Source organism: Hemitrygon akajei, chromosome 27 (genome assembly GCF_048418815.1).
Source record: "Hemitrygon akajei chromosome 27, sHemAka1.3, whole genome shotgun sequence".
NCBI classification, from domain to species: domain Eukaryota; kingdom Metazoa; phylum Chordata; class Chondrichthyes; order Myliobatiformes; family Dasyatidae; genus Hemitrygon; species Hemitrygon akajei.
The window spans coordinates 51,074,639-51,146,727 of NC_133150.1; the positions used below are offsets into that span (position 1 = coordinate 51,074,639).

The following is a 72,089-nucleotide window of genomic DNA, read 5'->3' on the forward strand; positions in this document are numbered from 1 at the left end:
GTGTGATAGACTGTGTCCGGTGCTCCCGGTGTGGCCTTTTATATATTGGTGAGGCCAGAAATGTCGACAGTGCTTCTCCCTATAGATGCTGCCTGGCCTGCTGTGTTCCACCAGCATTTTGTGTGTTGCTTGAATTTCCAGCATCTGCAGATTTCCTCATGTTTGCTGATTAAGGCCCACTTCTCTACAAACCTGTTTATATGTCCTACTGAAATCAGCTTTTTACTTTTCTGATGCTAGGGATTTTATCCTTGCACACCTCCAGAATTTCAAGAATTGTAGAAGCCAGTAAAATAAGTAGACCAATCACATTAATTTCTGCACTAGTGGTGCGCCTTCGAACTCTGCAATGGCTTTCCTTTGTAGGGGATGTCTGCAACGTCACCCTGCACTTATTTTAAAGTATACTTCATTCCATCAAGTATTTGATAGTTTGATCTTTTGTTTTAGACATTGTACAGGGAGGGATGAAAGGGGGTGGATGGCTTTACTAGTCAGGGAAAATGTCAGAGTTCTCAGACAGGAGGGCTACTGAGGCTACATCAGTGGAAATGAGGAATGAGAAATGAATGACCTATCTTAATGGGATTATATTCTAGACCACCAACAATCAGCTGGATTTAGAGGAGCAAATTTGTAAACAGATCACACAGTTGCAAGAAACAATAGTCTGTAATTGCAGATGATTTTATCTTTCCACATATTGACTGGGTCTTCCAGACTGTAAAGGGCTGGACAGGATAGAGTTTGTCAAATGTGTTCAGAAAGGTTTCTTTAATCAGTACATAGAAGTCCTAGCTAGAGAGAGTGTGAAACTATTAGGACACAGGAAGCAGGTGTCAGAAGTCTGTGTAGCCAAACACTAGTGATCATAATGCCTTCAATTTCAACATAATTTTGGAGAAGGGTGGGCCTAGTTCTCATGTTGAGATTCTAAATTGGTGGAAGGACAGAAAAGATCTGGCAAGTATGGACTGGGATAGGTTGTTTTCTGGCAGAGGTGGGAGGCCTTCAAAAGTGAAAGTTTTGAGATTGCTGAGTTTGTAAGTTCCTGTCAAAATGAAAGGCGAGAATAACACGTTAATGCCCTGGCTAAGAAGAAAACAGAGGTAATGCATAGTAGTGTAGTCAGGAAGGAGCAAATGAAGTACTTGAGGAGTGTAAATACTGCAGAAAAGCACTTAAGAAGGACATCAGGAAGGATAAAAGAAGGCATGAAACTTCTCTAGCTGACAAGATGAAGGAGAATCCTGATGACTTCGACAGATAAATTAGGAGTAAAGGATAGTAAGGATCAAAATTGGTTCTCTGGAGGATCAAAGTGGTCATCTATGTGTGAAGCCAAAAGCAATTGCAAAGATTGCAGATGGATATTTTACATCCGTATTTACTCAGGAGTCAGGCAGAGAATCTACCGAAGTGTGGCAAAACAGCAACAAGTTTATGGACCCTATTCAGATTACAGAGGAGGAGGTGTTTGCTGTCTTGTGGAACATTATGGTGGATAAATCCCCAGGGTCTGACAAAGTGTTCCCTCAGAACCGGTGGGGGGTTAGAAATTGCAGGGACCCCAGCAGAGGTATGAGTGCCATGAGTGAGGTGCCGGAGGATTGGAGGAGAGCTAATGTTATTCCATGATTTAAGAAAGCAGGTGAGGTGCTGGAGGATAACTAAAGTTGCTCTGAAAGCTAATGTTCTAAGAAAGGCTCCAAGAATAAGCTGGAAATTATAGACCAGTGAGCCTGATGTTAGTTCTGGCTTAAGTTATTGGAAGGTATTCTAAGGGGCCAGATATATGAGCATTTGGATAGACAGGGACTGATTAGGGATAGTCAGCATGGCCATGTGACTAACCAAACTTTTCTAAAGTTTTTCTAAAGAAGTTATCAGGAAAGTTGATGAAACCAAAGTGGTGGATGCTGTTTAGCAAGGCTTTGAACAAGATCCTGCATGGGAGTTTCATCAAGAACATTCAGGCATTTGGCATTCAAGATGAGGTAGCAAATTGGATTAGACATTGGCTTTGTGGGAGAAGCCAGAGAGTGGTAGTAGATGGTTGCCTCTCTGACTGGAGGCAAAGAGTTATAGAAAATTTCAGCACAGAAACAGGTTCTTTGACACATCCAGTCTGTGCAGAAATGATGGCTGCAGGTTTGATCTTAACACTTGAGAAATTTGTAGAGGTACGTGGAGGGCTCTGGTCTGGGTGCAGGTCGATGGGCTAGGCAGATTAATACTTTGACACAGACTAGAGGGGGCAAAGGGTCTGTTTCTGTGCTGTAGTTTTCTATAACTCTTGACTTCTAGCCAATAATATTAAAGAGGATACAAAAAGTTTCTTCAGATACATAAGGTTTAAAAGAGAGGCAAGAAAGAATATCAGACTGCTGGAAAATGATGCTGGAGAGGTAGTAAAAGGCAACAACGATATGGTGGATGAGTTGAATAAGTATTTTGCATCAGTCTTCATTGTGGAAGAAACCAGCGGTATTGTGGATATTCCAGGTGTCTGGGGTCATGAAGTGTGTGAAGTTACCATAACTAAAGAGAAGGTTCTTGGGAAACTGAAAGATCTGAAGGTAGATAAGCCACCTGGACCAGATGGACTACACCCCAGGGTTCTGAAGGAGGTGGCTGCAGAGATCATGGAGGCATTAATAATGATCATTCAAGAATCACTAGATTTTGGAATAGTTCGGGAAGACTGGAAAATTGCAAATGTCACTCCACTCTTCAAGAAGGGAGAGAGACAGAAGAAAGGAAGCTATAGGCATTAGTCTGACCTCAGTGGTTGGGAAGATCTTAGAGTCGATTATTAAGGAAGACATCTCAGCATACTTGAGGCACATGATAAAATAGACCATAGTCGACATGGTATCCTCAAGGGAAAATCTTGCCTGACAAATCTGTTGGAATTCTTTAAAGAAATAACAAGCAGGATAGACAAAAGAGAATCAGTTAATCTTTTGTTCTTGGATTTTCAAAAGGTCTTTGACAAGGTGCCACACAACTTGCTTAGCAAGCTACGAGCCCATGGTATTACAGGAAAGATTCTAGCATGGCTAAAGTAGTGGCTGATTGGTAGGTGGTAAGGAGAGGGAATAAATGGAGCTTTTTTGGTTGGCTGCTGGTGTCCAGTGGTGTTACTTAGCCATCTATCTTGGGACCGATTCTTCTTATATTATATGGCACTGATCTGGATTATGGAATTCATGGCTTTGTTTCAAAGGTTGCAGATGATATGAAGATAGTGGGAGGAGCAGGAGGTTTTGAGGAAGTGGAGAGGCCACTGAAGGATTTAGCTAGATTAGGAGTACAGGCAAAGAAATGACAGATGGAATACAGTGTTGGGAGGTGTAAATTCATGCACTTTGGCAGAGGAAATGAAAGGGTTGACTATTTTTTAAATAAAGAGAAAATACAAAAATGCTGAGGGGCAATGTGACTTGGGAGTCTTTGTGCAGGATTCCCTAAGAATTAATTTGCAGGTTGAGTCTGTGGTGAGGAAGGGAAATGCAAATTAGCATTCATTATAAGAGGACTAGAATATAAAAGCAAAGATGTAAAGACTTTATAAAGCACTGGCGAGACCTCACGCGGATGATTCTGAGCAGTTTTGGGTCCCTTATCTTAGAAAGGATGTGCTGAAATTGGAGAAGGTTCAAAGGAGGTTCATGAAAATGATTCCAGGATTAAGTGGCTTGTCATACAGTATGAAGAGTGTTTGATGGCTCTGGGATTGCATTCACTGGAATTCAGAAGAATGAGGGGTGACCTCATTGAAACCTAACAAAAGGTGGAAGGCCTTGATAGAGTGGATGTGGAGAGGATGATTCCTATGGTGGGAGAATCTAAGACCAGAGGACACAGCCTCAGAATAGAAGAGATGAAGAGTAATTTCTTTAGCCAGAGTGCTGAATCTGTGGAATTCCTGCCACAAGCAGCTGTGGAGGCCAAGTCTCTGTGTATGTTTAAGGCAGAGGTTGTTAAATTCTAGATTGATCAGGGCATGAAGGGATACAAGGAGAAGGCAGGAGATTAGGGCTGAGAGGAAAATTGGATCAGCCATGATGAAATGGTGTAACAGACTTGATAGGCCAAAGGTCCTAATTCTGCTCCTATTTCTTATTCCCTTATGGACTGTCCCATTGGGCAGATGCCAGAAAGTATGTGCCAGCAGTTTCATGGACAGTTGTTATGAGAGTCTTGACCTCACAACATACTTTGTTGTGACCTTGCACTTTCTTATTTTCTGCACTAGGTCAATGCACCGTGTAATGATTTGATCTGTACGAGCACTGTGCAAGGCAAGTTTTTCATTGTATCTCAGTTCATTTGACAACATAAGAAATAGGAGCAGGAGTCAGCCATCTGGCCCATCGAGCCTGCCCCGCCATTCAATAAAATCATGGCTAATCTGTCCGTAAACTCAGCTCCATCTACCTGCCTTTTCCCCACAACCCTTAATTCCCTTACTATGTAAAAACCTATCTAACTGTATCTTAAATATATTTAGTGAAGAAGCCTCAGCTGCTTCCCTAAGCAGAGAATTCTACAGATTCACCATTCTCAGGGAAGAACAATTTCTCCTCATCTCTGTCCTAAATCTTCTCCCCTGAATCTTGAGGCAACGTCCCCTAGTCTCACTTACCAATGGAAACGACTTTCCTACTTCCATCTTATCTATCCCTTTCAAAATTTTGTATATTTCTATAAGATCCCATATCATTCTTCTGAATTCCAGAGAGTATAGTCCCAGGCAACTCAGTCTCTCCTCATAGGTTAGCCCCTTCATCACTGGACTCAACCTGGTGAACCTCCTCTGCACTGCCTCCAAAGCCAGTATATCCTTCCTCAAGTATAGAGACCAGAACTGCACACAGTACTCCAGGTATGGCCTCACCAGTACCCTGTATAGTTGCAGCATGACCTCCCTGCTCTTGAATTCAATCCCTCAAGAGTACTAGCAATAAAGGCCAACATTCCATTTGCCTTTTTAATAACCTGTTGTGCCTTCAAGCCAACTTTTGTGATTCATGAACAAGCACCCCCAAGTCCCTCTGCACAACAGCATGCTGCAATCTTTCACCATTTAAGTAATAATCTGCTCTTCTATTATTCCTTCCAACGTGAATGATCTTGCATTTACCAATGTTGTATTCCATCTACCAAACCTTGGCTCACTCACTTAACCTATCTGTATCCCTCTGCAGACTCTCCACATCATCTGTACAATTTGCTTTTCCACTCAGATTAGTGTCATCAGCAAATTTTGCTACACTCGGTCCCCTCTTCCAAATCATCAATGTAAATGGTAAACAGCTGTGGGCCCAGCACCAACCCCTGTGGCACCCTGTGTCACAACCAACTGTCAACCAGAGAAACACCCATTTATACAAACTCTCTGCCTTCTGACATCTATCTGTTCTCCTCTATCCACTGCACTCATTATGTCCTCAAAGAACTCCAGTAAGTTTGTCAAACAGAACCTTCCCTTTCTGAATCCATGGATTCATCTGTCTAATGGAACCACTCCTTTCTAAATGTTTCACTATTTCTTCCTTAGTTACAGCTTCAAGTATTTTCCAAGCTACAGATGTTAAGCTATCTGGCCTATAGTTGCCTGTATTTTGCCTACATTCTTTTTTAAAAAGTGATGTGACATTTGCTGTCTTCCAATCTGCCAATTCCATCTGAGGAGAGAAAAAACAGGGATAAGGTTTTAGCTAGATGGCATTTTATCAGACTCTGTAAAGACAGAATTCAACATTTTTAAGATAAATTTCTATTTGTATGACACTATTTCTGGCATCCCTCCAACTTGAGTGTCAATCATGTTTCACACACACACTCCAGCTCGTAACCTTCTTCCATTTGTTAGAGGTGATGAAGAGGATTGATGAGGGCAGGGTGGTAGATGGTAGATGGCTATGTGGTCCTTAGCAAGGTTCTGCACAGTTAGTTGGTTGGCAAGTTAGATGACATGGAATCACAGAGTGAGTTGGCCAAGTGGATAGAAAACTAACTCGGTACAAGGAAGAACAAGGTAGTAGAAAAATTATTATTCAAATTGGAGACCTGACAGCGATACGCTATAGGAATCAGTGGTGATTCCACTGTCCATTGTTATATATATGAACAATTTTGGTGAGAATGTAGATCGTATGATTTAGTAATTTTGTGGATGGTGGGATAGTGGGCAGTGACATTTATTTGAAGTTATAATAGGATCTTAGTCATCTGCGAAAATACACCAGAAATAGCTGATGGAATTTAACTCAAACAACTGCAACGTGATGCATTTTACATTTGTAACTCAGTGCAGGATATACACAGTGAATGGTATCCACTCTCCTCTCTATCAGACTCCTTCTTCTTCACCCATAGAGTCATGGAAAAGTACAGCACAGAAACAGGTTCTTTGGCCCATCTAGTTGGTGCTGAATCATTGAAAATGCCTACTCCCATCGATCTGCAGCAGGACCATAGCCCTCCATACCCCTACCATAGCACTACCATTACCATCAATCACATCCCAGCTTCTCATCTCCCTCCTCTCCTACTCACAGACCTACCCCCTCACCTGGCTTCACCATCACCTTCCCTTTTCACCATCTTCTGAGTCCCACTCTTGCCCCTTCCTTTCAAGTCACGATAAAGGGTCTCGATCTGAAATGTTAGCGCTTTTTTCCTTTCAATGCTGCCTGACTTGCAGAGTTCCTCCAGCATACTGTGTGTGTTACTATGGATTTCCAGCATCTACAGAGTCTCTTGAGTTAAGAAATCAGTCGTTGACCTTCTCAATTCAAAGAGAAACAACACTACCTTATAAACACAAGAAATTCTGCAGAAGCTGGAAATCCAAAACAACACACACAAAATGCTGGAGGAATGCAGCAGGTCAGGAAGCATCTATGGAAATGAATAAACAGTCAACGTTTCAGGCAGAGATCCTTCTTCAAGAATGGAAAGTTAAGGGGGAAGATGTCAAAATAAAACGGTGTGGGGAGGGGAAGGAGGATAGCTAGAAAGTGATAGGTGAAGCCTGGGAAGGGTAAATGGCTAGAGATGAAGGAATCTGATAAGAGAGCAGAGTGGACAAAAGGAGAAAGGGAAGGAGGAGCACTTTCACTACTTTATGTAACATCGTGGAATCTGCAAGAGTCAAATGCCACTTTGAACACAGGAGCACATTGGTCTGTCACTTTAGAATTATACAATTGAACATTATAGCTTCAGATGAGTTCATAAACCTGAGTGGATATAAATAATTCCTTCCCTCACAAAAAAAACGTTCTCTCAAAAATGTTATTTGTACCCCAGTGAAGCAGAATATGTACAAATTGGCTGTCCTGCTTCATACAATGATACAACTGCAAAGAACTTCATGGGCTGTAACAGACTATAAATGTTAATCTTTGTAAAGAACAGCATAGCACCACATTACAGTTGTGAGAATTACTACAAATTTTAAAAGGCATAGATTTTTTGCAACTCATAAAGACACATCAGAAAATTAAAACAAATATTTGATTGAAAGAAAATTATGTCATTAAGTTTTACAGAAGGAATAAAAAGAAGCTAAATCACTGGAATATCCTTTGGTGATGTTCCATTTTGTGTTTCAAAATGGATCAGAGAGACAATACAAATTCCTGGATATTTCAGAATAAATAATTGGAAAGGGTCACAAGGTTCATTTTTTTTGGGGTGAACATCATCAAGAAGCTCTCTTGGTCCATCAACAGAACCTTGAAATTAGGGTAGGCACAACAGTGACTATACTATGAGCTGCTTAAGGAGAGCTATTATTCCCCAATGGCCAGCTTTTATAGATGTGTGATAGAGAGCCTACTGACATACAGAACGACAGTGTGGTACTCTGGCTGCAGCAAGACTGATCATGAAACAGTCCAGCACATCAATGGGACCTGGAGTCACTACAACTCTCGATGCCTACAACACACTCGCACCATCATTAAAGATGCATCCCATCACAGATGCTGTCTGTTCAATCTCCTGCCATCTGGTAAGAGGTACAGAAGCATCTTAACCAAGACAGTAAGACTGAAAAACGGCTTCTCCCCCTTGGCTGTTGTGCAGCTGAATAATACTACACCCCGGTTTGCCAACAGCCTTTGAATATTATGGATTATCGTACTCGCTGGAATTCAGAAGAATAAGAAGAGATCTTATAGAAACGTATAAAATTTTGAAAAGGATTGATAAGATAGAGGCAGGAAAGTTGTTTCCACTGGTTTGTGAGACTAAAACTAGGGGACAGAGCATCAAGATTTGAGAGAGTAAATTTAGGACAGAGATGAGAACGAACTGCTTTTCCCAAAGAATGGTGAATGTGTGAAATTCTCGGTCTTGTGAAGCAGTGGGGGATACCTCAGTAAATACATTTAAGATAAGGTTGGATAGATTTTTGCATAGTAAGGGAATTAAGGGTAATGGGAAAAAGACAGGTAGGTGGAGATGAGTCCACGGTGTGATCAGCCATCGATTACTGAATGGCGGAGCAGGCTGGACAGTCCAGATGGCCGACTCCTGCTCCTGTTTCTTACGTTATGTTCTTAAGTTGCTTGTTACATGTAAATATGGGACTTTATAAAAATTAAGCCATACTGCATGCATTGTAAATATCAATTTGCAAGGACTGGAGTAGCACTGTCACCTGGTTGTCCTGTGCAATGACAATAAAGTTCTGATTTATTCTGCTCTAAATTGGAGAAAATTTCTAGTTATATACAGCCAGAACATGTTGTGATCAATAACGGTGTCGGGATGCCAGTGATTTGAAATCTTTGAAAGTAGAACATCAAATTGAGCTAGCACTGGAGAGAAAAGATGAATGCCCTTGTGCTTTAAAATACCTTGAGTGTCAGTTAAATCAAGAATGCCCCAACTTATTTTGTACTTAAGTAGGAAGATGAAATCACGATGAGAAAAGTACTGGGACACATGCAAGATAATAGTTATATCCTCTCTACTCTCAGATGTTGCTGTTCTGATTGAAGACCTATCTGATAACTGAGCAATGCTGCTAACACCACAGCTGGCTAATAGTTCAGTAAGGAGGGATTAAAAGGAGCTAGGTATCATTTCAGAATCAGAATCAGATTTAATATCACCACATCTCATCAAATTTGTTAACTTTGCAGCAACAGTACAATGCAAAACATAGTAATAGAAAAATGTGAATTACAATTTTATATATATATTAAATAGATAAATTAAATAATTAGTGCAAAAATAGAAATAAAGAAGTAGTGAAGTAGTGTTCGTGGGTTCATTGTCCATTCAGAAATCTGATGGCAGAGGGGAAGAAGCTGTTCCTGAATCATTGAGTGTGTGCCTTCAGGCTCCTGTATCTGACGGAAGCAATAAGCTCAAGTCATGACCTGGATAAAGAGGGTCCTTAATGATGGACGCAGCCTTTTTGAGGCATTGCTACTTGAAGGTATCCTGGATACTGTGAAGTCTAGTGCTCATGATGGAACTGGCTAATTTTACAACTCTCTGCAGCTTACCTTGATCCTGTGTAGTAGCGGATAGTGAGGTCAGCTGAGAAGATCATCGGGGTTTCTCTTCCCGCCATTACAGACATTTACACTACACGCTGCATCCGCAAAGCAAACAGCATTATGAAGGACCCCATGCACCCTTCATACAAACTCTTCTCCCTCCTGCCATCTGGGAAACTGAAGGCACCGAAGCACTCGGGCTCTTATGACCAGACTATGTCATAATGCCTGCACTGTTTTGTGCACTTTATACAGTCCTGGCTAGGTCTGTAGTCTAGTGTAGTTTTTTTTTTGCCTGTGTTGTTTTTACGTAGTTCAGAGTAGTTTTTGTACTGCTTCAGTAGCACCATGGTCCTGAAAAATGTTGTCTCGTTTGTACTGTGTACTGTACCAGCAGTTATGGTCGAAATGACAATAAAAAATGACTTGACTTGACTGACTTGAACACTCCCCTCCATACCAGACAGTGATGCAACCAGTTAGGATGCTCTCCAAATTTGCAAGTCTTTTCGGTGACATAGTAGATCACCTCAAACTCCTAATGAAATATAGCTGTTGTCGTACCTTCCTTGTAGCTGCATCAATATGTTGGGTCCAGGTTAGATATCCTCAGAGATATTGACACACAGGAACTTGAAATTGCTCACTCTTTCCACTTCTGATCCCTCTATGAAGACTTGTTTGTGTTCATTAGAGATGAATTGCTTGTGCTTTGTTAGTAGATCTGGTCCAGAGTAATCTGGACCTCCTATAGTTACCCCCAAATGGGATGTTTCTGTATTAGAATGCATTAAGTCTGAAAGAGTTAATAGATTTCATGTCTCTACCTATTTCCAAAAGATCTCGGAATCATTGTGCAATAAATTCCATTGATTTAGTCCAGGCTTATCAGGAAAAAATGCTCATCAGTTACCAAGGGGTTAAGTATTCTGTTCAGCATGGTTATTCATCTTTCCTAGGTGAGACCAGGTGTCAGCTTTTGAAAACAAAGACTTCCCCCACAGCATAAAATCCTTAACATGTCAAATTGGAGGCGGAGTATGTTTGGGAGAGTGCTGTTTATTGGACTGTTGTACTAGACAGGCTGACAACTGAGATGTTGAGACAAGTAGATAAGAGCTAAAAGCTCAGGATGAAAATTCTGATCACTCATCTCACACTCCCTTGATCTGCTCCCCTTCTCTTTCTTGTCTAATTTCTAAATCGTCTTCTTATTTTCATATTTTAACACAAAATGTTTTCTTTTTAAATCATCCTTTTTAAGGCATTGCCTATTTCCACCATAATTTCTGTTTTGCCAAATAGTTTTTTTTTTGTTTTTTTTTATGTGAAAACCCTTATCTAAAATTTCCTCTTCACATCGGACTTTCTCTTCCTCATCTATTTAATCTTCTTAACTTCTAAGTAAAACAAAAGATATACTTTTACTTGAGTTCTAGGAAACATGTTCCTGCTGGTGATCATCGTGTATGGAGACTGGTGAGTGATCTGTTTTATAGTATTTATAGTATTAGAAAATGATAAGTTTGTAAAAGAAACTTTAGACAGGCTCTTCCTCTACAAAAGAGGAATGTAGTTTGTTTAGTGATTTTTAAAGCAGAGATAACTAATACTATTTCTCATCTCCTTTTTCCACTGGATTTTATTTTTTCCACTTTTTGGTCCTATAATAAAGTTACAGTGACAGGAGTAGCAATCTCAAAATCCACAGAAGAGAATGTGTGAATTTCCTGAAATTGCTTGTGAAGAAAACATGTAATCATGATAGAATTTGACTTAACCCTCACTGTCCTTCTTTCCTTCAGATGCAAAACCTGACTACACCTGAAGTCTCCTGGACGGCCCGACTAAGATCGGAACAGCTTACAGCGGGGACTCCTGGGGTAAAACTGGTATTGCCGGAGAGCAGTCATGCAGTTAGTTACTGTGCCCTTGTACCCTCATTTGAAAGGCAATTATAAATAGTTGGGAAGGAGGAGGAAAGACCAGTGAACTTTTTTTTCTTTCCATTCTGAGACTATTTTACTTAGGAAATATCGTCACTTTACCCTTTAATTTAAGATGAAGAGTTTCCAATTGCTTCTGTAATTAAGGTGAAGGGAGACCCTTTTTTAAAATCCAGAATTATCTTCCTAGAACTGAACTGAAACAAAGACTTTGCAGAAAGTCAGATTTTGATTATCGCCACAAAAATCTCAGCCATTAAATTGGCTTAAAACAACTTAACCAGAAATACTCATGAGTATTTCTTTAGAGTGGCGGAGGCCGGTGGGGGGGGGGGGGCATCTGCTAAAGGTTTATAAGATTATGAGAGACATAGAGAATGTAGACAGGGAGTATCTTTTTTCCCATGGTGGAAATGTCCAATTGCAGAGAGCACGCATTGAAGGTGAGAGGGTGCAGGCTCAAAGGGGATGTGAGGAGTAAGTCTTTGACTCAGAGAGTGGTAGATGCGGGAATGCGCTGCCCAGTATGGTGGTAGAGGCTTTTAAGAGCCGTTTGGATACGCACATGAACGGAGAGATATGGACATTGTGTAGGTAGGAGGGATTCATTTTCGGGAGTTTTTGATTTGCTTTCTAGCTAGTTTGGCACCACGTTGTGAGCCAAACGGCCTGTCCTGTGCTGTGCTGTTCTATGCTCTAAGGCAAATTGAAAAGATATTTTTATGTTTAAAACATCAACCCCCTCTGATCAAATTAAGTTTCCAAGAAGCCAATGTTAATTTGTGAGGAGTTGTTAGTTTCTATGCACTGGAATATTATTTTGTGATATTCTACTTTGTATTTCAAAACAGATCAGAGAGAAAATGGAATACAAATTCTGGAATGAGTTAGAGTAAATTGGAGAAAACTTCTAGTTATTTATGGTGAGAACATGCTATGATCAATAAGTCCCAGACTATATGAAGATATATAAAGACAAATTAATTCACCTTGGTTGAAAATGAGTCACAAGAAATTCCAGAGACATGTGTTTCTCTTTTTGGAAAATTAAAGGAACTTTCAATGTCTATATGGAATAATTCCTGCGGTAAAGACTGAAAGGACAAAAGCAATGCAGTCAGAAAGGGGTTACAGTGGCTCAGAGTGAACAATGGTTGTTTGTTTCTTCAGGAACCTGCAGCAACCTGCAGAACCAAAGTATGTTTGACAAGTCTGAAACGGTTTGAAAAGTTGCACTTGCCAGGTGTAATCATCTTTAGGCGTGGACTTTCTTTGCCCAAACCTATTGCTCTCCAAAAGATCTGTTTCTTTCCCTCAAAAAGGAAACAGCTGTCTCTCCTTGTGTGCAGGTGGTGCTTAGGCAAATCCTTCTGCCTACACGTTTTCAAACTGGATTTTCTAATTCATTTGCAACCAGTATGCTTAAAAAATAACCAGGTAATAATGTTAAATGTTATAAAATTAGATAAACAGAATAAAACTCAATTGACTGATATATTTCAAACCTATTTTGCTTCAATACACAATAACATGTTCACTTAATGCAATGATATTCCCTCAGTTGAAAAGCACGCATTTAGCACATTTCGTTTCCATTAAATGTACATATTTCTTTGCCCTTTTACTGAAGCAAGTCTGTTGTCAATGCTTGCCATGGACTATTTTTAAAGCCTTTCAATCTCCATAAGCTCTCATAGCAGAGGCTTGTTAGTTATATGGTTAAGGCTCACCAAATTAGTCTGCAAGTAAAGCTGCTGGATTTAACATTTTCTAAAAACGCCTTTAATTGGCTTCTTTTGGTGCCTTTTTGTTATGGCTTCATTCCAAGTCATTGGAAAACTTCAACTTCAGCAGACCAGTTGATCAGACTATTGTAATATTGTATTTCAGTTTGAAAGTACTGACCTTTGTTTTCGCTAGTGGGAGAATCGTGAACAAGAGACGTAACTACGAGATAAAGGGCTTGTCATTTAAGACTGAGGTATGTGGAAATTTCTTCTCACAGAGGGTGATGAGTCTCTGGAATTGTCTGCCCCCGTGCCTGATGGAAGCTGAATCATTAGAAGTATTTCAAGTGGGTTTGGGTAAATATTGGAAGCTGTTTTAGGAACAACTTCTTCCCCTTCAGTATCTTATTTCTGAGTAGTTCATAAACCCACAAGCACTGCCTCACTCGTTGTCTTTTGCACTATTTATCTACGTTACATAACTTAGGGTAATTTTTTCTGTCTTGAATTTCACCACTGTCAAAAAACAACACATTTCACAATGTATGTCACTGCTTATAAGCGCAAGAAGGGTGTGGTGCAGAAGAGGAGTTGAGACCTGCATAGATCAACCATCATGATATTTGAGGAGCCTGATAGCCCATTCCTGCTCCTATCTTCTTGTGTTATTGTGAATTCTTCCAGATCATGCATCCTTTCCCTCCAATATAAATAGTTGTACAACTTACTTGAAAGGAAAATCACGTACCATATTCCTACTCTCCCAAATCTTTAACACCTTTGATTGGAAGCATGTCATTATAGAAGCTGCAGGACTCAGAGCTGAAATCTCCCACCTCTACATCTTTTCAGAGAGCAGATTGGCATGTATTAAGGTAGAAAATGGTAAACAAATAAAATGACTAAACACGTTTATTAATTATTAATAATGATATAACTCATAAATTGGCCTATTACATTTGATATTAACTTGACCTGCTCCCTGAGGATTGATATCAAAGGTTACAGTTATATATCTGAAATGGCTGATATCTTGAAGTAATTTACCAGACATAAATATTTAATAGCAGAATCCTCAGCAACTGCTTCATTGATATGTGCCCAGGAATCCTCTGGTCACTTCTCTATTCCTGAAATGGATTGCATTGTGGCCTAAAGACGAAAGAATATTAAGGGATGCAGAATAAGAAACAAGTTTTTGTCAAACAAAGCAAACAATACAAAGTGTAACAGGAAAGGTAGGCACCATGATGCAGAGATTTTCTTTGGCTGTAACCAGTAGGTGCTGCCCCCCACTGTTTGTTTGGCAGAAGACAAGCGGTATTGTGTTCAACTGCAGACTGTTGCAGCGTTCATGGACTCAGGCACTTGGACTATATTATTTTGTGTGATTGTAATTTACTGCTATCTTCCATGTGCTTGCTATTGTATATATACATGATACCTTACATGTGTTATTTGTACCTTGTGTTGTGAATGACTGTTGGTACTATATTTTGCAACTTGGCCCTGGTGTAACACTTGTTTCGTTTGGCTGTACTCGTGGGTATTATGTATGGTTGGATGACAATTAAACTTAAACTTGAACCTGAACTTGAATAAGATCCTTGTTATTTTCAAAATGCCAAATAATAGCTCTTTCCCCAGCACAAAATAATCAATTGTAATCCTTCCTTTTAAGAATGGTCAACTAAAACATATGTTTGCCACCTTTAAGCATTTTTGTTTTGAAAGTTCAACCCATATGAACTGATTGACTGTGTGTAAAATATAGCCATTAATGTATAAATTCAAGCAGCAGAGCTGAATATAAAGCAACCTATATATTAGAAGTGAGCAAATGATTTTAACATTTGGATGTATGTTGCTAAAAGCTGAGAAACCCAAACATAACTGACATGAAATACAACAACACATAGCTATTTATATTGATATAACATGTTTTGTTGTGCAGAAATGTAATTTGTCGATCAATGGATTACGAGAAGGTTACCAAGACATATAAAGGAAAAGCTTTGATGCAATAAAACTAGATACCATCCAGCACTTCTATTGGCGCACTGATGTAGTTCATCCATTCTACTGTCCTTCATTCCACCGGAGTCTGTGACATAACCAATCAGATTTCAGTGGAGTGAAGTACATGAGACATGGAACGCAATCTTCCAATCAACATTCTCCGAACAATGGCTAAGTCGACCAAACAACTTCAAGAAAAGGACCTAACTCTGTCAACCAACATTGACAAGTATAATAAATGGAATTTATCACAATAGAGGTATTCAAATGGAGTGAAAAGAAATAAAGAAATCCAGTCATCATTTATAGTATATAGTAACTTTAGTCAGAAACAAATCACAAAACTTTTATCATTTAGCATGTAATCTGAGAAGGTATATATAAAAAATTAATCTTATCTAAATTAATTTCACAAGTTTGAATAGTCAAGCATTTCTATCAATCTCATGTCTTGCAGCATTAACAGGGACCTTTAACAGCCTCTTGCACTTCATGGCAGCAATTGTCAACTAATATCAGTGATTAATATATATTTGTAATATGTTGTCTTATTTTAGAACAAAGTGTGGTTCAGTTATATGACTACATAATTCTAACAGACACCAAACTTAAAGGAACATCAGAATCAGAACATTTGCAACAAAGCGTGAGGTCATTTAACCTTCTGGTTCTAAAGGAACTTCCCAAACTAATCCCATCTTCCACCACTGGGTCCATGACTGAGTACAGTATAAATGTGATAAGTTAAAGCTGATACAATCCTGTCAGATAGAGAATTGCAAGTGTCTACTATTTTCCAATATATAGAAACCAAATGTTTCTTTGCCCACAAATCCTTCTACTAATTATCTTAAAGTTCTGTTTCCTATGCTGGACCAAATATATCCTTCCCATCTAAGCTCTTCATTATTTCATACGTCCCTCCAAGTTAGTACATTTCCCTAGGGGGAGATGAGACCTGGATAGAGCGCTTAGGCTCTGCTGGCCTAACCTATGATGATATATGCAGCTAGCACAAGCTCCCAGTCCTGATTCTGTGAATCAGTGTAAACCTTTCCTAGCACATTACTCTCCTTCATCCTTCTGCTTATTTGGATTTACAAGGTGACTCTCCACCTTACATCACCTCCATTTCCTGCCTTGTTTCACCTCCCTGAATCCATTAGCTCACAATGAATTAGCTGTCTGGATTAATTTCCATCTGGCATTTGTCCATCCGACTGACCAGACCACTCGTATGTTCCTGCAGTCTAAAACTTTCTTACTCATTGTCAAATACATGATCATTTCTGTGTCAACTACAAAGGTTTGTATCATATAACAGAACAGCCCTTCGGCCCATAAAGATGCACCGACCCTTTAGACTACTCTAAGATCAATCTAACCTTATGTCCCGCATAGCACCATTCTGTCATCCATCTGCCCATGTAACAGCCTCCTCTGCCACCCCTGACAGTGCATTGCATGCACCTGCCTCTCTGTGTAAAATCTCTACCTAGAGCATATACTTTTCTCCAGTCACCTTAAATTATGCCCTCTTAATCATCTAATTAAATCATTAAAATATTACAAAATACACACTGATATTACATAAATTGTTCCGTTGTTCAAGAAAGGAAGTAGGACGAACTCTGTGAATTATAGACAGGTGAGTCTTATTTCAGTGGAGGGAAAATTATTGGAGAAAGTTCTTAGAGATAGGAATCACAAGCATTTGAAGAAAGATGGCCTGATTATGAATAGGCAGCATGGCTTAGTGAGGGGCAGGTCGTGCCTTACAAGCCTGATTGAATTCTTTGAGGATATGAGAATGCACTTTGATGAAGGAAGAGCAGTGGATGTGGTGTATATGGATTTCAGTAAGGTGTTTGATACGGTTTCCCATGGGAGGCTCATATAGAAAGTCAGGAGGCATGAGATTCAAGGAGATTTGGCTGTGAGGATACAGAATCAGCTTGCCTGTAAAATGCATGGGGTGGTAGTAGATGGAGGTCAGTGACCAGTGGTGTTCCACAAAGATCTGTTCTGGGTCCCCAGCTCTTATTGATTTTTATCAATAACTTGGATGAGGAACAGGAAGGGAAGTTGCAGATAACATGAAGGTTGGTGGAATTGTTGTTCATGTAGAAGGCTGCTGCAGTTTGCAATGGGAGGTTTACAGGCTGCAGCATTGAACTGAGAAGTGGCAGGTGGCCCTCAACTCAGAAAAGAGTGAAATTATTCATTTTGTAAGGACCAATTTGAAAGCAGATTGCAGGTTAATGACAGGATTCTTAGCAGTGTCGAGGAACAGAGGGACCTTGGGGCCCATGTCTATAGACCACACAAAGTTGCTGTGCAAGTTAAAAAGGCTTATGGTGTATTGGCCTTCATTAGTTGAGCGATTGAGCTCAAGAGCCATAAGGTAATGTTACAGCTCTATAAAATCTTGGTCAAACCACACCTGGAATATTGTGTTCAGTTCTGGTTGCCTCATTATAGGAAGGATGTGGAAGCCTTAGAGAGGGTGCAGTGGAGATTTACCCAGATGCTGCCTGGATTAGAAACCCTGTCTTATGAAGACAGAATTAGAAATCAGGTTTAATATGATCAGTATATGTTGTGAAATTTGTTATTTTGCTTCCTGGATGAGACAGCTTGTCTGAGTGAGATTGGATTTTTTCTTTGGAGTGAAGAAAGAAGATAGGTAACTTGATAGAGGTGTACAAGGTGATAAGAGACATAGCTAGAGTGGACAGCCAGAGACTTTTCCCGAGGCAGAAGTGGCTAATATGAGGGGTTATAATTTGAAGATGATTGGAGGAAAGTATAAGGGGCAAGACTGAGATACATTCTTTATACAGAGAGTGGCGAGTGTGTGGAATGGCCTGCCAGGGTGGTGGTAGACACAGATACATTAGGAGCATTTAAGAAACTCTTAGATAGGTACATTAATGATAGAAACCTGGAGTGTTATGTAGGAGGGAAAGAATAGGTTGATCTTAGAGTAGGTTAAAAGGATGACACTATATTGTGGGCCTTAGGCTTGTAACGTTCTATGATCTACGTTCTATATATTTAAAAAAGACACAGAGATGAGCACTGAGCCCTATACTGTCCACCCTACCACTGATGACACCCATGCAAAAACAAATATAAACCATTACTTCCCTCCTTCTGTCACTGTGTGACTTTTGGATTGAATTTGATGCCCTTCCTTGGGATCTCATGAGTTTTTACTTGTACTGTTAACTAGCCTGATGGAAACAACACCAAATGCTCTGCTCCTCTGTTAACTTTTCAACAATGTCAATCCGTTCTGTGAGTCATGAATTTCCTTAATCAAATTTATATTGATTATTCCTGGATAATTTCAAAATATAGTCCAGTAGTTTGCACAATAACAAAATGAATCCATCTGGCCCTCCTGGTGGATTCCTTTCTCCTTCTTTAGAACATTAGCAGAACCTTCAATCCTAGACACCATTTCTGCAGCCATGGATTGAAAAATTGCTCTTAGATCCATAAGTTCCTCCCTTGTTTCTTCTGCTTTCCTGGGACATGCTTCATCTGGAACTGGCAATTTTCAAAGATGATTATTGCCTTGATACATACACTTTTCCTCCAAGAAGACCATGACTTTTTCATGGTTTGGAGGCTGCGTGCCACAATGACCCACCGAGCTATGTCAGCTGGAGTCAGGGCTTTATGCTTTAGCTCTTGGTAGGGTCACCCATGCCAAACAGGTCAAAGTGTAGAGGCCAGAATAAGAGTGGACCATCGGTCCTCCAGGTTTAGGGGTTCGACTCAGTGCTAACAACCTTGATGGTGAAATAAATTGTAATGGAAACAGCAATGAGGAGTCCTTCTACATGACTAAGGGCAAGCAGAGATGGAGGACCTTCACTGCTGCCCTAAATGAAGTAGCGTAATGGGCAATATTCTTTTGTTATGCTTATGATATCCAATACGACATATCCATTGTCTTAACTACAACATGAGCATCAATCACTATTTGAATCCTATCATAAAATAGAACCTTAGCTAAAGCCTCCAGTTCCAATAGGCCTTACCCTTTCCTTCTTGTTGTTGAGTTTCCTTGTTGAAGTCATTGTCAATAGTGCAGTTGTCCACAGGGTTTTCATGGCAAGATATAGAAGTAGTTTGCCAGGCCTTTCTTCCACACAGATCCTGCCGCTGCCCAGGTTGGGACCCGGCCAGATTCGAACTCAGGACCATCTCCTGAAAGTCCAGTGCTGATGCCACCACACCACTGGCCTCTACACTCTTTCATTAATTATCCTTTATGTCCTGGTAAATATGTCACAGGTAGATAGGGTAGTAAAGAGAGCTTTTGGTACATTGGCCTTTATAAATCAAAGTATTGAGTATAAGAGTTGGAATGTTATGGTGAGGTTGTATAAGGCATTGGTGAGGCTGAATTTGGAGTATTGTGTGCAGTTTTGGTCACCAAATTACAGGAAGGATATTAATAAGGTAGAAAGAGTACAGAGAAGGTTTACAAGGATGTTGCCCCATGGGACTTGAGAAACTAAGTTACAGAGAAAGGTTGAATAGGTTATGACTTCATTCCCTGGAGCGTAGAAGAATGAGGGGAGATTTAATAGAGGTATATAAAATTATGATGTGTATAGATAGAGTGAATGCAAGCAGGCTTTTTCCATTGAGGCTAGGGGAGAAACAAAAAACAGAGGGTATGGGTTAAGGATGAAGGGGGAAAAGTTTAAAGGGAACATTGGGGGGGCTTCTTCACGCAGAGAGTGATGGGAGTGTGGAATGAGCTGCCAGATGAAGTGGTAAATGCGGGCTCACTTTTAACATTTAAGAAAAACTTGGACAGGTACACGGATGAGAGGTGTATGGAGGGATATGATCCAGGTGCAGGTCAGTGGGACTAGGCAGAAAAATGGTTCGGCACAGCCAAGAAGGGCCAAAAGGCCTGTTTCTGTGCTGTAATGTTCTATGGTTCTAAAAGATCTTTGTTTACCAATTTTTTTCTCATTCACTCTCTTTCCTTTTCTAACTTTCCTTTTAATGTAATTCATATTAATTATTTCAATAAAGCTTTCTACAAGGTTTCACATGGTAGGCTGGTCCAAAGGTTTTGATTCCATGGGCTCCCAGGCTTGTCAGTGAAAAACAATCAGTGATATTAGAGGATTGCTTATGCGATTAGAAGCCTTTGGCCAGTGATATGTCATAGGGACTGGTGCTGGGACTCTTCAGTAGCTGTTTATCATTTACATTAAAGAATAGAACATTAAGTTAGATGGTATTATCAGTAAGTTTGTTCGGACAGGTGGGGCTTGTCAGCCTCGGACGGCAGCCTGTCTAGGAGAAGGGAAACTCTGATTTTAAACCTCCGCTGCCTTGTGGCCATACCCACCCCTGGGAAAGGCTTCGGGAGTAAACCCCGAGGAAGAAATCTGGAGTCAGGGTCCCTAAGGCAGTTTGATGTTGTTTACGACTTCACTCTGGCAACCTCTGCGATGACCCTGGTGCCAAGCTGTATCGGCATTTGCCCTTCCCTTGGACTACATCAGTGACGTGGAGAGGGGGGACCCACTGCATGAAAACAGCCGGTTCTTTAAACTTTTCCACCCAGGCTTGTGCCCTGGACTGGACAGTATCAACCAGAAGCGCAAACCCATGGTCCCCTGGGTTCAACGGCTGCCTACATCAGTAAGTTTGTACGTGACACGAAAGTAGGTTGATTGTGAGGAGAAAACCCTTAGTTTAGAAAAATTATTTTGATTTATTCTGGGAAGATAGCAGCACACGGATACAGTGGCCAAAGGTGTTTGTTGCCTTTTGTAAACATCTTTTTTATGTTTGCAAGTCAATGCTGAACATTAAGTACTGCAGGTGTACTCCATTGACAGGCTGCTCGGTGGTGGAGGGGCTGGATTTGGTGTGTTGCAGCCTGCTACAGAAATGAGTCCGAGTCGGTGCACAAATGTAGGGGGCAGTCTTACAGTGAGTGATTGTCTTGGACGCTGGTGGGCGTTGCTAATGTTAAATACTGCAAGTGGAGTCCGTGAGGCCGACGGCAGGGGGGCTGTGTGGCCTTGGTTAAAGTGAGGACTGGGCTCATGGCACAGGCTTGCATGTTAGACCCACCCAGCCGGGCAGATGGTGGAGGCAGAGTGGCACAGTGCCCGTGCTGGATTGGAGACTGGCCCCTCCGATCCTCGCTTGCTGGAAGACAGGCTGGATTGCGTGTGTAACTCTTGCTTCACCTAGCAGATTAACATAGGGGGTAATAACCCCCGGCCCAGCCAAACTTAAAAAATCTCTTTTGGGTGGATGCTTGGTAATGTGTCCTCTGTTACAAATCAGTACCCTGAAATAACTAACAGTACACAATATGCAATTAAATGATTGAGCTTTATAACTCTTACTTTGACTATACGGTTAGTAGAGAAATGAAATAAAAGAAAAAAGGGCCCAATCTTATTAACCAGCCTGTGCAAAGTTGGAGCTCACTCATAGACTGATCGTTCACCATTGACCTCCTCCAATTGTCGCTGCCCTTTGTCACTCCGAGTCCACCCCGTCCAGCGCAGACCCTCTCCATTCACGTCTTCTCTCTTCATCTCTCTCCCTCTCTGGCAAAAGCCTGTGAAATGAACTACTTCCAGATTTACAAGAGAGGGCAATAAATTCCTGATTGGCTAACATGCATACCACAGTCCTGTTATCTCCAGCCATAACCCAAACATTGCTGCTACAGAGAAACCATTACTTCAGCAGTGAAACATTACTGAGAAGCCATTACAGCGCGTTACATGTGCCTTTGTCTGGTGACCGCTGAGAATTGCTTGTTCTTGCCAGCAACACCCATGCACCATCAGTTTGCAGGACATATCACTCAGGGACATGGGCTATTTATACAGCAATTCCCAGCAATCACCAGACAAAGGCACGTGTAACACACTGTAATGGATTCTCAATAATGTAATGGTTATGACAAGCCCTTCACTAGAGGTGTTACCCTTCCCTAGACACCCCACCTCAGTGCACTGCTTTGACTGGTGGGTTAAACAAGGTGACGATAGCCAGCAGCCTCATACCCCAGTGAGGTATGGACACGCCTATCCAAACTTCGGCGGAGTGAGGGGATGAGATCGGCAGTTTGATCTAACGGCCAGTTCTGCAACACTACATGGAGAGCAAAGTGCGTGTGGAGACAGAGAACACATGATGGTCACGCACTGCCAGCAAGGAGGACCCCAGTTCATGACACCTGTTTGTATTACTGGAGCTGGACTCCTGAGGTTGAGAGAGTGGAGCTGTCTCAGTGCAATGGCTTCTCCCTGGGCAGGTTTCCTGTCATCATTGGACATGATGGACAGCCTATATATATATATTTCTGTGACTGTTACTGCAATCTGAAATGTGCCTTGAGTGTATGACCAGTGACTGTTGGTAATGTGATTTCCACCTTGGCCCCGGAGGAAAGCTGTTTCATTTGGCTGTCTTCATGGGTATTCATGAATGGTTGGATGACAGTTAAACTTGAACTTAAACTTGATTAGATGGCAAATTGGCCAGAGCAATAGTAGGAAGAATATAATCACAGTAAGTGTTATGTGATACCTTCTACACAGTCTAATCAGGATGATGTATTCGATGAATGATAGGCTCAAGGGGAACTGAGGAACAGAGCGACTTTAGCCTATTGATCTGCAGAAGTGGCAATACAGGTTGATAAAGTAGAGAAGCTAACCTTCATGAACCAGGAAGCAGAGAATATAGGAGCTTGACTGCCCTAATTTAATGTTATAAAAATTCGGTTTGCCATGAAATGGGGTAGTGAACCATAGAATATTTAACATTACAGCACGGAAACAGCCCCTCCTGCCCATCTTGTCTGCACTAGCCGTGATGCCAAATTAAATAAATCTCATCTGCTTGCACATGGTCTGTGTCCATCCCTGTTCACACGTCTGTCTAAATGCCTATTCAACTTTGCTATTATGTCTGCACAGTGGCTGGTGGTGTGGGTGCAAACACACCCAGCCCTGAAACACCAGACAAGGTCATTTGATTCCAAACAATTGGTTTACTTATCATTACAGAATGTCCCTCTGGTGCTTCCCATCCCCTTCCCCTCTTCCTTCCCCTTTTCCAAATCATGATTCCGTTCTCTCCTGCCCCATTCCCACTCTCAGTCCACAATAGAGACCCATATCAGAATCAGGTTTACCATCACTCAGATGTTGTGATTTTTTTTGTGACGGAAGTACAGTGCAACACACCAAATCACTACAGTACTGTGCAAAAGTCTTAGTCACCCAGATGTTTACATGTGCCGGAGATTTTTACACAGTACTGTAGAAATCTAAGGCATGGAACAAAAGGGCCAAAGAGGCTGTCTGACTCAATGATACCATTCCAAGTGAAGCTTATCCAGTGTCTTGTGCCAGTCAAAATTCAAAATACAGGATTGAATAAGGTTGCATTTGCTGTAGTGTAAATACACTTTATCAGAGTTTTTCAAAGCAGATACAATTATGCTTGCAATTTCCTTTAAAAGCACTGCTGATAGAAAGTGGAAAGAGGAACATAATATTGCCCAATGACAAACGTCAGCCGACAAATGGGAAACTTGGAGTCATTTTCAATCAATGTCTCCCTCTGCTGGTTGTTAAATGCATATCAGCAGCTCTCAGCAATGGACAGAGGCTGAAACAATACTATAGTTTCTTCATAATTCCTGAGGGCATTTTGACCAATTCTTTGTACCAGAACTGGTCAATTGTATGGTAGATCATCTATTTGCAATATTGACCCACACAGTCACTGGAAGAACTTACAAACATCCTACAGGCAGTGATGGGAATTGAACCGGCGTTACTGGTACTGTAAAGCAGTGTGCCAACTACTACGCTACTGTGCCTTTTGAACTACCTATTTAATTTATATTTTTTATAATATTTCTTAATTTATAGATTTTTTATGTATTACATTGTAGTGCTACTGAAAAACAACAAATTTCATGACTTGTCAGTGATAATAAATCTGATTCTTTATGGAGAAATTTAAGGTGGGGGTTATATGGGAGGCAGGGTTTAAGAGTCGGCACAACATTGTGGGCCGAAGGGCCTGTAATGTGCTGTACTATTCTATGTTCTATTTGTCAAGCAGTATATTAATAAACAGGCATTATGACTCAGCGGTATTAAGAAACTGGATTCCTATTGTCTTTTTTTCCTGGTTCTAAATTCTAAATAAGCTTAAATTCAAACTCTGGCCAAAATTCTAGGTCCATACACAAAATGAAACTAGAAAGAAAACTAGTGGTGCTAGTTCTGTGCATCAGACTATCTTTGGCAGAAGACACAGGTTAGACATGAAAGCTGTGTAAAATTTTCCACAGCTGAAATTTGTGGATTACAATTGTAGATTTAATGTTGTTCATCTTATGCTGTTGTTCTGTAGTATTGACCTTTATCCACACAGACATGGACATTGTAACTGCAGGGTGGACATTGGTAAGGTGTTGAAACAAATGGCAAGTTAAGTGTTTCAGGAGCTCAGAAATTTCAGAATAAATAAACAGATGTTGGGCTACTGTGAATGCTCTACTGAATTGTAGTTGGTTGCTATGGTGATTATAAACTGTCCAAGTGCTCCTTTAGAATGTTGCTTTAGATCTTGTTCACTTTGCTTTTGTTATTGTTTGTTTATTTACAGTGCAAAGTAGGTCGTTCCGGCCCTTCGAACTGCAATGCCCAACAACCCCCCAGTTTAACCCTAGCCTAATCACAGGGCAATTTATAATGACTGCGGGAGGAAACCGGAGCACCCGGAGGAAACCCACGTGGTCACAGGGGAATGTTTAAACACTTTCCAGGCAGCGCTGGGAATTGAACCCAGGTCATTGGTACTGTAAAGCGTTGAGCTAACCACTACAGTACTGTGAAGCCTGTGGTTCCATTAAAGAGAAAAATATTCTGAGTCATATAAGCAACTGCCTTTGTGACAATTGTTCAAGAGAATGGAATGCAGGAGGACACACAAATGGCAAAATGAAACCTTTTTTAAAGGAACTAAATTATTTTACTTTAAGATATATAAATTGTTTTAACAATAACATTTTACAGTTTGGTTTTGTTTCTCGGTACAACACCATAAATCAGCGACTCTATCTCGGAGATTGGAATCACATTGCCATATGTCATGAAAATAGGCCCTTCACATCGCTGACCTTTTTTAATCGTCTGCATTAATCCTATTTTCTGCATTGGGATTGTATGCTTCTATGCCTTACCTATTCAAATATCTTTCTCTTTCAATATTTTTATTAATTTCTACATAACAGAATACAGAGTACAAGAAGATATATATCACAAGTCAAAAAAAGGATAAAATATTATCAAATACATTATATTTGAATCACACTTGGAATCTCATTACCCTATATTCATGTAAATTAAATTAAATTGTAATATTGAAATATGATAATTTTATCATACAAAAAGAAAGAATCTAAGCCCACTAGCAAGATCGAAGCTGTTTGGTAGAGAAAGAAAAAAGGAAAAAAAATCCTTTTCATAGAGTGAAATATGTTATTAAGCAACATCTGTACTTTAAGAGCAAACCAAAGGTTTTGAAAATAGTTCCAATATGGTCCCCACAATGTTTAGAAGTCTTGACTAGATTCAGAAATTGAACAACGGATCTTCTCTAAATTTAAGCACAACATAACATCCCGTAACCATTGAGTATGAGTAGGTGGAGCAACATCCTTCCATTTAAGCAAGAACACCCTCCTGGCTATAAGAGAAATAAAAGCCAGAATGTGCAAATCAGATGTCCCAAAATAATATATTTTCCTCCAACAATACGGAATAAGGCAGACAAAGGGTTAGGCTTAAATTTTACTTTGAAAAGTACAGAGTAAGTTTGGAATACTTCCTTCCAGTATTTTACAAGACTCGGGCCATGTCCAAAACATATGAATTAGTGAAGCTTCTCCATTGTTACATCTATCACAATAGGGAGATATATCCGAATAAAAACAAGATGGCTTATCCTTGGTCATGTGAGCCCTATGGACCACTTTAAATTGTAGGTGGGAGTGGCGGGCACATAATGATGAAGTGTTAACCAATTAAAAAATTCCATTCCAAGTTACCTCAGAAATTGAAATCCATAAATCTTTTTCCCAAAGATTTTTTATGTTGTCTAAAGGTGCATTTCTCATTCCCAACAACATGCCATAAATATTGGCTATTGAACCATTATGAAAAGGTTTCAAATTAGAAATTTTACATCTAATAAGTTCTTATCGGGACTTTTAGGAAATATATATAACTGAGATCACAGAAAGTCTCTAATTTGTAGATATTGGTTTTTGGTTTTAGCTGACAATTGCTCAAACAAAAAGAGACTTCCTCCAACAAACAGATCCTGGAAGCATTTAATACCCAATCTGTCCCATTCGTTAAAAACTGTATCGGTCACAGAAGGTTTAAAAAAAATTAGAAAAAATGGGACTTGAAAGAGAAAATCTCAATAAACCAAAGTAGTTTCTAAATTGTACCCAGATCCTCAAAGTATGTTTAACTACTAAATTGTCAGTTAGTTTACTTAAAGATAGAGGAAGTGAGGATCCAAGAAGAGAAATGATAGAAAATTTATTAACAGAATTAGCTTCTAAAGAAACCCATACTGGACAGTCATCACGGTTAATATAGTATGACCAAAACGTAAGATTTCGTATATTGACTGCCCAGTAATTAAACCTAAAATTTGGTAAAGCTAAACCTCCATTCTTTTTAACTTTTTGAAGATGAACTTTACTTAGTCGAGAATGTTTGTTTTTCCATATATAAGAAGATAGAATAGAACCAAGAGAATCAAAAAAGGATTTAGGAATAAAAACAGGTAAGGCCTGAAAAAGGTATATAAATTTAGGGAAGATATTCATTTTAATAGAATTAATTCGGCCAATCAACGATAACCAGAGGGGCGACCAATTTGATAGTGTCATTTTTACATAATTCAGTAGGGTAAGAAAGTTTTCTTTCAGTAGGTGTTTAAAATTCTTAGTAATTGTTACACCCAAATAGGTAAATTGATTCCTTACAATTTTGAAAGGAAAGTTAGCATTAATTGATAGCAAATTATTCAAAGGAAAAAGTTCACGCTTAAGTAAATTCAGTTTATATCCTAAAATCTGGCTGAAACAGGAGAATAAAGAAAGCGCAGGAGATAACAAAGTCTCGACATTAGAAATAAAAAGCAATAGGTCATCAGCATAGACCGAAACTTTGTGGGTAGTACCTCTCCTTAAAATACCAGTGATATCACTAGATTCTCGAAAAGCAATAGCTAAGGTTTCTAAGGCCAGATCAAAGAGCAAAGGGCTCAAAGGATAGCCTTGTCTGATTCATTGCTGAAGTTTAAATGGTTTGGAATTCTGAAAATTAGTAAGAACCCTAGCAGAGGGAGATAAAGTAATTTAATCCATTGAATAAAATAGGGCCCAAAATTATATTTTTCAAAAGTTTTAAATAAATAATTCCATTCAACCCAAAAAAAAGCCTTCTCAGTGTCTAAGTATATCACGCATTCTGATATCTCCTTAGAAGGAGAATAGATAACATTTAATAAATGACACATATTAAAATGGGAATGTCAATTTTTAATAAATCCAGTGTGATCATCAGAAACGATAGATGGTAAAATATTTTCAATCCTACGAGCCAGAACTTTGGATGAGATTTTGGTATCAACATTACGTAAGGAAATTGGTCTATATGAAGAGCATTCAGTTGGATTCTTATTCTTTTTACGGATAAGCAAAATAGAAGCTTCATAAAAAGATTGTGGCAACATACCCAACTTAAAGGAGTCTGAAAAAACTGCACATAAATGAGGTATAAGTAGTGAGGAAAAAGCCTTATAAAATTCCACAGAAAATCCATCAGGACCTGGAGCCTTCCCCAAGTGCAAGGAACGTACAGCCTCGGCAATTTCCTCATAAGAAATAGGTTGATCCAACTGTTTTCGGTTATCAACAGAATGTGTAGGAATGTTTAATTGGTCTAAAAAAATTATTCATTATAGTATTATCTTTAGGACAGTCAGAACTATAAAGTTTTGAATAAAATTCTCTAAAGGTATCATTTATTTCTAAATATTCAGTTGTCCTATCACCGTTAGCTTTACAAATTTATTTAATTTGACGTTTAGCTATAAAGGTTTTCAATTGGTTAGCCAATAATTTACCTGTTTTTTAGAAATATCTTTCTAAATGTCCCTTACACATAGGGATTGTATCCAGTTCCACCATCTCCTCTGGCAGTGAGTTTCAGATATCAAAAACCATTTTGATAAACTCCCCCTCAAAAACACCTTCTTTTCCTCTTAAATCAGCATCTTCATATCTAATCTATCTGTTCCTTTTACACACCAGCTGACCCCACTGTCCCCTTCCTTCCAGGGCAAACAAATGCTGCCAATCCAGCATATCAATCTGCAGTGGTATTACTTTCATTGGCAATAAACTGCAATTGAAAATATATGAAGATATCATGATTAGGTCAGAGAAACCATGTTCCGCATAAAGTATAGCCATGAAATTTAATCACAAAATCTGAAAAACTTTAGGATAGATAAGATCCCAGGTTTGGACGTACTAAACAGGTTACTATACAGGAGGAAAGTGAGAAAGAAATTGCTGAGGCTTTTCTGATGATGTTCACGTCCTCCCTGGCCACAGGAGTGTTACCAGAGGATTGGAAGATGGCACATGTTGTATCTTTGTTCAAGAAAGGTAATAGGGATAATCCTAAGAATTATAGACAAATAAGTGATGGGCAAACTATAGGGGATTCTTAAGGAACAGGCAGGCTCAACCAAAAAAATCTTGAGACATGGGATCCATGGAAAGCTGGCTGCCTGGATTCAAAATTAACTTAAAGAAGGAAAACGGTAATAGCAGATGGACAATACTCTGCCTGGTGGATGGTGACTAGTGATGTTCCACGGGGATCTGCAGATAGTGTAGATGGTTGTCATAGCTTACAATGGGAGATTGGATGACAAGTGGCAGATGGAGTTTAATGCAGAGAAGTGTGAAGTGGTGAAGTGTGGAAGATCAAACTGGAAGGCCAAGTACAAGGTTAATGGCAGGATTCTTAGCTGTGTGGAGGAACAAATGGACTTTGGAATCCAAGTCGTAAGATCCCTCAAAGTTGCTGCGTAAGGAAGGCACATGCTGTGTTGCCTTCAGTAGTTAAGGATTGAGTTCAAGAGAAATGAGGTAATATTAGATCATAAGACATAGAAGCAAAATTAGGGCATTTGGCACAGCAAGTCTGTTCCGCCATTCAATCATGGCTGATCCTTCTCCCCCCTCCTCGCTGCTTTCTTAAAGAATGAAGTGACATTTGTAATTTTCAAGTCTTCCAGAATCCTGCCAGAGTCCAATGATTCTTGAAAAATCATTACTACTGCCTCCACAATCTTGATCTCTACTGCTTTCAAAACCTTAGGGTGCAATTCACTTGGTCTATTTGACTTAGCCAACCTTAGGTCTTCCAGTTTTTTGAGCAACTTCTCCCTTGTAATAGTAACCACACTCACTTGTCTTTCCTCACACCTTTCAACACCTGGCCCACGGTTAGTGTCTTCCACAGTGAAGAGTGTTACAAAATAATCATTTAGCTCATCTGCCACTTCCATGTCTCCCATTATTATTTCTCTGGCCTCATTTTCTAGTTTCCTATATCCACTCTCATACCTCCTTTATTGGTTTATGTACTTGAAAAAGCTTTTTCTATCAACCTTGATATTGTTTGGTAGCTTGCTTTCGTATTTCATTTTCTCCCTCCTAATGATTCTTTTAGTTGCTTTCTGTCGGGCTTTAAAAGCTTCCCAATCCACTCTCTTCACACTAATGTTTGCTTTGTTGTATGCCTCTCTTTTGCTTTTACGTTAGCTTTGACTTCCCTTCTCTGCCACAGTTGTACTATTTTGCCATTTGTTTTTGGAATCTATCTATTCTGCATCTTCCTCATTTTCCCCAGAAATGCGCATCATTGCTGCTCTACTGACATCCCTGCCAGCATCTCCTTCAAATTTATTTTGGCCAACCCCTCTCTCATACCACTGTAATTTCCCTTACTCCACTGAAATACTGCTACATCAGACTTCACTCTCACCCTATCAAATTTCAAGTTGAACTCAATCATATTGTGATTACTGGTTCCGAAGGGTTCTTTTACCTTAATCTCCCTAATCGCCTCCAGTTCATTACATATAAAGAGCATTTGATGACTCTGGGCCTATATTCACTGGAATTTAGAAGAATGACAGGTGACCTCACTGAAACCTATCAAATGGTGAAAGGCCTTGATAGAGTGGACATGGACAGAACGTCTCCTATAATGGAAGACTCTTAGACCAGAGGACACAGCCTCAGAATAGAGGGATGTCCTTTTCGAATGGAAATGAGGAATTTCTTCAGCCAGAGGGTGGTGAATCAGTGGAATTGCTTGCCACTGGCATCTGTGGAAGCCAAGCCTTTATGTATATTTAAGTCAGAGGTTGAGAGATCCTTCATTGGCCAGGGCATGAAGGGATATGGGGATGGGGGAGATGTGGTGAAAAGCAGGAGACTGGGGCTGGGAGGAGAATTGGATCAGCCATGATGGCTAGATGGCCTACTCCTGCTCCTATATCTTATGGTCTAAATCGTAAATGTACCACAACTTTCACTTTGAAATATTTTGGAGCTTCAATGTATTTACATTGTCAGTGTTTCATGTTATAACACAGTTACAAATTGTAATAATAAACACAGAATGGAACTTGGTAGCTCATTGTTAATAAACCACCGGCCCGCTGAACACCGATGCATATTACAAAGAAAACTTTTAATGCCCTGCAGTTTTCATTCTGTGCAAAGATTTCCCGCTCAGAGCAAAGGTTGGCTCATGCAGTTGTAAGGAAAAATTAGAGTGGACATTGGTGGTGGATATATGGAAATAGCTGCCAGAGGAGGTGGTAGAGGCAGGTTCAATAACAATGTTTAAAAGGAATTTAGAGGGGCAATTGAAAGGAAAGGATTAGAGGAATACAGTGCTAATAGGGGCAAGTGAGATTATAGTCAGCATCAACAAATCATGCTGTGCAACCCTATGAATTTATGCAATCCATCTTTATATTTATTTAAATATAGAACATCAAACAGAAATGAATAACACAGGATCAGACCTTTAACTAACCTCAGGTCTGTGCCAACAACCTGCACAAGATCTTTATCCTTCTGCTCCCATGTCTGTTCATGTACCTTTCGAAATGCCTTATAAATGTTGCTATTGTCTCTGCTTCGAGCACAATCCCACGTACCCGCTACTCTAACATATCTGTCATTTCTCTATTAATTCACAGACCTTATTCTCTAAAGGTCCCTTCTTATAATTAATATATCTATCAAAACTCCCACTGTTTAATCTTGATATTTTCTCACAAAATTAATTTTCTTTTTCATTTTTCATTCAAAATTCAAGGGTTATGGGGAGAAGGAAGGAGAATTGGGTTGAGAATGTGGAACGAGCTTCCAGCACAAGTGGAGCATTCCAGCTTGATTTCAATGTTTAAGCAAAGTCTGGATAGGCGCGTGGATGGTAGGGGTGTGGAGGGCCCTGGTCTGGGAGTAGGAAGTATAAATGGTTTGACATGATCTAGTTGGGTCAAATGGCCTGTTTCTCTGCTGAACTTTTCTATGACTCTATAAATCAGCCAGGATGGAATGGCAGAGTAGATTTGATGGGCCGAGTGGCCTAATTCTGTTCCTATGTCTTAAAGTCTAAAAATATATTAAACCAATTCCATAGCTTCACAGTATAGAGATCCGTCAGATATACTTGGCGAAGCCAGGTTGTATGGTCTCTTTTATTCCACTTTGGTCCTTTCACTGGGAGCGCCACGTGAGATTAAGGATTAGACAAAGAACAGATTTCAGTGTGATATTGATTCCGGTATAGTAACGGGTACTGTACATTTTAGCTGGTACTCAAGACAATAACACTGATGCTGGGGAGTGAAGTGAGATTACGAGCAAATGTCATGTAGGAAGCACCAAGTTCCTGTTTTGGTGTTGATTGACTCATCAAATGTACACCAGTATTCAGACATGAAAAATCGTAAAAAATGCAGAATGCTGGGACTCAGATGCTGAGAAGAAGGTTGTCTAAGGTTACATTAAGGTCAACTGGGAAGGTGGCCAGGAGAAGGTCTGATGGAATTTAACTCAGGACAGTTAAACAGTCAGTGGCAGGGTTGGGGGGAGTGTGGGTGAACAGAGTGAGAGACCTCAGAATACAGGCTCATAGCATCCTGGAATCTGGGGCTCTGCTATGAGAAAGACATATTGGTAAAACTTGATTAAGCAAGAGGGAGTGTAGAAATGATTCACAAGGATGTTCTGTGGATTGTGGGGCATCAGCTATAGGAGGAGATTGGATAGGCTGGGAGTGAAACAGGCTGAGTGGTGACTCTGTAGAGATTTATGAAACTACGTGAGGTGTAGTTTCAATAGATAGCCAATATTTGCTTCTCAAGGCAGGTGAGTCTAAATCTAGAGGGCACAGAAGTTGAGATGGAGGAGGTTTAAGGGGAATCTGAGGAGTAAATTTTCACATAAAGGGAAGTTGGTATCTGGAATGAGCTACCAGTGAAGGGAATGGAGGATGAACAGCCACAACATTCAGAGTCATCTGGACAGGCACTTGAATGTGCTGTGCTGAGAGAGTTATGGCAGGTGAGTCTGGTATAGATGGGCATAATTGTTGACATATGCATGATGGCTGGAGAGCCTGTTTCTCGATTGTACAACCCTATGACTGTCCTTAGTACAGGCTAGGTCAGACTGCTTCCTGAAGGGCCGCCTCTTTCAACAGAGCAAAGAAACTAAATGAGGAGCTGACAAGCAAAGTAGAGATAAAAGAGATTCAGTAGGTTTAATAAAGAGATGGCGCCTTTGAAAAATCTCACTTTATACTCTGGATAACAGAAATTGCTTAGATAAGATTAAACCCATCAGTGGTTATACAATTACATCATGTGGGTAATGTGTCGGCACTTCAGCAATTAAAAAATAAAAAAGGTATGTGTAACTGGCTTTCTGCCAGTAGGTGGAGACAAATCATTACATACTGTGAAAAATACATATTTGTTAGAGATACAAGTGATTAAAAATACAAATTATATCAGTAAGAAAGAAACTCTGAACTTCAATAAAAAAATAAATTACAAAAATGAATTATGATTTCAGCCTTGCATTAATTCAACTAATAGCTAATAAAAAGTATTAAATAAAAACAACCAATTCCAACACCACCAACCCACGTGTCTTAGAGATGCAGACTGACACTTGAACAGGCAGAGCAAACCCATGCAGTCAGTGGGAGAATGTGCAAATCCCACCCAGTCAATACCAGGGACAGAGGAGCTCTGATGTCACCCTGCTGACCTCATTTATATCCTGTCAGCAAATTAACTATTTCAGATGGAATTTGTCACTGATGCAGCGACACGCCAGCAAATGAAGCAGAAATATAACAATCTTATTTAATTCACTGATAGAAACATGTTCTCTCCCTCAGCTGCAGACAATATAGGAATTCACCAAATGAGTCGAATTGCCGACCTGCTGACCTCCGTGGAATGTGAGGCTTTATACACAAAGCTGACAAACCCGGAGAAGGACATTACTGAGGAACTTAACAACATGCTAGAAGAAAATGACAATCTTTTCAAGACCAGAAAACGCAGAGAAATCAGTAAGTAAATTTACAAATCTGTCCCGGCAGCTCACAATTAATTAAGACTGATGACTTAAAAAATCCATCTTGGTGTCCAAAGTATCGGTGTTAAAAACAAGATCTTGCTAACTTAAAGTTGAATATTTTGTAATACATTTTCTATACGCATACACTTTGAAGGGGTAATTGTTCATCGAGGAACAAATAAGGAACAAATTTTTTCAATAAGGAACAAATGAGGGACTTTTGAGGTCCCATTGTACATACAAGAGTATAGTGCAGGAACAGACCCTTCATCCCAAAGTGTTGGTACAGACCATTGATGCCAAACTAAACTAATCCCATTTACCTGTACACAGTCATTACCCTTATTTCCTGCCTGTCCATGTGCCTATTTAAATGTCTCATAAATGTTGCTATTGCATCTGCCTCAAAACTGCCCTAGCAGCATGTTCCAGACACCCACTACTCTTTAGGTAAAAGAGGCATATGGTATACTCGCCCAAATAAGGCATTAGTCAAGGCATTAAGTTCTAGAGTTAGGAAGTTATGCTACAGCTTAATAAATCTTTGGGTAGGCTTTCAATTCTGGTTGCCCCATTATAGAAAGGATGTGCAGGTTTTGGAGACAATGCAAAAAGGTTTACCTAGATGCTGGCTGGATCAGAGGGAATGTGCTATGCGAGAGATTAAACAGGCTTAGATTGTTTTCCCTGGAGATTTGGAGGCTGTGTAGAAGTGCTGGCCGATCATCAATGGTTCGAGGTTAGGCAACTCACTACTCAACTCTTAATTAACCAAAGTTTGCACTTTATTATCTGTACACAACATCAAAATAATTATGTTGACCCAGGCAAAACAACTTAAAACACAATTATACTGTTCCCTCTGTACCGATACTCACTCAGATCACTTTGCCAATTTATAACACCAAAATGCAATCTCCCGTTGGCCAACCGATTGATCCTTCTTCTCCCAGCCTCTGCTATGGGGTTCTTCCTTGTGCTATTAGTCTCTGGAGATCTCCCCCCCCCCTTACTTTTCTTACTTTTAAATACTTCTTATCAGCTCAAGTGATGCACCTCATTCCTGCTGGCTTGAGATCAGCTGACTGACCTATAATGGGTGACCCAGACACTGAGTGGAGGTAACAGGATTACTTCTGCAAACCTGCCATTGTACCTAATACACAGCTTACCTGAGAATGATCGCACATTTAGTACATCAATAGCAGAAGCTCCTTGCTCAATTGCTCCAGTTAAGTTATCCCAGGGCAAGAATCAGTTCGGCAAACAGTTCACAAAATAGACGTTACAGAGATGCTTCACAAAATGGCAGCCTCCATTCCTTCAAGCACATGGCAAGAACAAAGACAAATGTTCTATAGTTCTGTGATGCTGTGGTACCTTTTCAATCTATCCTACTGTGCAAAAGTCTTAGGCACATACATATAGCTGGGTTGTCTAAGAGTTCTGCACAGTACTACATTTGTCAATATGGGTTAATCTGCTTTTGTTATTCTTGACCGATTTGAGTTTGATGTTTTCTTCCATATACTAATTCCTTCATGGCTAACAGTTTACATGATTATGAAAGACATAGATAGAGCAGGCAGCTGATAACCCCCCCAGGGTCAAAATGACCATACTAGATGAGTCAATTAAAGGTGAGAGGGGGAACCTTCAAGGGAGGCATGTTGAGCAAGATTTAAAAAAATATAAATACAGTTTTTTGGTGCCTGGAATGTATTGCCAGGGGAAAAAGGTTAGGACAGATATTAAAGACACAAGAGGCAGTGGGTCAGACGGCAGAGAAGGAAGCCTGGGGGGGGGGGGGGTGTTGGCTACATATACCTGTCTGGACACGCCCCCAATGACTGCTCCTGTGGCTCCTCCCACAGACCCCGGTATAAAGGTGATGGAGGTCTGAGCCCGGCCTCTCTGTCTCCAGGATGTAGTATAGTGGTCACTCACTGCTCATTCCTTCTTCCAGTCAATAAAAGCCGATACCTCGCTTTTACGTCTCAGAGTGAGTTATTGATGGTGCATCAGACACGCTCATCCCTGAGACACAGGACAGGATCATTGGATTCCAAGCAACTGCTTTATTGATCATTACAAAATGTCTTTCTGGTGTTTCCCGCTCCCTCCCCTCTCCCTTCCCCTTCCCACTCTCAGTCCACAATAGAGACAAATATCAGAATCAGGTTTATCTTCACTCACATATGTCATGAAATTTGTTTTTTTTGTTGCAGCAATATAGTGCAACACATAAAATTACGACAGTACTGTGCAAATGTCTTAGGCACCCTAGATACGTATATACTGTATGCGCCAAAGATTTTTGCACAGTACAGTAAATTTCCAGTGAAAGCACCTTGGTATGTTTTGTTGCATTGAAGTTGCTGTAAGGCAAAATGCCCTCTGATGTTCCAAAAACGTCACCTTCAAGGTCCAAAGTTCAAGGTTCAAACTACATTTATTACCAAAGTACGTATGCAGTATACAATTCTGAGATTCTTCCTCTGCAGACAGCCATGTAACAATGAAAACCATGAAACCTATTCAAAGAAAAACATCATCCCCCCCCACACACAAAATCCAGAAATCACACAAGTGGCAATAAGAACATCACCACCCCCCTTGCAAAAAAAAACAATAAATCACTCATAGGGCAATAAGGAAGAATGGGCTAGAACATAGATAAAACTGAGAGAGTCCAACTTGAGCTACAGTCCAATCCAGCAATTGCAGAGTTCCAAAACATCCTCGAACAGTATCACGGGAGAAAGAGAGCTTCCTTGGGAGCAGCAAACGAGAAACCACCACATACAGAAACCTTTTCCAGTTTTCACTCCACCACCACATTGCACTGAATCCTGACACCCCAGTGTCTAAGTTTCATCGCCAAAGCAGGGTTATGGTTTAGACCAGGGGTGTCAAACTCATTTTAGGTCACGGGCCGGATTGAGGCGCTTCGATTACTGGGACCAGCTTCAATAGTAATTAGATACTATCTCGCGGGCCAAAGATAATTTCACCGCGGGCCTTGAGTTTGACATATATGGTTTAGACTGATGTGTGTGAATTGTGCTCTCCCCTGCTCAACTATTGGGACAAATAAAAGGCTAATCTTCAGTTTCAAGAGAAAATGGAAGGGAGAAGCTCTTCTCCCATAATCTAAAAAATGCTTAATGCTTAACAATTAGGCATTAACTTCCACCCTTGAACTAGGCTGGAGTAAGGTGGGATTTAATGTAACAGGAATTCAGAGACTGCACCATGTTAATATAATGATATCACTGTGCATTCAGAACTGCTCAGCACTACAACTTACCATCACAAAGTGTAATCAATCCGTTTTTCCACCAATTATTGGTCTGCTTCTTAGCCGACTTCGAAGACTGCAAGGGAATTCTGCTCAGCTGGCTGAGGGTGGATGGTGACAGTATGTACTGGGATCGGCTGTCACGAGCATTGAGGCAAGTTGGTCGGGAAGATGTAGATAAAGGTAATTTTAATGAATAATGCATATTTAACCAGTAATCTCATTCAATGATCATAGTTTATTATCAAAACTGAATCAAGTATGTCTTTGGTTGTGTATTAACTAAAATAGAAACATAGAAACATAGAAAATAGGTGCAGGAGTAGGCCATTCGGCCCTTTGAGCCTGCACCGCCATTCAGTATGATCATGGCTGATCATCCAACTCAGAACCCTGTACCTGCTTTCTCTCCATACCCCCTGATCCCTTTAGTCACAAGGGCCATGTCTAACTTCCTCTTAAATATGGCCAATGAACCGGCCTCAACTGTTTCTTGTGGCAGAGAATTCCACAGATTCACCACTCTCTGTGTGAAGAAGTTTTTCCTCATCTTGGTCCTAAAAGGCTTCCTCTTTATCCTTAAACTGTGACCCCTCATTCTGGAGGGGTCCAGAATATTCAAAATAATAGAATTTGGATTAATAAAATGAAGATATTTTCACTATATATTATATTTTATTGAAATATAGTGTGGAACAGGTCAACCCAACCCCTGAGAAACACGTGGCCCAGCAACCCCCCAATTTCATGCTAGTCTAATCATGGGACAATTTACAATGATCAAATAACCTACCAACCAGTACATCTTTGGACTGTGGGAGGAAACTGGAGCACCTGGAGGAAACCAACATGCTCATAGGGAGAATATACAAACTCCTTTTAGGCTGCAGTGGCTATTGAACCCAGATAGCATAACCACTTTGCTACCAGACTAAACTTTGAGTCTTCATCAAGATTAGGGTAAGCTGGTTTCTGAAACAGGGTTGACATGACTACAACATTTAGACTACATTTAAAATGAGTGTTTCAATCAATTTTAATAAGGTTTCCTTTTATAAAGATCTAGGTGGTAGGTTGGAGGTACATCATTACAAAGGATGTGTAAGGTGCTCCTTCCCTCCATTAGCCTGCAGGTTACCCTTGGGCAAGGTGTAGCTCCTGCTTAGCCCCCGATCAGGGTCACATGAAGCCATGGGAGCAGGTGGTGGATGATCGTATGAGCAGCTGGTTCATCTCATAACTCTTGGTTATGTGACCACTGACACCAGGCTGACGGTTTCTGAAGAGTATTGATAATGGCTGGGGTCACCCGTCTTGGAAAGACACTGCCCAGAAGAAGGGAAAGGCAAACTATTTCTATAAAAAAATTGTCCAGGAACAATCATGGTCAAAGACCATGATCATCCACATCATATGACACAGCACATAACGACGATGATGATGAGATATAATGATAGATGGACATGAATCATGTGCAATGATTAGTTGCATTTTGGCCCATTTAAGCCACTGCCCCAATTAGTTGACATTTCATAGAAAAAGTTAAAAAGGTATAAAAAACACAAATTGTTATTCAACAGAGTAACACATTATGTATTTAAATGAAAGACGGATAAAATTTGAACACTGCAAATAATACTGCTGGTTGTCCATTGTATCTGACAACGGCAATGCAGTCTACAATTTTGTCCTGTCATCTGCCTGCCCTCCCTGACAGTCTGACTGCATGCTTGCTTTGCCTTTTTACCATTAGCCCTATCCTGCGTCTTTCACTCCAGTTCCCATACCCCTGCCAAGTTAGTTTAAACCCTCCCCTGCAGCTTTAACAATCCTGCCCACAAGAATATTTGTTCCTCTTGGGTTCAGATGCAACCCATTCCTTTTGTACAGGTTATACCTCCCGCAGAAGAGATCCCAATTGCCCAAGAACCTGAAGCCTTGCCTCCTGTACCAGCTACTCAGCTATCTACTTATTTGCCATATTATCCTGTTTCTACCCTCAGTAGAGCATGGTATAGGTAGCAATCCAAAAATATGCTCATGCACTTTGCTAATAGGATTAAACATATAGACTGCTTTCTAAGTGGGGAGGAAATTTATAAAACAGAGTTGCAAAGGGATTTGGACCCTTATGCAAGATTCCCTGAAGGATAACTTGCAGGTTGAGCTGATGCCAAGAAAGACAAATGCAACGTTAGCATTCATTTCGAGAGGACTAGAATATAAAGCAAGGATGTAATACTGAGGCTTTATATGACATTGGTTAGACCACACGGAATATTGTGAGCAGTTAGGAACCCCTTATCTAAGAAAGGATGTGCTGGCATTGGGAAGGGTCCAGAGGTGGCTCATGAGAATGATTCTAGGAATGAAAGTTAACATATGAAGAGCATTTGATGGCTCTGTGCCTGAACTCACTGTAGTTTAGAAGAATCAGGGGAATCTCACTGAAACCTATCAAAGATTGAAAGGCCTAGATAAAGTGGATGTAGTGAAGATGCTTCCAATAATTGGGGAGTCTAGGAACAGAGGAATATCTTTCTACTCTACAGCATTAGAGTAGAAAGATATTCCTTTAGAACAGAGATGAGGGGGAATTTCTTTAGGTTGTGTCCTCCTTTGGTCAGTGAATCTGTGGAAACCCTTGCGACAGACAGCTATGGAGGCTAAGTCAGTTAGTATATTTAAAGTGGAGGTTGATTGGTTCCTGATTATTAAAGGTATCAAAGTTTATGGGGAGAAGACAGGAGAATGGGATTGAGGAGCAACAATAACCACTTTGGCAGAGAGAGAATCTGTATTTACTAACAAGTACCTTTATTGTCTAAACTAATAAGTGCATAAATTCATAAACTAAGTACCTGTGTGCACTTCCACTAGGTACAGGAAATTACCTTAAATATTCTTGACTCTTGAATCAAGAGTGAAGGCTTGGAACATGGACTGTTCCATACAGCCAATGAAAAGGCTGACATAGATGGGGCCAGTGTGGGTTCCCATGGGTCCACCTTGAGTTTGGAGGAAGTGAGAGGAGCTGAAAGAGAAATTGTTGAGTGTGAGGACCAATTCTCCCAGATGGAGGAGGGGAACTGGTTAGGTCAGTTTTCGTTGGGGAGAGCTTTAAGGCCTCCTTGATGCATGATAGAAGTGTATAGGGACTGGACATCCGTGGAGAAAATGAGGCAATCACACACAGGAAACTGACACTTGTTGAAGTAATCAAGAGCTTGTGAAGCGACACAGATATACTTACATAGGAAAGGGCTGAACCAAGGGGTATAAAATGGAATGGAGATTCATAGGCACAAGTTCAGTGGAGCAGAAGCAGGCAGAAACAATGGGCCGACCCAGGCATTCGGTTTGGTGAATCTTGCATGGTAGGTAGAAGTCAGCAGTCGGGCGTAAGGGAGCTATGATCTTAGTGGCTGTGGATGGGAGATCTCCAGAATAGAAGAGGTTGGAGATGATGCAGGAAACAGCGGTCTGATGATCCAGAGTGAGGTTCTCTTCAAAGGTTAAGTAAGAAGAAGTGTTTGAGAGTTGCTGCCTGGCCTCGGCAAGATAAAAGTCAGTCTGTCAAACTACAACACCAATCACTTGCCTGCTGGTTTGAGCGTGATGTTGCGATTGGTGTGGACAGAGTGCAGGGCTGTGCGTTCACAGGGAGTAAGGTTCAAAGAGGAGAGGAGAGTGCTGAGGTTGAGCCTGTTGCTGTCTTTTTGGCAATTAAATATGTACAGATCAGAGCAAACAGAAAACCACATGGGGGTGTCCAAGGAGAGGAGGAGGGCTAGAGAAGGGAGAAGGGGTCATTGCTGTGGGGGGGGGGGGGTGTCTCACTAAGGTGCAAACATAGGGGCCAAAGGTAAGACCCTTGCTGAGGACAGAACTTTCTGCCTCAAAGAGAGAAAACTTGGAGAGGATCCTGAAGATACAACAGGGATTACAGCTGGGATCTGAGGTGGGAGGCGAAGAGAGCTGAAGGAGAGGGGAGGTTTGGGGTGTTTAGGGAAGGTAGGAATGGAGGAAGATGTAGGCAGTGAGGAATGAGGAGGTGATGAGGGAGTCTGAGAGACCCACGGTTGGTAGGGAATCATGATGGGTGAAGGGGAGCCCAGGGGCCCAGTGGCAATGAGAAAGGTCTCAGCTTGGAGGTGGGGGAAGCTGAGTTGAGAGCTGGAGGTGTCTGGGGCCTTCAGAACAAGAGTTGGAGACAGCAGGATCCACTGCCTGGATGTTTAAATGAATTCTAAAAAAGCATCAAAGGTTCAAAGGTTCATTTAATTTCTAAGTATGTGTACAGTATGCAACCTGAAATTCTTACTCTTCACAGACATCCACAAAACAAGAAACCCCATAGAATGAATGATAGATCACCAAAGCCCCGAAGCCCCCGACCCTTCCCTTCATGCATTAAACCCACATGAGCCAGCAGAAGAACTGACTCTCCCACCAGGCAAGCACCAGCAGAAGCCCCAAAGAGTCCTTGATCCAGAGATCCAGAGTCCATCAAAACGACAGCCCACAGCCAGCACTTTGGTATCTCAGGCAGATCTCTCTCCCAGTGATTACATACTGTAATATCAGCATGTGAATGTTACCGGAGAAGGTTTGTTAACAAAGCCAACTGCAGGGACTCTATATTTTGTCGTCAACCTGTTTTATAATGTCTCATAATTTCACAATGTGTCATGTCTGATAAGAAGCAAACACAGTGAAAGCCACATGCAGAAAGCTGGAAGCCAGTGAGATAATTACAAACTGTCTCCTTTCGCCAGAAATGAGGAAGAACATGAACCAAGACAAAACTCTGGAGGTGAATAAGAACATTGAGCAATACGGTAAAACATTGAAACATGCCCATTCCTCACTAATTGTGACTGATGATGAAATTAAAGTTAAGGACCAAAACAGAGAAAAACGTAGTGAAGGTAAGTTCAAATAAAAATGTTAAACCCAATGCTTTGTAATATGTATACATTCATAGGGTGTGGATTGTTGATAAGAGGGTGACATAATAGCAGAGCTTAGAGCTGACGTTCTTGAAAGATTGTCCAGTGAGGCCACGTGGATAGAAGGAAGGGAGGATCACTCTATCGGGTCTGTATTATAATAGTCTGCTGGAAAATAAGGAGCAGGTGTGTAGAGAAATGGTTTACAGTTGTAAGAATCCTGATAAAGGGTCTTGGCTGAAAGTGGTAGTCATTCATTTCCCCCATAGTTGCTGCTTAACCTGCTAAGCTCCTCCAGCATTTTGTGTGCATTGCTCAAGGTTTCCAGCACGTGCAGAAAGTATCTTATGTCCCGTATAAGAATAATAGATTTGTACCATCCTATGGACATGGTGGAATTTGAGAAGTATGTCTGGGAAATATATAGACTTCTGAGTCAGTATATGGAGGGGCTACTTGGGAAACTGTGTTCCTGTTGGTGAAAAAGACAGGGTAAGTAACAGAAGTGGAGGTCAGGAAGCTTTCTGGTTCGAGTGACCATAATTCTGTTAGTTTTGAGACAGTGATGGAAAAGGATAAGACAAGTTGACAGATTATGGTCCTAAACTGGAGAAGGACTAATCTTTTAGGAACTAAGCAGTATCGAGCAAAGATCGACTGGGTGAATCTGTTTAAAGGAAACGGAACAAATAGCAAGTTGGAGGCTTTATTGCTATCAAGAGTCCAGGGGCAGCTTCTTCCTGTGAGGGTGAAGAGTAAATCTGACACGATAGGAAACCTTGTATGAAGATAGATATTAAGGCTCTAGACCAGGGTTCCAATGGGCCCCTCAGTTATTGGTACGCATCAATGACATAAAAAAGGTTGGGCATCCTTGCTCAAAACATGTATTGGTTTCAGGAGATCAGAGATGAATGAATCCTTTGATGACTGCAAAAAGATTAATAATACAGTTAAGAGTAAATAAAGAGGCCAAAAAGATTTCTGAACAGTCCATGAAGCTATGAACACTACCTCACTATTTTGCTCTTTTTTGCATTATTTACTTTTTTATTTCTTATTGTAACCTAATCTTTTTATGTATTGCACTGTATTGCAAAATAACAAATATCATGGCATACAGTGTATCGGTAATAAAACACCTGATTTTCATTCAAAATGTCGATGAGAGTTGGGGAGGTAGGGTGTTTCCTTCACGTGCCACAACCTCTTCTTCTGGCAGCTTGTCCCATGTACTCACCACCCTCTGAAAAGGTTGCCTCTCATGTCCCCTTTAAATCTTTCCCCTCTTAGTAAATCTGTGCCCATAGGTTTGGACTCCCCTAACCTGAGGAAAAAACCGTTACCATCCATATTATCTATGCCTCTCCTAATTTTAAACTTTTCTTCTCTGCTCCAAGGAGTGAAGAGATAGCCTGGCCAACCCCTTTCTTTAACTCAAACCACCTGGACCTAATAACATCCATGAAAATCTTCCCTGCAGCCTTTCCAGTTGAACCACGCCTTTCCCGTAACAGAATGCCTACAGCCGTACATCATACTCCAAATACTCCCCAGAGGAGTATGCATCATCGTCATTATGCGCCATGTCGAATGACGCAGGCAACCATTGTCTTTTCTCTACCCAGGTGGTTAGGCTGCAAAAATGGTTTGATAAATGTCGACTTCTGTATTTTCTGTGGAATTAATCATTTGGTTTGGCTCCAAAGAAATGATAATAAAAATCACTAACAGTAAAAACTGGAATAATTGTTTACCTTAAGCTTCCTCTCATGAACATTTCACTCTGTACTCACATCCTGCTAGTCACTAAATCATTCCTGTGTCTCTCATCCTTTGTTGCTCTGCGCCTTATCCCCTGCTTCTGCATTTAGGCTCTGATGAAGTGCCTCAGGGCTGAAACATTGACCCTGAATTTCTTCCCACATGTGTGGTCTCACCTGCTGAATGTCTTCTGATTGTACATATACATTTATTGATTATTGATTTGTACATTTATTAGAGTCATAGAAAGGTACAGCACAGAACAGGCCCTTCAGCCCATCTAGTTAATGCTGAACTATTTAAACTGCCTACTCCCATCGACCTGCACTGGGGCCATAACCATCCACACCATGCCATCAATGTATCTATTCAAACCTCTCTTAAATGTTGAAATCAAAGTCGCATACACCACTTGCACTGGCAGCTCATTCTACATTCTCATGACCCCCTGAGTGAAGAAGTTTCCTCTCATGATCCCCTTAAACTTTTTACCTTTCACCCTTAACCCATGACCCCTAGTTGTTGTCCCACCCGACCATAGTTCAATAATTTGCTTATTGAATCCATGAATACTATGTCACTACATTTTATTCCTCTTTTTGCACTAATTATTTAACTTTATATATGAGGGGTGATTGATAAGTTCGTGGCCTAAGGTAGAAGGAGTCATTTTTGGAAAACCTAGCACATTTATTTTTCAACATAGTCCCCTCCTACACGTACACACTTAGTCCTGCAGTCGTGGAGCATATGGGTCCCTTCTTTGTAGAAGTGGTCCACAACTGGGGTGATTGATAAATTCGTGGCCGAAGATAGACAGAAATGAGTTATACGGCTGTCATTACATGCATGTGCAGTTTAACTCTTTGAGTGAAAATGCTGGAAGTTTGAAGTTAATAACTCATCTCCTTCTACCTTAGGCCACGAACTTATCAATCACCTCGTATATATTTACTGGGTTTCACAGTTGTTATTATTATGTATTGCAATGTACCACACATTTCATGACATCTGCCAGTGATATTAAATCTGATATTGATGATTTATTCTATTTCAGCTCTTAAAATCAACTGGGATGAACTGGAACTCATTGTTGAAATGGAAAAGCTCCCACCTTATCCAAGAAAACTCACAGACGGATTCAAGACAGTACTTTGGGGTGTTTTTTTTGGATGTTTTAGTTCCACAATCTTAGGTGCAATCACTATGTACTTCATCATTAAAATAACAGAGAGAGATTGTATGGAGATAATGCGTCGGTCCAGTGTGCTTCAACGCATCAGGCATCGAAGAAAACAAGTGAAACATGAAGTCTACTCTTCAGATGATGAAAGCTGTGTGTGAGGAAAAATTTTCAAACATGCCAAACATTATTTCCCACAATTCCATGCAGTAAACCATCACCAGAGATGTCAAAATCAAAAATGAGTACTGACTAAAAAGATGCCTTTAGTATGTTTTCATTAACCATAAATGAATGATTCAAAAAATTAATATACTCTTGAGTGGCTGTGTCTCCATTGCATAATCACTGAAAATATAGTAGTCACTTCTGGCTGACAAACTGATGGCATTTTCCCCTTTCTCTGCATCCCAGAATGAAAAATAACAAAATGTGAGGAGAACGTTTTTCACACACAGGTTGAGAGGTAAGTGGAATGAGCTACTAGAGACCTTTGGACAGGTAGATGGATAGGAAAGATTTGGAAAGACATGGACAATTGACTATCTCAGGTAGGCACTGTGGCTGGCATGGGTCAACCTGCACCAAAGGGCTTGGTTCAGCGCTGTATAACTGTATGAAGGGTTTGACCGCAGTGATGCTAACTGTATGTTTCCTCTCATGAGAGTTAGCTAAAACTAGGAAAATGCACTTCACCATAAGGAGTTTCCCACTGCGAAGAGGGAATCAGAGTCAGGTTTCATATCACTAACATATGTCATGAAATTTGTTATTGTAAACTGCTATACATAAAAACCAAATGGCAGAGGGGAAAAAGCGGCTCCTGAATCACTGTGTGCATGGTTTCAGGCTTCTGTACCTCCTTCCTGATGGTAACAATGAGAACAAGGCATGGCCCAGGTGATGGTGATCCTTAATGACAGATGCCACCTTTTTGAGGCAACTCTCCTTGAAGATGCCTTGGATGCTGGGGAGGCCAGTGCCCATGACTAAACTTACAACTTTCTGCAGCAATAGACTCCCATCCCAACCTCATCCCAGACAGTAACTCACCCAGTTAGAATGCTCTCCCTAGTACATCTGTAAAAAACTGCAAGAAGAGGAAAAGCTCAGAGGGATCGGCAGAGGCCGAGACGGACAGTAGCTAACCTTAAACAGCTCAGGAATTATGAAGTATGGGGAAAGAACAAGAAATTGGTGTTGAGGTCAGTTTTGAGACAGTCTTATTAATCATGGAGCCAGTAAAGAAACCAATTAGAACAAAGAACAGTACAGCACAGGAATAGGTCCTAGCAGCCATGAACACTGGACACAGAATAGTACAGCACAGGAATAGGTCCTAGCAGCCATGGAGAAACCAATTAGAACACAGGACACAGAATAGTACAGCAGAGGAATAGGTCCTAGCAGCCATTAAGTCTATGCCAAACATGGAAACAGGCTCTTCAGCCCACTTGCGCATTTCCCCCCAAGGTGCCATCCTGCACTCGTAAAACTTGCTTGTGTTTGGTGGGCCCTCTGAAACTTTCCTATGGATTTCTCCTTCTAGTGTATAAATCCTCCCCTGCACCTCTGTTCCCCACTTCAGCCTTTCTTTTCTTCCCACCTGCCTATTACTTCCCCCGGGTCCCCTCCTCCTTCTCTTCCTCCTATTGTCCACTCTCCTCTCCTCTCCTCTCCTCTCCTGCTCCTTCTCCAGCCCTTGACTTTTTCCAGCCACTTGTCTCCCCCTATCACCTTCCAGCTAGCCTCTTCCCCCTTCCCCACCTTTTTATTCTGGCATCTTCCTTCTTCCTGGCCAGTCCTAATGAAGGGTGTGGGCCCGAAACGTCAACTGTTTACCCTTTTCCACAGTTGCTGCTTGACCTGTTGAGTTCCTCTGGCACTCTATGTGTGTTGTTTTGATTTCCAGCATCTACAGACTTTGTGCTTGCCCTTTCCTATCAAAGCACCAGACCACATTTCTTTTAATTATACTCACATCTCCAACTTCCCCTCGTTCTATACCTCTACAACCCTCTACATTAAAACCTCGCCTCCTTAAATTTCCCCTCTCTTACCTTAAAACTGTACCCTGTAGATTTAGACTTCCTTCCCCTGGCAGCAAATGGACTGTGATCATCCACATTACTTAGGCCCCTTGTGATTTTATAAAACACGCAAAATGCTGGAAGAACTTGACAGGTCACAAGCATCTATGGATCTCGTGTTGCCCCAGATTTCCAGCATGTCGGTACCTCCAGTTGAATTGTTGTCTTTTTGTGTGTTTCCCCCAGCCAGCATTCAGTGGTTTTGTATTGCCATGTGTTCCTGTCCCCACTCCTGCTCTACTCCGTCCCCTGTATCATTGAGTACTCTGTCTCTCACCTGTTTCTCATTATTACTGTATTGCTGCCACCCGTGTCTCATTGTGCTCCACCTATCATCTACCTCTCTGTTTATTGCTCAGTGTATTTCAGTCCTGTGTTTACACCTCTTTGTTGCCAGATTATACCAGTGAATTTTCCTGAGCCTTCCCAGTATTTGTATCTGAACTTTGTCTGGCCGAATATTGACTCTGCCTCTTTCCTGATTCTGGTTTTTGGATTTCTGTGGAATTTTTGATCTCTGTCTGAACTTTGACGCTGATGTTGTTGTGCCACCCCCCCCCCCCCACCCCCTGGATTTGCTACTCAGTGAATATCACAGCGCGCACAGTACGTGGTCTGTGATTGGGCCCCTGCTTCAGCATCCTGACTCAGCATCTGCAGAATTTCTTGTGCTTGTGATTTTATAAACCTCCTCAGGTCTCCCTTCAGCCTCCTTCCATACAGAATCAGAATCGGGTTTATTATCACCGGAATGTGAAGTGAAATTTGTTAACTTAGCAGCAGCAGTTCAATGCAATACATAATCTAGCAGAGAGAAAAAAAATAATAAAAATAAAACAATAATAAAATAAATAAATCAATTACATACATTGAACAGATTTTTAAAAAATGTGCAAGAACAGAAATACTGTATATTAAAAAGGTGAGGTAATGTCCGAAGCTTCAATGTCCATTTAGGAATCGGATGGCAGAGGGAAAGAAGCTGTTGGTCTAAACATTAGCAACGCCACCTGACCTACATTTCTGAATTCGTGACTGACATGCAGCCCATTGAAGGGGAAAATAACGCTGTGGCTGGTTGTCTCTGCGGCTGCCGATGCCACACAAATTGGTGTTGATTATGCCCAGGGCAGCCAACCAAGCTACTGATGCACCATCAATAACTCACTCTGAGATGTAAAGGCGAGATATTGGCTTTTATTGACTGGAAGAAGGAACAAGCAGTGAGTGACCACTATACTACATCCTGAAGACAGAGAGGTCGGGCTCAGACCTCCATCACCTTTATACAGGGGTCTGTGGGAGGAGCCACAGGAGCAGTCATCAGGGAGCGTGTCCAGACAGGTATATGTAGTTCACCACAGATACCAACCCTGAGGTCCAGGCTCACAGAACAGAAGTCACAGGCCTGCGGTTGGCTGACAGCTATTTCGGAGACGCAGGAGTTTCTCTCCTGTGCGACGTCTCAACTGATCACCCTTGCCCCACAGTGCCAGTAAATTAGATTCACAGTCTCTCGCATATGGGCAGGGAGGCTTCACAGAGAATTGTTGCTTTAAAGGTCATGTCACACGGCCTTAGTAAGGAGGTCAGAGACTGGAGTGCAGCCTGTGTTATGTTTCCACGGGCAATTATTAACCATCATGTTTGGGCACCATTGGCACGTTTTGAGATCCCTGAGTGACAGCTTGTCCATGTCAAAGTGGACACGGTTGGTCCTGTTCCTCCATGTTTGCACGCATCTCCTCATTATGGTGGCCAGAGGTTGTCCCTCTAGAATCGACGACGGCTGCGGACGTGGCTCAGGCGTTCAGCAACACCTGGATCGTTTGGTTTGGCTCCCCATCTGAAATTTCTCCCTATTGCGGTCCCCAAATCACGTTAGACCTTTGGGTCGCAATGGCCCAGAACACCGGCGTTAAAAATGCATCACACCACAGCGTACCACCCATAGTGCAATGGCCTGTGCGAGCGGTTTCACCATCCCTTAGAGGCTGCAATGAGGGCCTCCCTGGTGGAGGAGCGTTGGCATGATCAACACCTGTAGGCCCTGCCGGCTTTGAAAAGGACCTGCAGGCCTCCACAGCTGAGTTGATAAACGGGCAACCGCTACGGGTGCCGGGCGATTTTATTTCTGCCTGGTCAACATTTCAGCAGCGTTCTGCCCTCCTCAGTAAACTCAGTTCTTTTACACCTTTCCCTACCTCTCAGCAGGGCGCACAGTTGGGTTCCAGTTGACCTACGTACTACCTCGTTCGTTTTTGCCCCCATGATGCACATGAACACTCCCTTGAGCCCCGTTAGGATGTCCCATTTGGAATGGGGCAAAAAGACTTTTACTGTAGATAGAAAAGATAACCCAAAGGTATTTCTGTAGATCACCTTAAACCAGTCCATCAACCTGGATGGTTCCTCTGCCACAGCCACATCGCAACATGACCGTGTGTGAGTCCGCACAATCTGGATGGGGCTGAGCCACCCGCTATCACTTCATCAAAGGCTCATGGGATCCGAGCCGGCAGCTCATACGAGCTCCAGACTCACAATGCCGGCTTTGCTGAATTCCCGTGGGGTGGGGTATGTCACATATTGTTCATAAGAGAAACAGTTCGACATAATTCATAAACACAGCCATTGAGTTGTTGTGTTCACTTTGAGAGGCGCTGTCTGACGCGATGATGTCAGTCAAGCTTTCAGTTTTGTTCATAATGGCAGGGCTGCGGCTTTTGTTAAACACATGGAATAACTCTAGCGTGTTTTATTTACAAAGTCTTTCTGAGACTCTCACTCAGCTCCCCATTTACGGATTTACAGATTTCCGTGGGCTGCATATTTACTGTAGATCTGTTTTCCTCCTCTCTGTCCAAGAGGTTCTCGGCATCTCTGACCAACACAGACATAAAATATTCGTTTAATTCCTACGCCATTTCATGATGCACCAATATAATTTCTCCTGTGTTAGTTCAGTTAAGTTTGACACATGAAGAATCTAACAGATGGGTTAGGAAGGTGGAGGTTGAGGGGAAGGGCTGGTGTGAGAGGAACCATTGTGGGGACAGACGGGAGGAAGGATATCTCCATCAATACATCCCTTCCCCAGACCCTTACACCTGCTCACATGGCAAACTGAAGTAGCATCGCCGCCAGCTCCACAGCACCACCTCAAGGTCTCTTTCATTCTAGTAACCATCAGCGAACCAATCCGACAGCTCCTTAACTGGCCAGTCATTGGTTCATAGCGCTCCCACCTGCCCATCCAATCAGACAGGGTGTGGCCCACAGCGGCCAATTAGGAACTCAGTGTGCGATCATTACAGTATTCAATTGCATGGCGTTGCTGGGACTTTAGCCAATCCTTGTGTACGGTCCATGAGAACGGCCAATCAGCCGCGGACCCCCCGCCCCCCAACGAACTGACACTTGCTGCTGGTCACCTTCCACTTGGAGAGTGGGTTGGGGAGTAGGGGAAGAAAGGGGAGGGAGAGAGAGAGAAGAAAGAGAAGCTGCAGGGGGAGGAAGGTGTGAGGTTGAGGGTGAGGGTGGAGGTAGGGGATTGGAGGATGGGGAGTTTGGGGGTAGATAGAGTTAGGAAAAGTAAGGGAGAGGGTAGGGAAAGGGAAGGAGGTTGTAGGGGTGTGGGCAAGAGGAAGGGGATTGATGAGTGGAAGGAGGAAGGGTATGGTGCAAGAAGAGGGGTTGGGGAGGACGGGAATAGGATGCGAAGGGGAGGGAGGAAGGTAAGGTGGCAGGAGTAGGGGTGGTTAGAATGGAAGGGGTAATGACAGTGGGGGAGGTTGAATTGAGAAGAAAACAGGAAATGGAAGGAGGAAGGGGAACAAAGAGGAGGGGGTGTGAGAGGGGAAGAAATGAGTAGAGAAGGAAAGGTGATGTGTGGGAAGAAGATGGTGGTGGGTAGGTAGTGAAGGGGAGGGAGTGGATGGAGGGTAGGAAGCAAGGAGAGGCATGTGGAGGCAGGAAATTGGAAGGGTGGAGGGATTGGGGAGGGAGTGGGGTGGAGGTTGTAGGATGTAGGAGAAAGGCTGAAGCATTGAGGTAGGAGAGAAAGTTGGGATTGGGGTTAGGCGAAGCAGGAAAGAGTGTGTGGAGGAGGGAAGGGGAAGGGGAGAGAAGATTTGTGTGATGGGGTGGTAAGGGGTAGGACATGGATGGGAAGAGGGAGGGAGGGTGTAGTGAGAGGGAGAGCGAAAGTTGGGATGACTCACTTCAGCACCCGTTAGGATAATAAAAGGCACCAAAAGGATCACTGTGGTTTCCTTCCCCGCCCCCCATGTGTGACATTTACCTGGGGGGGGGCGTTGTACACAAAGTGCCTGAAGCATTGACCCCTCCCATAAGCTGTTTAACCCACTAAAGTCAGGAAGGAGGTACAGGAGCATCAGGACTAGGACAGCAAACACGAGGAAATTTGCAGATGCTGGAAATTCAAGCAACACACACAAAATGCTGGTGGAACACAGCAGGCCAGGCAGCATCTATTAGGAGAAGCACTGTTGATGTTTCGGGCCGAGACCTTTCGTCCTGACCCTTCGTCCTAACGTCGACAGTGCTTCTCCTTATAGATGAGGACTAGGACAGACTGGGTAACAGCTTCTTTCCTCAGGCTGTGAGACGAATGAATACCCTGCCATCACCGAGGCCTCGTCACCAGGACAGCGAGCTGTTTACTGTTTACTTGTGCTGGGCACAGCATGCATTTTTATGCATCTTTCATTATCTGTGGTGATATTTTGTTTTATGTGCTCAGTGTGGTATTTGTTTTGTAGGTACACAGTTGTCTGGGGGAACATTGCTTTGTTTGGTGATACAGTATATAGGCCCAGTCAGAGGACTGGGCCCTTATACTTGTGTGGTGAGCCTATGGGTTGTGAGGAGAAGCAGGTACTCTCCCACTCATTGACTTCACCGCTTCAGCCTTGACACCATTACTGGAGACCTTCTGAGTGTGATCACACCTCCTCCTGCTCGGCTTTAGTCATGCTCTGCACTTCTGCACTTTTAGTTCCAAGTGCAAACTGTTTGCTGATGTTGAAGCTGCTGTTGCCAGAGAAAGTGAACACAGAGTGCACACACGCCTGCTCCTGACTGACTCGTATGGTTCACTCTATGAGTTTCATTCAGGTCACGTTCAAAGCTTCAAAGGTCAAATTTAATGTCAGAAAAATGTATACAATATACATCCTGAAATGCTTTTTCTTCGCAAACATCCACAAAAAAAAAGCAGTGCCCCAAAGAATGAATGACAGTTAAACGTGAGAACCCCAAATTACCCCTTCAGCTCCCCCTCCTGTGCATAGACGGCAGAGAGCAACAAACCCCCCTCCACCACCAGCAAAAAAAAGTGGAAGGGTGGAAGCCTTTGTTTTATTTCCCACTCTCTCTCTTTCTGCGGCCTCCACTACTTCCATGGCAGCCAGTGTCTGCACAGCTTGGCCACAGTGTGGAACTCTCTCTACACTGTCCCGTCACACACTCCCAGGGCATGGGTCAGACACAGAGTGAATCTCCCTCTACACTGTCCCATCACACACTCCCAGAACACGGGTCAGACACAGAGTGAAACTCCCTCTACTCTGTCCCGTCACACACTCCCAGGGTACGGGTCAGACACAGAGTGAAGCTCCCTCTACACTGTCCCATCTCACACTCCCAGAACACGGGTCAGACACAGAGTGAAGCTCCCTCTACACTGTCCCATCTCACACTCCCAGAACACGGGTCAGACACAGAGTGAAGCTCCCTCTACACTGTCCCATCACACACTCCCAGAACACGGGTCAGACACAGAGTGAAGCTCCCTCTACACTGTCCCATCACACACTCCCAGGGTACGGGTCAGACACAGAGAGAATCAGTGACCCAGTGTGTGAACAACTGTCCACACATGCTGCTGAAATCTTTGGGAGATGCTGAATGGAACATCTCAAGTACCTATGACAGTCAGGGAAAGTGCCCAGATGTAGGTGGGAAGAGACTGGACAGAGTCTGTAGAGATAAGTTTGATGGGGAAAGTGTGGGCTGGATTAATGGATATATCAATCCTACCTGTGGTTCTGGGGAGCAGGGGGAAGCGGGTTGTGAGGGTCTGGGACACAAGTTTGTGGAGTGAAGATCTCCTGAGGAAATGTGTTGTTGACTGGGCACAATGAGCTGATGGTGAAGGAGGTGGTGTAACAAAAGGGGCTGCACTTTGCTCAGTTGCAGTGTTAAGTGCCAGGAGGGTGATCTGCCCTGTCCACATCCATCTACAACTTGATCCCGTTACCTCAATCCTTTGTCATTTCCATCTGTCTCCTCCCAGCTTCCGGCCCTATTCTCACTCTCTGTCCTATCTACCCATTCACCCGGATGTCATCTGCTAGCTCGTTCACTACCCCTTCCCCTCGTGCTTTTCATACTGCCCAGCACCCCTCTGACTTCCAGTCCAGGTGAAACACTGACTGTCTATTTGCAAATCAGCCTTATCTGCTGAAGAACTTGTTAAGCTGCAGGGAGGGTGGGGAGAGGAGATGCCTCTGATAAGGTAAAGCCAGGGTGACCATGGGGATAAGCTGAAAACAAGGTTATCTGGTCAGTGTATGAAAGAGAGTGATGACATAAGACCACAAGGTATAGGAGCAGAATTAGGCCATTTGGCCCTTCAAGTGCGCTCCTTATAGACAAAATGGAGTAGATGTGAAATACAGAGCAGGCCTGCCTGGCAAATCATATTAGGAATGTGCTCTTCACCCAGAGGGAAAAAAAGAGAGAAGTGGCGGGGGGTGGGGGGGGGAACATTTCATCTGCATTGTTTTGGAGAACGTGCTGGTGGATAGAGAGTCCAAGGAAAGTGATGCTGATATTCTAGGCATGCTAACATTGAGGAGGAGCTGTTATATGCCTTACAACAGCGGGATGGGTTTCTTTAGGTCCCGGTGAGATGTCCCCAGGCTGTTCTGAGGAGGCAAAGGGCCCTGACAGATTTTTCCTTCTTCTCCAGCCACAGATAAGTTTGTGGATGTTGCCTAGATTGGAGCATTTCAGTTATAATGGGCATTGGAGTGGGGTAACGATATTGAGTTATAAAGAGGGTAGATAGGGTACATAGGAAGAATCTTTTCCCCCATTCTGAAGATGTCTAAAATAAGCGAGGCCAGGGTTAGTGTGAGAGGTAGGTTTAGAGGGGTCTGAGGGGGGACTATTTCACCTAGAGGGTGGCTGGAGTCCAGAATGCACTGCCTAAAGCAGAGAATCTCACAACATTTAAAAGCACTTGAAACACCAAAGTACTGACGGCTCCGGAGACAACGCAGACAAACAGGATGTACTGATAAGTGCAATGTCATTATGGTGGGTTGAAAGGCCCGTTTCTGCACTATACAAACTCTGTCACCAGGAAAGAGTGATTTGAAACGATGATTTTAAGGGGCTGAAGAAGATGGTGGGTGGAAGGGAGGGGAAAATCCTGAGAGGCTGGATTTATGAACATTTAGGGAGGCATAATATGATTAGGAATAGTCAGCATGGCTTTGTCAAAGGCAAGTCGTGCCTTACAAGCCTGATTGAATTTTTTGAGGATGTGACTAAACGTATTGATGACGGTAGAGCAGTAGTTGTAGAGTAAATCGATTTCAGCAAGGAATTTGGTAAGGTATCCTATGCAAGACTTATTGAGAAAGTAAGGAGGCATGGGATCCAAGGGGACAATGCTTTATGGATCCAGAACTGGTTTGCCCACAGAAGGCAAAGAGTGGTTGTAGATGGGTCCTATTCTGCTTGGAGGTCGGTCACCAGTGGTGTGCCTCAGAGATCTGTTCCGGCACCCTTACTCTTTGTGATTTTTATAAATGACCTGGATGAGGAAGTGGAGGGATGGGTTAGTAAATTTGCTGATGACACAAAGATTGGCGGTGATGTGAATAGTGTGGAGGGCTGTCAGAGGTTACAGAAGGACATCAATAGGATGCAAAACTGGGCTGAGAAATGGCAGATGGAGCTCAACCCAGATAAGTGTGAAGTGGTTATTTTGGTTGGGCAAATATGATGGCAGAATATAGTATTAATAGTAAGTCTCTTGGCAGTGTGGAGGATCAGAGGGATCTTGGGGTCCGAGTCCACAGGACACTCAAAGCTGCTGTGCAGGTTAACTCTGTGGTTAAGAAGGCATACAGTGTATTGGCCTTCATCAACCATGGGATTGAGTTTAAGAGCCGAGGGGTAATGTTGCAGCTATATAGGACCCTGGTCAGACCCCACTTGGAGTACTGGGCTCAGTTCTGGTCGCCTCACTACAGGAAGAACATGGAAGCCATAGAAAGGGTGCAGAGGAGATTTACAAGGATGTTGCCTGGATTGGAGAGTATGCCTTATGAGAATAGGTTGAGTGAACTCAGCTTTTTCTCCTTGGAGCGATGGAGGATGAGAGGTCACCTGATAGAGGTGTATAAGATGATGGGAGGCATTGATTGTGTGGATAGTCAGGGGCTTTCTCCCAGGGCTGAAATGTCTAACACAAGAGGGCGTAGTTTTAAGCTGCTTGGAAGTATGTACAGAGGAGATGTCAGGGGTAAAGTTTTTACGCAGAGTGTGGTGAGTGCGTGGAATGGGCTGCCGAGGACGGTGGTGGAGGCGGAAATGATAGGGTCTTTTAAGAGACTCCTGGACAGGTAAATAGAGGGCTATGGGTAACCCGAGGTAATTTCTAAAGTAAGGACGTATTCGGCACTGCATTGTGGGCCGAAGGGCCTGTATTGTGCTGCAGGTTTTCTATGTTTCTATGAAAAAGGAAACGTCGGTGTCAGGGTGAGACCAAGTCAGATGGGGTAATTGGCCAGGTGGAGGGTGATTGTGCTTTGGCGTTCTGGTGTCAGTAGGTAAGACTGTACCAATTGAGAGAAGATATACTAAGCCCAAAATTGGAAAGCGTCAGATTTTAGTGATTGACTCTGGATCGAGAGCAGAGCGATGCGAGCCAGAGTATAGTGTGCAATGCTCTCAGCCCAACTTCATCACTCACTGTCCATCTGCTGTCCATCACTCACTGTCCATCTGCTGGAACAGGTTGTACTGATCTCTTTACTCTTCTTTGCTTAAACTTGCTGTTTCAAAATTGGCTTGGTGATATAAGATGGGGAGCTCCGGAGTGTTCATCTGACTGGAGGCCTGTGACCAGTGGCGTTCTGCAAGGATCAGTTATGGGATCTCTGTTGCTTGCGATATGTATAAATGATTTATACATAATGTCGTTGGGCTGAACTGTAGGCTTGCAAGTTGATGGAATTGTGGATGGTGAGGAAAGTTGTTAAAGGATTCAGCAGGATATAGACCAGTTAGAAATATGGGCTGAGAAATGGCAGATGGTTTAATCCAGACAAGTGTCAGGTTTTGCACTTCATGGGGTCAAATGTAAGGGGAAAGTATTCAATAAATGGCACAATCCTTCTGAGCACTGGAATACAGAGTATTCATGCACTGCATGTCCACAGCTCCCAGAAAGTGCCAACACAGGTGAATGGGGGGGGGGTATGGGGGGGGGGGGGGGGATAAAGAAGACATTCTGTATGCTTGTCTTCAGCAGTCAGAGTGCTGGGTATGAATGTTCATTTGTGTAAACTTTTCCTTGGCTTACATCTGGAGTACCGTGTACAGTTCTGGGCTCTACATTACAGGAAGGATGTGGAGGCTTTGGAGAGGAGGCAGAAGAGGATCCCTATGTGCTGCCAAAGTGCTACACCTGCCCATTCACCTCCTCCCTCACCTCCATTCAGGCCCCCAGACAGACCTTCACCTGTGAATCTGCTGGGGTCGTCTATTGTGTCCAGTACTCCCGATGTGGTCTCCTCTACACTAGTGAGCCTTGTTTAGCACCTCCGCTCCATCTGCCAAAAGCTGAACTTCCTGGTAGCCCAATTCCCAATCCCGTTTTGACATGTTGGTCCATGACCTCCTCTTGTGCCATGATGAGGCCACACTCAGGGTCAAGGACCAACACCTTGTATTCTGTCTGGATGGCCTCCAATCTGATGACATGAATATCAGTTTTTCCATCTGGTAAAAAAAATTCCTTCCTCCTTGCCTCTTCTTCTATTTCCCCTCTTCTCACCTACCTAACACCTCCCACTGGGTCCCTTTTTCCTTTCCTTTCTCCTATAGTCCACTGTCCCGTCCTATCAAGATTCCTTCCTCTCCAGCCCTTTACCTTTCCTACCCACCTAGCTTCATCTATCACCTTCTCCCACCCCCCACCTTTTAACTCTGGTGTCTTCCCCCTTCCTTTCCAGTGCCCAAGAAGGGTCTCAACTCAAAATGTCTACTGCTTGTTCATTTACATCGATGCATAACTGACCTGTTGAGTTCCTTCAGCATTCTGTGTGTGTTAATTTGGATTTCCAGCCTAGGCAGAATTTCTCATGGCAAGGTGGAGATACTGTTCTACCAAAAAAAAGTAGGGAGCTCCTTCTCTCCACTAACTGGCAGGTCACCCTTGGGCAAGGTGTAGCATCTTCTTAGCCCCTTGATCAGGGTCACTTGAAGCCATGGGAGCAGGTGGTAAATGGTCATATGAGCAGCTGTTGCATATCAGTGGTTATTTGACCACTGACATCAGGCAGACAATCTCTGAAGAGTATTGATAATGACTGGGGTCACCCGTCTTTAAGGAGATCTGAGGCAAGTTTTTCTTCACAGTGAGTGGTAGATGAAGTGGTGGAATCAAATTTGATCACAATGTTTGGACGGGCATGGAATCATGCAGGGAATGGAGGGACAGGCACCAGATATAGGCAGGTGGTAATAATTTTGATTGACATGGTCACTGTGGGCCGAAGGGCCTGTTTCTGTGCTGTACAGTTCTACATTCTCCGTTCTTGGGCCCTGTCTGGTCTCTCTATCTATCAACATTCTTACCCTTTCTCTCTTTGTTCCTGTCATTTTCCTTCATTCATGTTGTCTTCTGGTCTTTCAGTACATTTAGTCTCTCCCTGTTGATCTATCTGTCTCAGCTTTTGTGTTTGGTCCTAATTGTGTATGTCTCTGTCTTTGTCTCTCTCTCTCTCTCTCTCTCTCTCCAAGCACCCACCCTGAGTCCAGCTACATTCTCTGCTTCACACATCTCAACACTTGTTGACCAGACATGTTCTGAGTCTCTCTTCATTTCCTGCCACCAGTTGACACCCTGAGCTCCTGTGCAGGACGTGGGCTGCTGTCGAGATGCAATAAGCTAGTTGTCACAGGTTAAGGTGTTAATGAAGCACTGCGCCAACAGGTGACAGGAAATGGAAAAGTTCAGAATACTTCTGTTGATCAAGTGAAAAGATTTGTGAGTGGGATATAAAACAATGCACAGCTGGTCAACTAAATCTTGGGTTCTGCCTTCACCGAGAGGTTATAATTAACTTCCAGGTATACTGGGGAAACAAGGGTCTAAAGAAAAACTACAGGACAGTGGTACAGGTTAAAACTGTTGTGGAAATGGCAGACAATAAATCCCAAGTGGCTGTATCCGTTGTCATCCTCCAAGAGTTTCCTGGAGATTGTGGAGATCCTCATGAAATGAATTGAATTGAATTGACTTTGTTTTTCACATCCTTCACATACATGATGAGTAAAAACCTTCACTTTATATCTCCATCTGAATGTACAAAGTGCAAATTATAGTAATTTGTAATAAATAGTATGTACAGTAAGATGTACAACAGAACAGTCAATATAGCTTAGAATTACAATTGTGTCAGCGTGAATTAATCAGTCTGATGGCACGGTGGAAGAAGCTGTCTTGGAGCCTATTGGTTCGGGCCCTCTTTACACACCTGTCACTGTAAGTGTCCTGGATAGTGGGAAGTTCACGTCCACAGATGTGCCGGGCTGTCCATGCCACTCTCTGTAAAGTCCTGCGGTTGAGAGAAGTACAATACAGGAGTATAGATTGATGTAGCTAGTCAGGATGCTCTCAATTGTGCCCCTGTAGAAAGTCCTTAGGATTTGGGAGCTCATGCCAACCTTCTTCAACCATCTGAGATGGAAGAGGCACTGTTGTGTTTTTTTCACCACACAATGGTATGTACAGACCAAGTGAGATTTTCAGTGATATGTATACCGAGGAACTTAAAGCTGCTCACCTTATCAACCCCAGATCTATTGATGTCAGGGGTGAGCTTATCTCTGTTCCTCCTGTGGTCCACAACCAGCTCCTTCGCTTTTGTGACATGGAAGGAGAGGTTGTTTTCTTAGCACCACTGTGTCAGAGTGAGGGCTTCTCATCATTATTTGAGATTAGGCCAATCAGTGTATTATCATCTGCAAAGTTAATTAGCAGATTTTGGCTGTAGGTGGTGACACAGTCATGGGTGTACAGAGAGTAAAGGAGTGGGGGTTAAGACAGAGCCCTCAGGGAGGAGTCCTGTGTTGAGGGTCAGAGGAGCAAAATGAGGGAGCCCACTCTTACCACTTGCCGGCATTCTGACAGGAAGTCCAGGATCCAGCTGCACAAGGCAAGGTGAAGGCCAAGGTCTCTGAGCTTCTGGTTTGCATGCCTCAATGACCCAGAGAACTATGTTGGCTGGACATATCTGAAACTCGATAGTTTAATTTAATGTAAGAGAAGGAGGTTTACAGGGGATCTGAGGAGAAAGTATTTTTGCTCAGAAGAAGTTTGGATTTTGGAACACACTGCTGGAGTAGGAGGGGGATGTAGATATTCCAACAACATTGAAGGACATGGACCAAGAGATGGTAAATGGGACCTGATTGGATGGGGACTTGATGGACTGCATGAACTTGGTGGGTTAGTGTGACTGTGCTTGTACTCTCTGGTTCTTTTCACAATGTACATAAATGAAAAGGATGAGGGAGGATTCCCTGAACGTAATCTCCCAAACGTTGCTGACACATGAAACTGGGTGGGATTGTGAGCTGTGGAAGGGATGCAAAGAAATCTCAAGATGCTTTTTGACTCGTTGATTGGACAAATATGTGCTATAATGTGGGTAAATGTGAAGTTCTCCACTTTGGCAAGGGAACAGCAAGGCAAAATACTATGGAAATGCTGAAGGATGGGAAACGGTGATGTCCAAAGGGAGCTGGTCCTGGCACAACAAACAGCTGAGGGGCAAATGGTATGTTGGCCTCATCATATGTACAGAGCAATGGTGTCTCTCTGTAATGACACTGGGCTTTTGGCCCTACCAAGGTCTCATTACCTGAGAACAGATATAATTGACATAAAGATTCACCTGCCCGGTTCCAGAGGTGTTTGGCCTGTTATATGAGAAGAGTCTGGGTTAACAGGGCCTGTGTTCATTGGAGGAATGGGGGTCAGGGGGGGGGGGGGTGGAATCCATTGAACTGTTCCAGTCTGTGATGGGCTCAGCAGGGTGGACACAGGGTCCTGACTGACAAGTCTAGAACAAGTGGTACCAGTCTCAGGAGAGAGGGAAGATAGGTCAGACTGAGGTAGAGTGATTTCTTCACTCAGAGCTGTGGAATTCTCAGAGACTTGTGGAAGAGCTGTTGAATAAACTTGAGGAGTCAGGTTTCTTGATGCAGTGTCCATCGAGGACAGTGGGAAGAGTGATCACGGACAGAGGATCAGATATGATTACTCAGAATGGGCTCAGTGGTTGATTGCTACTGTGGACTCATGTGTTTCTATACAACCCCCCCCCCCCCCCCAGCCCCAGGTCCTCAGTGCAGGAGTTTCTCAGGGCAGAGTCCTGGGCCCACCCACCTTCATCGGTGACTTTCCTTTGATCCTGAGGACAGAAATGGGAACACTCACTCCTGATTGCACGATTCCCACCCCAGCAGGTGAAGTAGCCCACTTCAAAGTACATTAATTCTCAAAGTGTGTACCCATTATACAAACTTCAGATTCCTCGCCTTGCAAGCAGCCGCAACACAAAGAAACCACTCAAAGAGAAATCAAACACCCAATGTGCAGAGAAAAAGGTGCAAACAATGAAAGCAAGCAAATGACATTCAGAGCTGAAGTTGGTGACAAAGCCAGTATTTACTGCAGTGAGAGCAGGAGACGGCCTCAGTTCAGTGCAGTGACGAGTAAACATCATGGAACAGTAAGCAGAACCGGCCCGTCCCTCACCTCTGGTCCTGACACCATGACCTTTCCGATCTGATATTCACACCACACAAGTACCAGGTTGTGACAACAAGAGAGTCTGACAACCTCGTTCTCATATTCCCAATGTCCAGTCCCCACCATCAAAATCCGGCAATCACCACTGACCAGAGACTCAACTGGACCAGCCACATCAACACCGAGTCTACAGGAGCAGGTCAGAGACTGGCGATCCTGTGGGGAGTGACTCACCTCCTCGCACCCCAAGGCTTTCAGCACTCCACAAGGTTCATCTGGGGCAGTCTCCGCTTACCTGGGTGAGTGTGGCTCCAACAACTCTCCTGAAGTTCAACACCATCAGGCCAAAGTGAGTCCCTTCTCCCCGTCCCACCTCAGTTTATCTCCCCAACCACAGTGCTTCTGTTACTGCACTGTGTTGTTGTTTCTGCCAATGGAACACCTCTCCCCCTCTGATGCTGTCTTCACAAGACGTTGTCGGTGAAATCTGTACACAGGGACGTGTCAAGCATATCCCTTTGGGCACTGTCACAGCCTCACAGATGTCTGGTCTCCCAGAAGACAGAGAGAGAAGAGTCTCTGGTCTATTAACAGGATTTTTCTTGTAGTGGATCCTTGAGATCATCGTGCAGTGAGTCATCCTTCCCAGTGTCCTGCCCTTCATTCTTGGTGAGTTTCTCTTCCCCACACCTGCACTTTCTGGAGCAGATGAGGCTGGGATTACTCCAGTCCTGCTCGATCTCCACTACCTCTCCTCTCTCTGATGCCAGCTGTTCATGCAACCGTTGTGGGAGGAGGAATCCGAGGGACGGCCCTCCACGTCTACCGGATCACAGCCCATGCACAGTACCACACCTGCAAGGACCAAGAGTGGTACCGCTACCTCCTCTCCATCCCGCACCAGAGGTGGTGGGTGCAGAGGATACGCTAGGTGCATCCTCTGGAGGGTTTACACGAGACACCTCAGCTCCACTGGCCATGGAGTTTCTATCCTGTTGGCCCCCTCTTTCCTGCCAGGGTGTTTAAAACTCCAGGAAATTGTACATAGAAGCAGAGAAAACCTGCAACACTATACAGGCCATGTGGCCCACAATGCTGTGCCAAACATGTACTTACTTTAGAAATTACCCATAGCCCTCCATTTTACTAAGCTCCATGTACCTATGCAGGAGTCTCTTAAAAGATCCTATCGTATTTGCCTCCACCACAGTCACTGGCAGCCTATTCCATACACTCACCACTCTCTGTGTAAAAAATTTACCCCTGACATCCCCTCTGTACCTACTTCCAAGCACCTTTAAACTGTGACCTTTCATGCTGGCCATTTTTGCCCTGGGAAAAAGCCTCTGACCTTCCACTTGTACCAGGTCACTTGTTTCACCTTGCTGTGTGCCCGCACAGTGTGCCATCGCACTTTGATAATCTGTATGTCCCCCAGGCCTGATGTGATGAGATACGATTGTTTCAAGAGGTGTTCACTCTGTTTATCTACCACAGTTTCTGATTTATCCTGGGGGGAGGAGTGGGGAGGGGGATGTGTGTTTAAATTGTAGTCTTGGGGGTGGGGGGGATGTCTGGAGGAGAAGGAGCTCCCGGATTGATTGTCAGATATACCTCTTCTGTGTCTCCGAGGCCGATACCATGCTCAGACCAACGACCTGTTTCCTGTGTGGGTGGCATCCATGTATTGACGCATCAACAATGGCTGCTGGAGCATGGAATGGGGAGGGTTCCCCAGCCATAAGGCTGTGGTGGGACATGGGCATTCCCGCTGTCTGTCTTATTTGTCAGGTAAACGATCACCACAAACAAAGAAGGCGCGGCTGACTCGAGGGTCGAGGCGTGCAGCTGCAATGCAAGGTCAGAGCGAGGTCGAGGGAAGTTTGAGGAGAGGAGGTCGGAATGAGGTTGAGATATGGTTAAGATGGAACCGGGGCACGTGAAGTGAAGAAAAGTTGGAGTGGAGGAGCTTTGGAGACCGTCCACCTAAACCGAGAGCGAGGCCTGATCGATCTAAGCACTGGGTCACTTGTGAAAGGTTAGGCCCGAGCGGGAATGTGGCAGCGGGATCCAGGCACAGAGCGTATCATGCAACAGGGCCCCTGTCTGAGAATGAAGAATGATCTGATGTTTGGATGATTTAAATGCTGGGCCAGGTGGATTGAAGAGGAAAGGGTGTTGGGACTGGAGGTGAGGGACAGGCCGGTTCTGCTCACTGCACTGTGACATTTGCTCCGCTATTCACTGCGATGACACTGAAGCTGCAGCCTGTTCCAGGTGCTCCAGACTTTGTGTATGTGGAATCACTTTCATTCTAAATGCTGTTGCATCTCTTATTGTTTCTACAATTAGTGTTTTTTTCTCTCTCTGCACATTTGTTGGTCTTTTTTACTTTAAGGGTTCTGTTGTGTTTCTTGTTTTGTGGCTGTAAGGAGATGAATCTCAAGGTTGTGTCACATATACATACTTTGATAATAAATGTACTTTGAACTGTGAGATGTTTGTGAAAGGAGTCGAATACGATGGAGTCGTCGAGACACACAACAAAGAAAAACACCCTTATTATCTGTGACAATCTCTGAGTACCAGATTACACCTGACTGCAACTGGTCTGTAGTTTTCCATTGCTCGGTAACACAATTGCTTGTCCAGAGACTTCTTCAATATTGTGAGCATTTCCACCTCCTCCATACCCTCAGGTAGAGTGTTGCAGATTTTTTACCTCCTGTAAATGTCCCCTTGAACCTCCCATTCCCACCTTTATACCATGGCTGGCTTTAAACACCTGGGCCTTGAGGAAAAATGTACAAACCTCCTTGTCTATTCTGCCTGCAATATTGTAGATCTCCATCAGTGTCTTCGGATCTTTCCTACATCCATATGGAAAATCACAATGTACATTCAAAATTCAAAATAAATTTATTATTAAAGTACATATATGTCACCATATAGAAACATGAGATTAATTCCCTTGAGGGCATACTCAATAAATCCAAGAAACACAATAAAATCAATGAAACACCACATCCAACACACACACATAGGGTCCAGTAATGACCCCTATGGGATGAAAGTGGCCATAGGCTTCCAATCACAAAAGCAACAGTCCACTATCACTCTCTGCCTCCTATTACCAAGCTCACTTTGTACTTAATGTACCAACTTGCCTTGGATCCCAGGAGGTTAAACTTTTGGACTTGCCTTCCACATCCTAGAGAGGTGTAGAGAACTCGAATGGTCATGTGGTGTGTATGAGATCACAGGGCTAGATCCTGTACAACATGGCCACCACCCATCTATGCTGTATCCTTGCATCGTTTGTATTAAATCCCTGTCTCTCGTTCTCCTCACTTTCCAAAAACTCACTCTCCCTTAAACCCAAGACACAACCATATACTGGGAATCTTGGGCAACACACACTTCATGCTGAGGAGCTTAGCAGTTGGGGCAGCAGTCAGCCGAATCGTCAACTATTATTCCCTGGTAGAGATGCTGTCTGACATGTTGAGTTCTTCCAGCACTTTGTGTGTGTTGTTGCTCCCTTAAAACTTTCCATTTTTCTCCCTCTCTTAAATCCCTGTTCTCCACTGAGTCCCACCTCATAGCCATTCCTCATAAAACCAATGCCACCCTGAAATCTTCTCCCCTCCGCCCTCTTTTTTCCCTTCCTGCTTTCTGGCAGAAGGTTGACAGAGTCTCCTGGATCCCCATCTTTCCCCAGTGATAATTCTGCACCATCAGTGTGAACCTGTGTTTGAGAATTGATCACTCAAGATGGGAGAGTGGTGAGCATTTGGAAACTGGGCACAGGCTCACATTATTCATTTAATTATTAACTACTGTTTGAGTAGGATTAATCAAGGTGATAATCTACAGGGGCACGTTCTGACAAAATCTCTTCCACCAGACAAAACTGGTGACTATTATTGAACTAACATTCAACACTTACTAAGTACAGCAGAAAAGAGTAGCCATGCTCGTGTCCCATAGACCTCACCCCTCACCACGACAGTGGGACAGAGAGGAAACCTGCATCTTCAAGCCACCATTCCACATGCAGATCCCCCTGAGAGTCTGTCCTTCCTTGTTTCAGTGCCAAGGGAGGGACTATCCATCCTAGACTACAGGATACTGTCCAGGGGCTCTGTCCTCAGCCCATCCACGGGAGGGACTGGCACGGTACATCACTGCAGCGTACTCAGCGGGGGTAGTCTCAGCAACGACCTCCGAACCAGCAAACTACAAAAGAAACAGAACCTGTCAGCTCTGGGCGATTTAAGGGAAACAGAGATTGGACACACTGTGTCAGGAAGTCTTGGAGACTGGGAAACACAGACAGGGAAACAGAGCCCAGGACCCAGTAAGGGAGATACAGACCAGAACACAGAGGCAGGACCTGGAGACAGGACACAGGAACAAGGAGATACAGACTGGGAGCCAGAGATAGGGCATCAAGATAGGGAGATACGGACCAGGACACTGAGACAGGGAGATCTAGATGAGGACACAGAGGCAAGAAATTACGGACCAGGACTGGGAAGCAAGACACGGAGACAGGGAGATGTGTACCAGGACCTAGTGACAGGACATGGAGACTGGATACAGAGGCAAGGACTCTGGAGAGGGGAGACATGGAGACTGGACACTTCGACATGTGACACGTGGACAGAAAAGACCTGGACATGCAAAGCAACACACAATGATGGATCACCCAGTCAGCACCAATCAACTGACAAACAATGATACCAACCCAGTATCAACACAGACTCATTCGCAGAGCACTCACAATGGACTCACAAACTGCCCATCGACACAAATATTAACTCCACGACTTATCATAAGAAATGCACACACTACTGGGCATAACTGCATGTATAGGGACAGTGTACCCAGTGAGTGGGTGTGTGGGGCAGTATATCGCAGTTACTGGGTGTGTGGGGCAGTATATCGCAGTTACTGGGTGTGTGGGGGAGAGTGTATCCCAGTGACCGGGTGTGTGGGGACAGTGTATCCCAGTGACCGGGTGTGTGGGGACAGTGTATCCCAGTGACCGGGTATGTGGGGACAGTGTACCCAGTGACCGGGTGTGTGGGGACAGTGTACCCAGTGACCGGGTGTGTGGGGACAGTGTATCCCAGTGACCGGGTATGTGGGGACAGTGTACCCACTAACAGTGTGTGCACAGAGGGTACAATTGCTGTTAGATCTGCCTGACCAGGCTTGGAGTTCACTGAGGTAAAAGTTCAATTGACTCCTCAGTGGTAAATGGGATCTTGCTGTGCCTCAGTGTGTGAGCTGCTGTGTTCTGCAGTGGTGGTTTGAACGATCTCCGGTGACAGGGACCCGTGGTTGGTTCTGGGATTGTGCAGATTGCATGCAGGCCTTATGTTCAGGCTGCCCCGATGAGGGTGAGTGGCCCCTTTCCAGGGTAACATGTCTGTCATTACCCTGTCATTCCCCTTGGGGGGCTGTCCGACACTGCGATTCTTCTGCATCCACCGAAGATCTGTGTAAATGATGCCTGTCTCCGCTTGGTCTGTGGGACAGAAAGCAGAGGTGACAAGGTCTGTACTAAAACCATTCCTCTCTCCCAATGCTGTTGTCAACTCCCTGCCCCACCCCATCTCTGTCCCTCCCCCAATTACTAGACTCAACGACAGGGTGTCAGATCTACTTGCCTTCAGTCCCTGAAGTTCCTTCCCTTCCCTCAGCTCTTCTCCTCCGTGTGACTATGAGGATCGCAGTGAGAGCAAAGATCAGGAGGGTCCCCACCACTGACAGTACGATCATTTTCAACATGAACTGCGTCATTTTGTTAGGGGCTGTGACTGTAACACAGAAGAGAAAAAGTTTCCTGATGAATCCAGTCCTCATGCTCCCAGTGACACAGGATTGATGAATTCACTCCATTCCTCCTCAGTCGGAGAAAACTCCCTGTCACCTCAACACAGTCCCTCAGTACCCTGATTCACCGTCACATAAATCCCCTCCAAACCCCACCTCTCCACCCCGCTCCCCTCCCTTCCAAAATCCCTCAGTCCCTCCACCCTTTATCCCTCCAATATCCCTCAGTCCCGAGTCCCGATTCCCTCCGATCACTATCACCTCACTGTCCTCCACCCCACCCCTCCCCTCCAGTACCCCTCAATCCTTCCATCCAATTCTCTCCAATCACCATCAAATCACCCATCTCCAAACCCATCACCACCCCTCTGATACCCGTCAGTCCCCTCTTTCCCCATTCCCTCTAATCAACATCGCATCACTGACCTGCACTCCACCCCTTCAATACCCCTCAGTCCCCTCATCCCCTATTCCCTCCAGTCACTATCACATCACTCCCCTCCATCTCCTCCTACTCTATGGTGCTCCCATTGGTACACAAAAGAACAATACTGTTGACATTTGAAAATGTTGTGACAGGAATTAAGGAAATGGTGGAGGAATCAGAACTGAAATTGCCCATCTTCTCAAACATAGAAACATAGAAAACTTACAGCACAATACAGACCCTTCAGCCCACAAAGTTGTGCCGAGCAAGTCCTTTCCTTAGAAATTACCTAGGGTTACCCATAGCCCTCTATTTTTCTGAGCTCCAATGCGCCTATACAGGGTTCTCCTAAAAGACCCTGTTGTATCCACCTCCACCACCATTTCCAGCAGCCCATTCCACTCACTCACTACTCTCTGCGTTAAAAAAACTTACCCCTGATATCTCCTCTGTACCTACTTCCAAGCACCTTAAAACTGTGCCCTCTCATGTTAGTCATTTCAGCCTTGGGAAAAAGCCTCTGACTATCTACACGATCAATGCCTCTTATCATCTTCTACACCTCTATCAGGTCACCTCTCATCATCCACCACACCAAGGAGAAAAGGCTGAGTTCACTCAAACTATTCTCATAAGGCATGCTCCCCAATCCCGGCACCGCCCTTGTAAATCTCCTCTGAATCCTTTCTATAGATTCCATATCCTTCCTGCAGTGAGGTGACCAGAAATCCAAGTTGGGTCTGACATTATCTCTCGGCTCTTGAACTCAATCCCATGGCTGATGAATGCCAATGTACCATGTGCTTTCTTAAAAACTTCAGTTTGTATGTATTCTGCTCTCTGACACTGTCTGAGAGGATACTGCAAAGGACCGTTTACTTTGTAGATAAGCTTCGTTTTTTGATTTTATACGCAGGCTTCCACTCATATTTGTCAGCATAGCCTGGGTGAGGAACTGCAGTGCATTTTGCAGATGGTCCATACTGAAACAACTGTGCAATCTTGCTGGAGTGAAGGAATGATTAGATTGCAGAGAAGGATTATTTAGGATGGCTGAGATACTGAGTGGTCAGGGATGTGGAGGCTGAGCTTGAGTAGAGGGGTTATTGAGGGCTAGTGTGAGGGAGTTGGATTAAAATCAGTGGAGATACACTTAGTTAGGCCCCACTTGGAGTACTGTGCTCAGTTCTGATCACCTCATTACAGGAAGGATATGGAAACCATAGAAAGTGTGTTGAGGAGATTTACAAGGATGTTGCCTGGATTGGGGAGCATGCCTTAAGAGAATAGGTTGAGTGAACTCCTTGGAGCAAAAGAGAATGAGAGGTGACCTGATGGAGGTATATAAGATGATGAGGGGCATTGATCGTGTGGCTAGCCAGAGGCTTTATCAAAGGACTGAAATGGCTAACACAAAGGGGCATTGTTTTAAGATGCTTAGAAGTAGGTACAAGGGGGCTGTTAGAGGTGAGTTTTCACACAGAGACTGGTGGGTGCATGGAATGCACTGCCAGCAATGCTGGTAGAGACAGATACAATAGGGTCTTTTAAGAGATTGTTCGATAGGAGCATGGAGTTTAGGAAAATCGAGGGCTGTGCTATAGGGAATTTCTGGGCAGTTTTAAAAGTAGGTTACATGGTCAGAACAACATTGTGGGTCAAAGCGTCTGTAATCTGCTGTACATGTTTATTATTTTATGAAGCTGCTCTAAGCTGTCCCATCTCACACTCCTGTGATGGGGAGATAACTAAATCCCAACTCCTTCCTCCGACACTCACTACATGTGTCCAGATTACAGACGTTCCCCAGCCGGACCTGTGCGGTGTCCTCACTGATGGGGTTGCTGGCCTCACACCTGTACACCACCTCCTTGATCTCTGCTGGGCAATGAACCTGTATCGTCTCTCCGTGTTTCCAGAAGTGATGGCTGCTGTTGTCTCCTGTAACTTCTCCTCTTCTCCACCAACTGAAGCTGGTGGGGTTGCCAGAGGTCACGGAGCAGGTCAGGGTGAGGTTACAGGTCCCGGTGATATTCTGAACCGTGATGTTTGCTCCTGACACGGGCTCTGAGGGTGTGAGGGAGAGATAGAAGATGAGTAAAGGAGATCATTGTGGACAGCTCGATCCCCAACTCCCTCGTCCCATCCCCAACAGTCCAGAGTAAACTTCAAACCAACCCCACCTCATTTTTACCCAATGATTTAAACCTTCCATCACCCTCCTGTTCAGTCACTTGCTGCTGAAGCAAGTTCCCACGTGCTGCACCCTCTTTCCCAAACACAACCCACACTCATCTACAAACTCTCCATCATGTCCAGTTTATAGCGCTCTATTCCAGGAATTCTCTCCATTTCCATGTCTTTTGTTCCTCCTCTGTGTGGTCCCAGCATCCCTTCAAAGCCTAAAACCTGAGTGAGCCCCAGCCCTGAGCTGCCTTGAATCTGGTCCAACACAAGACACAGCCCATTCTATTCTGTCAATCTCTCAATCTCCACTCTGCCTGTCCAGATTATGATGAAGGTGTGAGACCCTGAGAACCTGTTCCATTTCTTACGTCTCTGTTCTCACACCCTCTCCCACTGAAAACAAGGATAAGTTTCCTCTGGCCCTTTCCTTCAACCCCACTGGTCTCCTCCTTCAGTGGATCAACATCTATGCTTTCTGGTCCTTTCAATGAGACTGCATTGAATCATAGAGCATTGCAGTGGCTGAACAGGCCCTTCAGTCCATCTAGTCTATACCTAGCCACTCTGATCCACATCTGGACATTGCCTTCCACAGCCCTCCCAATATTTATTCAAATTTCAGTTACACATTGAAATTGAACCTGGTTCCAACACTTCCACCTGCACCTTGTTCCACCATCTGGGAGAAGAAATTCCCCCAACTTCCCCTATAACTCAGGTCCTCAAGTCCTGATACTCTGCACTCTTTCAATCGAATTGATACCTTTCCTGTACATAGGTGACCAGAATTGCACAAATACTCCAAATTAGGCCTCTCCAAAGTCTTATAAAATTTCAATATAACATTGCAACTCCTGGACTCAATCCTTTGATTTGATGAAGGCCAATGTGCCAAACGCTTTCTATATGACCCTATCTACCTGTGACACCACTTTCAAGAAATTATGGTTCTGTATTCCCAGATCTCTCTATTCTACTACACACTTCAGTGCCCGATTGCTCATCATTTAAATTCCACCCTGGTTTACTTCCCAAGGGTCAAAGTTTCGTACTCATCTGCTTTAAATTCAAGCTGCCAATTTTCGGCTCATTTTCCCTGCAGGTCCCCCTACAGGCTTTGATAGCCTTCCTCACTGTCCGTACACCCCCAATCAGTGTCATCCGCAAATCTGATGATCCAGTTAACACATTGTCATCCAGATCGCTGATAGAGATAACAAACAATAAGGACCCAGCACCAATCCTTGAGGCACATCACTAATCACAGTCCTCCAATCAGAGAGACAACCATCTTGTAGATCACCTGCAAAGCCGATGTCGAATCCAATTTGCAACCTCAACCTGAATGCCAAGGCAATAAACATTCTTCACCAACATCCCATGCAGGACATTGTTAAAGTCCATGTAGACAAATTTAACTGCATTTCCTTCATCAACTTTTGGATAGCCTCCTCAAAAATCGAGACACAACCTACCACACAGAGAGACATTTCAACTATCTCCCAATCCAAATATTTTTATGCTTGGTCCTTTAGAATACCTTTGAGTAACTTTACCCATTTAGTTTACACTATCCTCAGACTTACATTCCGCTCCCTTCCCTCCATGCAGGGCACTAAATGCTGAAACAGAGATTGACGTGTACTCCCAATGCAGTGAACTCACTCAGTGTTCACACGGTGACCTTCTCTCCACTGAGAAACCAGACACAGTGTCACCGACCACCTTGAGGGACGTTTCAATTCAGGCACCATTGTGACTCAGAAGTTCTAGTTGCTGTCACTTTGATTCTCCATCCTGCTCCCACTCTGACACACTGATTCTGACTTCTGACACTATTCCAGTGGAGACCAGTGTATAGACAAGGGCCCGTCTCCAGCTGGATCTGATGCAGAACTTGTGGCTCTCCCTCCTTTCATAGAGCTGATGTACAGAACGGGTTCATTGGCTGAAAGGTTTCATTGACTACTATCTGATTCAGAGAGTCATAGTGTCCCAGAATACTACAGAACAGAAACAGGCCCTTCAGCCCATCTAGACTATGCCGATTTCTTAATCTGCCTTGTCACTCAACCTGCACATAAATCATAGCCCACCAGAATCATTCCATACATGTACCTATCCAAATTTCTTTCAAATTTTCAAACAAAACTCACATACATCATTTCTGCTGGCCATCTATACAATGTGCTCAGCACCCATCGTGAAGGTTCCTCCTCATG

At 43.1% G+C, this 72,089-nt stretch overlaps 1 protein-coding gene across 2 annotated transcripts; it reads left to right on the forward strand.

Annotated features, from left to right (window-relative positions):
* The first annotated feature begins 10,684 nt into the window (after positions 1-10,684).
* tmdd1 (transmembrane and death domain 1) lies at positions 10,685-45,489 on the forward strand. 2 transcript variants are annotated; one of them, XM_073030943.1, is made up of 7 exons: positions 10,685-11,009; positions 11,336-12,399; positions 13,367-13,457; positions 33,849-34,025; positions 37,398-37,517; positions 42,113-42,265; positions 45,108-45,489. In XM_073030943.1, exons 4-7 carry the CDS (start codon positions 33,875-33,877, stop codon positions 45,392-45,394), a joined length of 711 nt encoding a protein of 236 aa, XP_072887044.1. In that variant the 5' UTR covers positions 10,685-11,009; positions 11,336-12,399; positions 13,367-13,457; positions 33,849-33,874; the 3' UTR covers positions 45,395-45,489. The 2 variants fall into 2 exon arrangements, with proteins under 2 accessions (XP_072887044.1, XP_072887043.1); XM_073030942.1 differs by having other exon boundaries at positions 11,336-13,457.
* The last annotated feature ends 26,600 nt before the right edge of the window (positions 45,490-72,089 follow it).

What these genes read in the sequence shown, in the direction of transcription:
- tmdd1 (XM_073030942.1), top strand. Translation starts at nt 33,875, where the DNA reads ATGAGTCGAATTGCCGACCTGCTGACCTCCGTGGAATGTGAGGCTTTA. An exon ending in CAGAAAACGCAGAGAAATCA is followed by an intron (nt 34,026 to 37,397) that starts GTAAGTAAATTT and finishes TCTGCTTCTTAG; the next exon opens with CCGACTTCGAAGACTGCAAG. An exon ending in TCGGGAAGATGTAGATAAAG is followed by an intron (nt 37,518 to 42,112) that starts GTAATTTTAATG and finishes TCCTTTCGCCAG; the next exon opens with AAATGAGGAAGAACATGAAC.